General features: G+C 45.0%; 1 long non-coding RNA gene across 2 annotated transcripts; it reads right to left on the bottom strand.

The window, feature by feature from the left end:
* Nucleotides 1-20,454: 20,454 nt before the first annotated feature.
* LOC147105703 (uncharacterized) lies at nt 20,455-51,661 on the bottom strand. 2 transcript variants are annotated; one of them, XR_015081561.1, is made up of 3 exons: nt 51,549-51,661; nt 48,374-48,447; nt 20,455-22,547 (listed from the first exon to the last, which is right to left on the bottom strand). It is a non-coding gene; the product is annotated as an uncharacterized LOC147105703 (long non-coding RNA). The 2 variants fall into 2 exon arrangements; XR_015081562.1 differs by lacking the exon at nt 20,455-22,547 and adding an exon at nt 42,707-46,540.
* Between the last annotated feature and the right edge of the window lie 20,428 nt (nt 51,662-72,089).

Raw genomic sequence — 72,089 nt, 5'->3', positions numbered from 1 at the left:
AGCACATGGCGAACCACTGTTGCCAGCATTCTCGCAAAGAAGAGAACAGCTGTCAGTGTGCCGAGGAACCTTGATGTGTGGATCCAGAGTGGTGATTCCACCCAAACTCCAGGATAAAGTACTAAAGGAGCTTCACGAGGGGCATCTGGGTGGAGTAAAAATGAAGAACCTAGCTAGGGCGTTTGTATGGTGGCCAGGTATCGATGGAGACATCGAAGACATGACCAAGAGCTGCCTAGGATGCCAGAAGGTCCAAAATGCTCCGCCACAGGCCCCTCTACATCCATGGGAGTGGCCCTCATCTCCCTGGCAAAGGGTGCACATCGACTTTGCTGGTCCATTTATGGACTCAATGTTCTTAATCGCAGTTGATGCACACTCCAAGTGGCCGGAGGTAATAAAGATGTCCTCCACCACCACGGAAAAAACCATCACAGTATTAAGGACCATATTTGCCAGGAATGGGCTGCCGGAGCAGATATGTTCTGATAATGGACCGCAATTTGTGTCCGAAGAATTCAGAAAGTTCTTAAAGAACAATGGGGTAAAGCACTACACGTCCGCCCCATACCATCCCGCCACCAATGGATTGGCTGAAAGGTTTGTCCAGACCTTCAAGAAGGCCATCAAGGCCATGGGTAATGAAGACATAAAACTTCAGCACAAGGTGGATAACTTCTTATTTGCATATAGGAATGCAACGCATATGGTTACTAACCAAACTCCCGCCATGATGTTCTACAATAGAAACCTAAGATGCCGGCTGGATTTGGTCAAGCCCAACATCTGAAGGGACGTGGAGAACCGGCAGTTTCAGGGCATGAATGAAAGGCCAACTAGGGCCTTCCAGATAGGCCAACCGGTTTTGGCCCGGGACTACCGTACCGAGAAATGGCAGCCTGGAACTATCTGCACATGATTAGGACCACTGATGTATACCGTGGACATCGGAGACAGCATAATAAGGTGCCATGCTGACCAAATCATCAAGTCATCCGAAAAGGGACAACCTACACCACCACTCTATACATCTAACGATGAAGTAGAGATATCCAAATCTACCTCCGATCCGGTGATACTGGAGCCCGATGAACCCGACACTGGCCTTCAAGCCGAATCAGCCTTGCCAGAAGAACCTACTACACCACCAGAAACTACTACACCCCCGAGGCGTTATCCGGACCGAGTCAGGAAGCCTCCTGAGAGACTAACTTATAATTAATTAATACAGCAATGTATATTATTTTGCATATAACATGTAATTAATAATTACTTAAAATATGATGTACTAGTTAGCTAGAAGGGGAGGAATTGTGGTGTATGTGCCTTTAAGAGCAATTATGGTGTATGTGCCTTTAAGAGCCCCAGGTGTGCGTAATGCCGGTAATTGCCACTTGGGCTATATAAGCCTGTGTATTGTGTATATCCTTTAGAAACCCCCCCCCAGACTTGCTTAGTAAATACCTATGAACCAACTCCTGTCTTCAGTGTCTTTATCTACACACGGACACTACAATAATGACCAGATAATCTGTTTTAGTGCTGCTGATTGAGGGATAAATATTGTCTAGGACACCAGGGATAACTCCCTGCTCTTCTTCAAAATAGTGCCAAAGGATCTTTTATGTCCACCTGAGAGAGCAGACGGGGCCTCGGTTTAATGTCTCATCTGAAAGACGGCACTTCCAACAGTGCAGCACTCCCTCAGCACTGTACTGATGTGTCAGCCGAGATTTTTGTACTCAAGTCTCTAGCGTGGAACATGAACCCACAACCTTCTGACTTAGAGGCAAGAGTTTTGCCAACTGAGCTACTACTGACTATTTAGGGGCAGGGTATCAGTCCCCCAAAGATGCTAAGTTGCTGGAAATGGATCACAGAGAAGTTCAGTGCCTATTTTAGATGCTAAATGGGCTGCCAAAAAACAGATTAGAGGAGAAGTTGCACAAGCAAAAATAATTACCTGGGCGGAGTGCATAGCGGAAAATTAGGCAGGAAAATCGATAACTGCAACGCAATCTGCCTGATTTTGCCATCCATTGAAAGGAATGGGCAGAAAACTGAAAGACTTTAGTAAGCGTGTGTGATCCTCTCCAGCCAATTTTTCTCCGTGTGCTCTGCTCAGGTAATTGTTAATGCCCAAGTTCAAAACAGGAAAATTTGCCTCATTACCTGTTCATTTGCTGTTTGTAAAATCTTGCTATGCATAAATTGGCTGCCATATTTGCTTGTATCACAACATTGCATTTCTAAAGTAATCCATTGGTTGTAAAGAGCTTTGGGACATCTTGAGAATGTAATTAGGCACTGATGTAAGAAAACTACTAGGCACTTGGTCTAAGCGTTAAACAAAGCTTTAATCAACGGTTTTACAACATGGAGGTCTAGTTGTGTCCTTCACTAGTTCCTGTTAAGAATGTCCTGCGCAAGCTGGGCCCGTGCCCGAGTATTTATACTCTCCCTGGACAGCACCACCTGTAGGCCGCTCAGTATTATTTCATAAGCCTTTCTTTCATGAATGACTGATTCATGTCAGGCACTATATAAATGCAGTTGTCTTTATTATAAGGTTTTATCAAAGAAGGACCATCAATTGTCTACACAATAAGTCATGCATATGGTCCAATACGTTCAGTAATCATTGTTATGATACATCATGAGCAAAAAATTCCAAGATTCCTTGCTAGTTGTTTGCAAGCAGTGGTCAGCAGTGAAATCAATGGCTAGAAAATTGTGGGCTGTGCTCTTGTGATTTTCTGATATGCTGCCCATGTATGTGAGGAGCCGCAGGTGGCACGGGGTCTCGGAAAATCTTGCCCCATATGGTTTCATAACATTTGATGTTACATTGGTGTTAGACTGTTAGAATAATGCTTGCCCATGAAAAGGAGGAGTGATTGCATCTTGAAACGGGCAAGTAATCAAATTATGTGAAAATACCTCATCCAGCTCCTGGGAAGAAAGAAATGAGTGAAACCTAGGTAATGAACTATGACCCAATTATCTTTATTAAGGCTCATTTCATAAGAAAAGTAAACACAGAATCAAACCTGGGTAATAAAATGTTACATTAAGAAAACATATTTTTCAAGTGTCATTTCTTGTCCGTATATTTATTTGGATTAGGATACTGTAAATATTTTAAGTAGTAGCCACTATGGAAGCAGATAATTCAATAGCTTTATGTCTACCACTGGCCAAAAGTTTTGATTACAAAGTATAATGAGGTTCTAACATATCAGATGTATTTAACTCTTTTAGGGCCAAGTCTTTCAATCTCAAAAGGAATCTGCCTAAGTTGGATGTGAAGCAACTATGGCCTGTAATTTGCGGTCAGCGGCGAAGCAAAGGCATTTGCTGATAACTCTGATGAAAGCTGCCCACAGAGATCTCATGAACTCACGATCTCTGTGGCGAGAAGTTTAGCTTTTCGACGTGCAGTTGAGATCAGTTCAGTTTAGTGGGACTTTCATAGTGCAAGCTGCTGTGTTGTCAACAAGCTGTCTAAGCAGCCAATCACAATGCAGAATTCTCACTGACAGGAAAACAATGCAGAGAGGGTCAGAGCAGTAAATGACTGACCGCAACTTCAGGATTTCTACGTTAGGATGCAAATGCGCTAAATCCTGAAATTGCGGTCAGTTTCAAAGGGGTAATAACAGTGAACACTGTTCGTTCGCTGTTATTACCCACCGCGAATTCCGGGCCTGTTTATTTGGCTTGACACTTACATCTATGCCCTATAGTGAAGCCCATGAATGAGCTTATACAACAAATATTAAACAATTATGCTGAGGAATAATTCATGACAAAGTGATTTAAACTGCTTCTATGATTACTATTTAAGTTCTTTGTACTCACAACCCTGAAAGAAACTAATTAGTGCAGTGGTACATTCAGTTCCTGTAAAGTGAATAATCTGTTTAGTAGAACATTTTAATCACTTATCATGAATTTGTAGTAAGTAAAACTTTTCTATTACATAAGTATAAACTTTTGAATTGAAATCGAGTTTTTCTAAATGTTAAACTATTATTACCATCAACTCCCCCAGCATTGGAAGACCATGAAATACCAGAATTGATACAGTTTATGCAGAATGCAATTGTATCCTTTGGGCTGGAAACACAACCAAATATTTAATGTCAGGCAAGCAAACGTGCACTTGAAGGAGACTCATCATCCCAGTGAAGCTTTTTTCAAAAAGTGTTAGCCCTCCATTTACAAATATGTAATGCAGTGATGTCATTTGTGGAATAAAATTAGCATACTGACGTGAAGACATCATTGCTTTATTTATATCATGATGTACCAGTGACAATAATGATATTGAACTGTTCTTTCTCTGATTAAAAAAAGTGATAATTCCCATTTTAATAAAAAAATTAAATTATTGTATTAACAAGATGGAATACAAGATGTGTAGTAGAAAATGGTTTTCAATGTCAAATTTTGGCCACTTAATAGAATTCCTCATTCATGGATTTCTTTGTCACGAAGACTGAAACCATCTGTTCAGTTGCTTCTGTTGCTTTCTTCCCCTTACCCATGAAGCCAAACCTCCCTTTTGGATTTCCCCCTGTCCTAGCCCTGGACCTGTATCTTTCTCTAGTTTCTCTCCTATATTCCCTCATGTCCTCTCTGAACTCATCTTACCAATAAGACCCAACTCTTGTTTCCTTGACCCCATTCGGACTAAACGGCTGACCACTCATCTTCGCTTCCTGACCGCCATGCTAGCTAACATTGTAAGCGGTTCGCTCTCCTCAGTGACTATCTCCCTCCCTCTTAAAACCATCATTATCAGCCTCCACCTAAAATAACACACCTTTAACACGTCTGTCCTTGCAAACTACTGCCTCATCTCCAACTTCCCTTTCCTTACCAAAGTCCTTGAATGTATTGTCGCCTTCCAAATCTGTACCCAACTTTCCCACAATTCTCTGTTTAGATCTCTCCAACTAGGTTTACTGTCCTTAGCAATGTCACAAATGATATCCTCTGTGACCGTGATTGTGACCACAGTGCATTATTTCTCTTCGTCCACCGTGATCTCTCTGCATGGTCAACCACACCATCCTCCTCCAAGGCCTGTCTTCCACTATCCAACTCCATGGGACTACCCTCCCTTGGTTTCACTCTTATCTATTCATTCATAAATATATTCAAGAAGGAGTTGGATATATTTCTTAAGGCTAAAGGGATCAAGGGGTATGGGGAGAAAGCAGGGACCGGGTACTGAACTTGGATGATCAGCCATGATTGCATTGAATGGCGGAGCAGGCTAGAGGGGCCAAATGGCCTACTCCTGCTCCTATCTTCTATGTTTCTATAACCAGAGCCTCTCCAACAATGGCTTCTCTTCCTGCTTCTGCATCGTTACTTCTGGAGTCTCACTAGGATCTATTCTTGACCCTCTTCCTCATCTACATGATGCCCCTTGCCAACACTATCAGCAGATATTGGGTCAGCTTCTACATGTATGCTGACAACACCCAACTTTACCTCTCCACCACCCAACTTTACCTCTCCACCACCTCTCTCAACCTCTCCACTGCCTCAGATTTGTCAGATTGCTTGTCCGACATCCAGTCTTGGATTTGCCACAATTTCCTCCAGTTGAACATTGGGAAGACTGAATCCACTATCTTTGGTCTCTGCCATAAACTCCATACCCCTGCCATTGTTTCCATCCCCATCACTCGCCACTGTTTCAGGCTAAATCAGACTGTTTGCAACATTGGTGTCCTTATTGGTCCACTTTTTTGACCAAGCTTTCGTTCACCCCTCCTAATATCTCCTTCTTTGGCTCAGCGTCCTTTTATTTAATTATGGTCCTTGAAAGTGCCTTGGAACTACACTAAGGCGCTATATAAATGCCAATTGTTGTTGAAGGGACCATTTAGAAGTGTTAAGTATGCATTAGTTTATTTCTGGACATATATTTACAGTAGGCAATCTAATATTCCATGGCAACAAAATTAGACTTAAATAGCATTGAATAGAAATGGAAACCTAAGTGGAAAGTTGCCAATACAAATTTATTTTATAAATATTCACACCAGGTGTAAACTTGTGTATGATATATGTGTAATTCCTGCGAGTCATTTAATCTTGTAGTGGGAATGCATAAGTTGTCTCTGGTATTTCAAATATGTCTGTATGGGGGTGGGGAGGGGAAGAAGTATTACACACTCAATATTTGGTGGTCTAGTGAAGTTTCTAAACTCTTGGTTATCTTGTAGTGACTGGGATGCATCCAAGTTTCCACCATCTACAAGGCACAAGTAAGGAGTGTGATGGAATACTCTCCACTTGTCTGGATGAGTGCAGCTGCAACAACACTCAAGAAACTCGACACCATCCAGGACAAAGCAGCCCGTTTGATTGGTACCCCATCCACCACCTTAAGCATTCACTCCCTCCACCACTGGTGTACCGTGGCTGCAGTGTGTACTATCTACAAGATGCACTGCAGCAACTCGCCAAGGCTTCTTCGGCAGCACCTCCCAAACCCGCGGCCTCTTCCACCTAGAAGGACAAGGGCAGCAGGCGCATGGGAACACCACCACCTCCAAGTTCCCCGCCAAGTCACACACAATCCTGACTTAGAAGTATATCGCCGATCTTTCATCGTCGCTGGGTCAAAATCCTGGAACTCCCTCCCTAACAGCACTGTGGGAATACCTTCATCACACGGACTGCAGCAGTTCAAGAAGACGGCTCACCACCACCTTCTCGAGGGCAACTAGGGATGGGCAATAAATGCTGGCCTTGCCGGCGATGCCCACATCCCATAAGCGAATAAAAAAAAGTTACTCCGTGGCTTACCTAGGAGGTATTCATTGTAACTAAATATGATCCACTGGGGTTAGGACCAATGTTCCCCCTAATGGGAAAGGTCCCGTGCAGGCTGCTCACCGGCTTTTCCATTGTAAAGACCCGCACATGCGCAGAAATTTAAAGGGACCGCCCAGTACAAGAAACAGGCCGCACAGAACAAAACGCAGCTTACAGGGAACATCGGTTAGGACAAGGCGATATTTCCCCAGGTAGCCTAAGGAGGCAAGCTTGGGCGATTAGGGCTTGGTCGACAGTTTCAGAAATACACATTTCTGGACCTCTGAAGGCAAAGTTAAAATCCTGCAAGACTTGAAAGCTCATCGTACTGTTCGGGTACAACTTTCCAAAATAGGTCAGCTCAGACTAGATGTAAAAATAGAATGAAGCAGATTTGGTTGATAGAAATGACACTGCACTCTGACAGTACCTGTGTGAAGAATTGATGATCTTAAGATTTCTATGAACTCCATGTCCGGATTCATTTTACGAGGAATAAGATCAGAGAAAAACACTGCAGATCAGTCACACACACACAGACACAGAAACCCCACAGTGCAGATAGAGGCCATTTCGGCCCATCGAGCCTGCACCGACACATATCCCACCCGATCCCCGTAACCCCTACATATCCCACCCTATCCCTGTAACCCCACGTATTTAATCCCGCTAACACTAAGGGTCAATTTATCATAGCCAATCAACCTAACCCGCACATCTTTGGACTGTGGGAGGAAACCGGAGCACCCGGAGAAAACCCACGCAAACACGGGGAGAATGTGCAAACTCAGCTTGGTTAAAGTCTGAAGTGCAAATGAGGTGAAATCAGACAACTCTGAGTGAATCTGAATTAACCATTTCATGACTATCATAATAGGTTTTCAATTTAAATAAAACATTTTCAATGTTCAATATTGTGACAATATATTACCTCATGTTTACAATAGCTGTCTAAAATATCAATAATAGTTCTTGAACAGTTATTTAATTAATTCATCCCAGATTTGGCTTGACCACTTCAAGCACCTTATCAACCTGTCCTAACATAGTCAGTACATGTCCTCGAATGGCTTCTCTTTCTATACCCACAAGGTCACCTCTGCTGTGCGAAGTCTTCACACCGGCTCCTATTCCTTACCTTATATGCTGTGCCTTGTTATTTCATCTTCCAACATTGGGTTAATCTTCCATATGTATGCCAATTACATCGAACCTTACCTCTCCACTCTCACCCTCAACTCAACAACCTGTCAATGTGCTATCTGATTAGCTGTCCAACAGTAAGTCCTGCACCAACAGAACTTTCTTCAGTTTAACATCCCAAGACTGAAGCTGTCCTGTTCCACTCTCAACAGAAGTTTCAGACCTTACTTGCCAATCCCACTTACCCCCTCAGGTGCTTCCACAGGCTGAATCTGATGGTATACCTCCTCAGTGCCCTGAACTGAGCTTCAAACCGTACATTTACTCCATTACCAAGATACACTGGGATAATTTTCCATCAACCGAAACAAAAATTGGGAGAGGTTTTTAAACAAGTAGTCAATCCGATATTGCCCTGTTTACACTATCGGCGAAAGTTAAAATAACCCCCTCTAATTCTGCAAAAGAAGCACCAGCTGGCCAAGCTCCCACTGCCGCTAAAACCTTATTCACACCTTTTTCACCTCATAACTTAATTTTTTGAATGCTTTCCTTCTGACCTTTCATGCACCACCCAGAACTCTGCAGCTCATATCATATACCACACAAGTCTTGATTACCCATTACCTCACTGATATTTATTGACTAACCATCCCCAGCACATCAACTTTCAAAATCCTCACCCTCATTTTAAAATCCCCCCACAGCCTTCTACCACCTTACTTCTACAATTTTCTCTATCCCTACATCCAGGCACATAACTTCTGTTCTTCCAGCTCTGGTCTACTGTGCTACCCCTCCTCTCCCTTTGCTGCACTATCATTGGCAATGCCTTTAGCAAAGGACTTTCACTGGAAATATCCTCCTAAACTCTGCTTTGTTATCCCCACGTTCAAAATCAACCTCAAATTCATCTCTTTGACTGCATCTTTGGTCATTTCCCTAACCTTTCTTCCACTTTCCTATTCAATGTCCTCTTATCTCCTTGGGACATTTTTTTGTTACATAAAAGGCATTTTTTGTTGTTCAATTCAGGGATATGCTAGAATGTACTGTAGTGTCACTAGGTTCAGTTACTGGTGTGCTTTTTAGGAGGTAGGCTGCAATACAGTGAATCTACTTCTATCATTCAGTCCTTCAGTCTTGTTAGTCAATGTATATTAATGAAGTAGACTAGTATTGATTAGCAAATGGTATGGAATTTTCCAGAGCAAGTCAGGGAACATTCTGGTTAATTAAAGGGTTGAGCACTATTGTCCCATGTAAAATATTAAGTGATTCTCTATGTGAGTAATTATTTCTGCTGTTATGGTGTTCTCCTGTGACGTGTTAAGTATCATAGTCATGAATGTAACTGAATACTCGAAACTCCAACCTTAGCCTACAAAGATCCTGGTGTGGGTAACCTAGTATAGTGACAGGAGGTTGTACTGGAAGTATAGCTACTAGATATTCCACAATAAAGTCACTTTATTGTTAAAGCCCTTTGAAGTAGGCTTGGTTCTTCATTTAAGGACTTCTTAAACTGAAGCAGTGTCACGATGTTAGGAATATTTATTATAACTTGCTAATTTCCTTTGGTGTCAGTTGTAGACAGAAGTAATTAAAAATATATCTTTGTGCTGTCAGATGGGATACTTTTTAAATTCATTTTGGGCACTCACTCAGTCAGTACTAAGTATTCTCAGATTATGTGTTGCACAGGTTACATGGAAAATTAAGTTCCCTCTACTCTGCCCGAACAATGTTCCTTAACACCAGCTGTAAACCAGACGCTGCTCTCCCAGTGATGGCTGATGAAGTGTGCTGTGTTCAACTGTGGTTTGACTATTGGCAGAGATGGAAATGGGAGAGCTACCTGGACTCTTTTTTGAACTTCATACTGTAGACAGTATAAGTGATCATATACACAAGCACACTACCATGCCACTGTGCCACTCCCTGTACAGTCGCATACATTGCCACTGTTCACCATGCCCCACATGACCAATCTACTTTTCCCCTGTAACCACCTACTTGAGCAACAAAACTAGAGGTAGCATCAAGAGAATAAAGAGCAGACCTACTGTGACTTCAGACTGTGGGATGATCCACTGTGGAGCAGCTCCATAATGGTTCATGCCTCATCTGGCAGTTGGTCCAGATGGCTTGATTCTCTTCCCCTGAGGCTAGCACCTTCCTTGTGGAAGATGACTGCTCTGAAACCCATGTGTGCAAAGAGGCTGACTCCTTTATTCCTGAGCTTTGAAGTCCCATAGCTTGGCATCTGCTGTTACAACATTCCTGGTGCAGAGGACACCTTCGTAGAGGTCAGGATGTTACGTGTTTATGATTCCAATTTCCATGATGTCACTTTTGTACACCTGAAGTAGCCCCCATTAATATTTTTGGTCTGACGAAGGGGTCCTGACTCTTCAGGATCTGCCGAGCCCCTTTTCATTTTGTTGCTACTGGGATCAGCAGACTGTGGCCTCCCAAGGAGATGGGTTAGGGTCTGGACTCTGCTACTGGCCTGCCCAGATGCAGGTACTTTTAATGAAACTTCAAGTCCTTGTGGAAGACCATTTTGGGAAACAATCATCTTTATTTTGCATGTTCTCCCATGCTATGAAAGATATCCAGACTGTTCAGCCAGTTCCCAGGTACATTGCTGGACCTGGTGGTCCCTGATTGCGGTGAGAGTGGTGGTCTAGGCTGGCGTAGAGAATTCTATTTGTTGGCTGTCCTGGTACATATAGAGATTGCCAACAATAGGTGAAGGAAGAGACCCTCAAACCTGGATTTCCTGCTTCCTACACAAATTCAGAAGTGCACCCTTACTTCACCACGTGCGGCATTTCCATTTAGCACAGGAACCATATCCATGGACTTTCTCAGCAAGCTTTTCAAGTGATAATTTGTGCCAAATAAAAAGGTTGGTTTGTGCCTCAGGACTGTACCCACTAGGAACTAGATTAAGACTGTCGAAAATCATTTCACGTCAGACAGAGAAAGGAGACATTTACCTTTCACTCTGGGCTCAACTTGAGCCACAATTCAAGAGGTGAGAGTGCATTGTGGTAACTCCCAATGCCAATCAGTCCTCCAAAATGTTTATTTTTAAGTGAGTAGATTTTGAGAAAGCAGTGGACGATCAACAGCCGGGAAGGTAAATTATTCAAGTGCAAATTTGAAATGCACCCTTCTTTTGGACAATAAGTTAGAAATTACTGATATTAGCAGAGAAATATTTAATGTGTTTGTATGATTGTCCTCTTATTATTTCAATGGCAGTGTTAAACATTTGAAATAAAGGATTGAATGCCTGCATTAAAATACTGGACGATGGAACACCTTGTGAATGCGTTAAGCATTCGTTCGCTTAACATCACCAACAGTGATTTCTAGGCTATAGTGGCAAAAAGAGGAGGTATTTTGGATTGAATCCAACTGCACTTTGTCAATTATAAAATTCTTAATGTTGCTATTCCACAGTGCACTGCAGAATTTCCTGAACCAAATCAACCTTAATGTGTGTTAAATGACTGGAAACTGAAGCAGAATGTTGAACTTAAGTCAGCTGATCTGAAGTCGCTCTGCTCCCCTGTATTCACAGCTGAGAATAAAAAATATTCCAAGTCAATCGCCCCAAAAATCTATGAAATATATATTGGCTCCTACATCCTTCTTCAAATTTTAGTACTTTTAAAAACATAATTGTCTTCAACAATATTTTTCAATTTACACATTCTCCACCTGTAGTTATATTTTCTTTCCAATTCACATTGATATTCTTCTCTAAAAGAAAGACTTGCATTTCTATAGCGCCTTTCTCGAGCACCGGACGTCTCAAAGCGCTTTACAGCCAATGAAGTATTTTCGAAGTGGAGTCACGGTTGTAATGTGGGAACGTTTACTCAAGTTTATCAAGTTCATTTAGCTGCTATCAAGTCCCATGTTATTTTAATAAGTGAAAAATATTGTCAGTAAATAGTTGACAGATGGGATTGGCATAATTTTCATAGCGCCAGTGTGCAGGCTGTTTTCATTCAGGTTTAGAAAGTTTGTCTTGTAAAATGGTACTGAATCATATCCAATCGAGTTGGGCTATTCTAAGAATTCAGGCCTCTTCTGCAATAAGGGAAACATCTGAATTGGTGACTAAGGAGCTTTGCAGGCGCTAACGGAGCGCAAATGGCTTGGCGACCGGGCGTGGCGCTGACATCGACTCCCGCCATATTCGGCGGAATCTTTGTGGTGGCGCTAAGGCATTGTGCCCTGAACTCCTTCGCCCGGAGATCGTGACATCATCGCCGTGCGCATTGTCCCGGTAACGCCCCGGACCCGAAATTGACTTCCGCCCCCTGCAGCAGCGCCGGTCGAAAACACCGACAGCTGCAGGAGGCGTGCATCGGTCAACCATCCGCTTTGGAGGCGATGATTAAAGGCGAGGTGGCCGAGGTAAGTAAAGAAAAAAAAATTACCTTTCTCGTTCCAGTTTTTTTCGTGGGTTCCTGCCCGCGATCGATCAGTTCGGCACTCTGCTTGAGTGCTGGGCTGATCTCGCAGGATTGCAGCTGCCTTGGTGGTCCAGGTAGGTACTTTTGATATTGCAGAGCCTGCAGCGATGGCCCTTCCCTTTAAGGGAGGGAAGGAGCCTTTGAACGGGCCAGCGTTGCATGGCCCAGTGTGCAGCGCTGCTGAAGTCTCCGCCCCGCCTGCTGCTGATTGTGCTCCAAGAAGGAAGTGGAGTGCTTGATTTAATGCTCCACTTCCTTCCTGGAGTGCAAAACCAAATTTTTAAAAAGTTAAGAAACATTAGTGCCTGGCGCTAATCTTCTCAACTTTTAAAATTTAGCGCATCCAAACGGGGCTATAATGAATTTCTCCCCCTAAGTATTTGCATTATACACCACGGGCTAAATTTTCCTCCATGTTGGGTTTACCACCAGAAGAGTGCTAGGCCTACACTTCTGCCTGCCAGTGTGACCTTGTCATGACCCAGTCCTATTTTCCTGAGTCAACTTCATGACATGCATAAAAAGATGGTTTGGATCACAGGTCATTGAGTGACTGAAATCCTTTCCTGTCCACAAAGATAATGGTATTCTCAAATGGGACACGAATGGTGACGTGGGTGCAGTGAATTGCACCCTGCATCTGGGGAAATCCTACCATTCAGTAGACATTCACTGGTCTATTAGAATTAACTTTACATCTCACACAAACATTTCATCCTTCACTTGTTTAATACATCAGTGGCAGATGACTGGCTAATGTTGTCTGTGTCCACTAATGCAGCCTGAAAAGGGGTCCGTTACATAGAAGCTATGGTGATTTTCAATGATACTTGTGCTTCTGGTGAAAATGAGCTCTAGATCTGGTGGCTGCTGCCTATTGAGGGAAGCATAGCCTTCTCAAGCATTGGTGAGTCATGAGGTTGAGAAATGTCTGCCGAGGTCGACAGTACCAAGGTGTGAGTGGGTGATATATGCCTCCTATGGCGCCCGAGGAATCTGGTGTTCTTGTGAAATGCTTCACCATCTTCCTCTTCTTCTTCGTCATATGGATGTAAAGAGGAACGACAAAGGCAAACATCATAGTCTACTATGGTGAATGTACTCAAAATGAAAAGATTGAGGTCCACGGTCCCAAGAGCAATGTTGAACCTGTTAGCAAGGTTGAGCTGCAAAAACGATTTGAGCAGCAACATTTTCACACTGAAAATATGCTGATGATGTAGCTTTTATCAATACTTCTGGCAGCCTACCACCGCCTAGCAACCAGCAATGCCTCATTTATACAGGTGTTGATTTTTGAGGCACCCACAGGCACTAAGGGAGGAAAATTCAATAGTAACTACCTAATTTAAAGCCTATTTGCATGCGTCAGGGGCTGTGAACTGCTCATGTCATGGGTGGAGGAAAGTTAGAACTGGGTTTTTAACTGGGGTAAATTGGCACTGGGCTTGCTTGCCTCATTTTCTGCCACCATCCTCCCTGAATCCACTAAAAAAAATGGTCATAAACAGGAGAGAAATCTAGGCCAATGTATGTTTTCATCTTGTCTGGTTTTGAATACCTCTTAATGTCTCTTTTACTTCTGTAGGAATTTCGCAATAATTTCGAGATTTCCCACAGTTCCGAAGATTGAATTTTGATTAAAGAATACCTGGGTAATATACCTTTAAAAATCCAGGGATCAACATGGCCGCCAGACCGCGTGGCAGAAGACAAAAAAAGGACTTGAAAAGGCAGCCTGCTGTGTCTGTGAAAAAGGTTCAATGGAGCAGGCAAACTGCCAATCAACAGCAGTTCAGGGAGTTCCCCTCCCTGCAGCAGACAATGATGTGTTTACAGAAACTGCTACAATGTTTACACAAAGGATTACTGCGGTTTCAGTCTGACCACAAGGACAATGACTTTTGTTCAAACCACGGCAGCTTTATTCAGAGCCCATCACAGACAATGAGGACACATTTAAACTGTAGCTTTATTCAAAGCCCATCACAGATGATGAGGACACATTTAAACTGAAAAAAACCCAGTTTAAACGAATGGGTAATTCATCCAAACCCATTACGGACAATGGGGACAGTTTGGATCCCTTTTGTTTAGCCCAGATACATCCGGATTTGGGCGGGAAGACTTTGGCCCCAAATGGGGTATAAAAGATAGCTTCTCAGAAGCCTCTCTCTCTCTGTGGCCTTGCCTCCATGCCCTCTACAATGTGGGAGCCTGCCTAAAGGAGTGGAACACCAGCAGTTTACTTTTAAAATACTGGGGTGTTTTTACTTCGGGGCAGTGAAGATCAAAGATCGCAGGGCACGGAGCAGGCGTTTTTCATTGGTGAGCATATATTTTTCTGGCCCATTACAAGGCAACTTAGAATAGGTATGGGGTGGGAATTAAGTGGGAATTTTGTTAGAACTGTGATTTTAGTCAATTTTCCCTCATTGTGTCCGTTCTCTCCTCCCCTATTTAAGTCAGTGTTGCACTAGCAGATAAGTGCTGTAGTGAACGCTAAGTGTTCTATATTGAAAGTGCTATTAAAAGGGTGTTGCACTAAGCAAAAAAGGTGCTTCAGTGGACACTAAGTAGCTGTATTTAAAGTGCTGTTTTTAAGTAAAAGCCACTAAGCAAAGGTGCTGTAGTGAGCAAGGTGTTTCTATTATTGAAAGTGCTATTAAAAGGGTGTTGCACTAAGCAGAGAAGTGCTTCAGTGGACACTAAGAGTTCTGTATTAAAGAGCTGTTTTTAAGTAAAAGCCACTGAGCAAAGATGCTGTAGTGAGCAAGGTGTTTCTATATTGAAAGTGCTATTAAAAGGGTGTTGCGCTAAGCAGAGAGGTGCTTCAGTGGACACTAAGTAGCTGTATTCAAAGTACTGTATTTAAATAAAGGAGTGTTGCACTGAGCAAAGAGCGCTCTAGTGGACACTAAGTGTACTGCGTTAAGCAAAAGTGCTGTACCAGGCACAGGTGTGCTGTATCGATTATTTTAAGTTGTTTCTTTTTGTTTCAATAAATGCTGGTCTGTTTTGCACCCAAACCACGAGTCACGTTTTCTGTCTACATCACTACCGAATAAGTCCGGCGGTCAGAACCAGAAATAGGGGAGCGCTTCGAAACTGCACGGTGGTCCCTGGAGCAGCTCAGAGGCTTCTGACTGGCCAGAGATAATAACCCCAACCCCGCAGTTAATTCCTACAAAATGACGACCGCAGCAGGACCGTCGGCCACGGTGTGCGATGTGGCAGACAGCGGTTTGAGTCTGGAGAGAGCAGCAGTTATTGGGTTTCTTTTATCCCACTGGTTTGTTTGTGGTTAGGTTCCCACAGGCTTGGGGAAGTCACCCGGAGGCTTAGGGAAGCCAGGGCAGAGAGTTGGGATAGGGAAAAGGAGGTTAAGGAATTCCAGGCCAAGGTAGAGCGCCTGGTAGTTCAGTTTAGTGAGGGCAAAAGCCACACGAGGCATGAGTCAGAGTACCTGAAGTGCCTAGTTGCAGAGGCCAAGAGCAAGGAGATGAGGGTGCGGAGGAGAATGCTCGCCTCATACAAGAAATAAAAGAGCAGGAGGAAAAGGTTAGGGAGGTAAGGGCAGCATATAAGCTGGCCTGCGAGCAAGGGTTTGAGGAAACAGATCATGACCCCTGTAGAGCAGAGATAGAAAGCTTGAATATGGCTTTAAAAAGAGCCAAGGGGATGATATGTCTGATCAGCCCGAAGGCAGGTCAGCTGGATTTTACTGGCAACCTAAGTAAAACAGCCCCACAGGCAACACCCAGGGAAAGGTTGGTCAGGGAATCAGAGGTCCCACGACCGCCACCCACAGCTCTGAGAGACAGGCGGGATAGTTCGCCCGAGAACTCCTCGAGCGCCTAAAACAAATTTATGGGCAGGCAGCAGGTAGTATGGGGAAGCAGCATCATAATAACCGGTTGCTGCTCGAGCCCAACAAGAGCCATCAGTGGGAGATAGGGGACCAGGTCATGGTTAGGAACTATGCCCGGGTGGGGAGTCTAGAGCCACTGTACATGGGACCCTATAGTATAGTCAATAGGGCCAGCCCCATGGTCTATGTGATAAAATTGCCCCGGCGCACAAAATGGATCCATGTGAATCAGTGCAAGTTGTTTAAGCCGGAGGCAAAGGAACAGGCAGCTGGGAGTGAACCTGAGAATAGAAACCCCCAGCCCACAGCAGATACAAGCTCACAGGCTGCACAGGCAGGCGCTGTGGCTTGTGTTAGGGGAAGAGCTATTCATGATTTTGAACAGGATTACTGGCAGGCAGCCAGTTATATCAAACAATGCGGGTTGTTTAAGCAGGGGGCAGGGGTATAGGCAGCTGGGATTGTAGAAGCTCCCCAGCACTTGGCCTGAGCGATTCCCCCTCTCTTGTGGGACTCCGAGGAGGAGCCTGAACCAGGTTTTAGACCTGAAGGGGAAGGCTCTCAGCCATCGGCAGCCAGTGGCAAGGTATTGCCTGTCCCCAGCCCAGGTTTGGGAAGGGAGGGACCTGAAGGAGGAGGTCCCCAGCCAGCAGGGAGTGTGACCCGAGCTAAGGGTCTGCTCGCCAGGGTAGCCCCACCGGCAACACTCCCTAGGAGATCTCTTCGGGTACCCCAGCCCAAGAAAGTATGGTCACCCACTTTCCAGTGGAGTAGGGCGGACTCCCGAGTCAGGGAGAAGCCAAAAGGCAGAGGTCCCCAACCAGCAGCCATAAGCTGCGAGGGACTTGAAGCTGGAATCAGTCCAGCCACGCCGCAGGAAGCAGCCTTAGGCAGCCCAACCAGGGATTAGGCTGGTCGCCCGGAGACGGGCGGCGCATGTATATAGCTTTGTTCAAGTAGTGTGTATAAGGTTAAGGTAGAACGTGTATTAAGGTAGAATGTGTTAATTTTAATTTTATATTGCAATTCAGTAGTGATATTATTAGTGTATAAGTTTTAAGTATGGTACCGTTCCGGAATTGTATTGTGAATCGAGGTCGCGGGACCTGATTACACCCCCACCCCGCACCGAGCCAGGGGACCTGGCAAGATGTTTTTTTAGTCTTTTTCAGAGTTCCGGAAGGCACAGAGGACCAGCGTGTCGATGAGTGCTCAAGGAAGGAGCACTCCCAGCCCACGAAGAAAGGGGTCTGCAGGAAGTGGATGCCCACAACATTTAAACTGTTACTGATAATCCCATTAAGATTAAGAATTTAATTTTACTGCTTGTTTGGAGTTAAGGGAACAAATTGCATATGCCTAGGAATTGTTGTGTTTGCATTGTGAAAATTTAAAATACATTTCTGGTTGAAGAATAGTGCCATTTAATAAAGTGCCAGGCAATTGCAATGTAATAAAAAACAAGGGGAAGCTCGTTGTCTTCCATGTGTATTTTTAGCAGATATGTTGGCTGGGTGACAATCCCATTAAAGATGTTGTATCATGTTAAAATTATGTTACAAGTGGTACAGGGGCATTGGACCCCCTCCATGCTTGGGTTACTGTGAATATAAGTGGTGCAGGGGCATCGGACCCCCTGCGTGTATTGATTATTTAATTAATTTTGGTTTTCTGTCGATAGATGCCTACTGTACTGCGATTCTCTCTGGGCAGGGGAGATGGAGGTGTCGGGGGATCAAAGATAGACTTCGATAAGTATAAGGGAAGGTTGTTTGTGGGGGGTAAGAAATTATTGCTCACTTTTGGACAGGATACTACAAGCAAGTTTTAGTATCCGATGGAGGACTGTAGGGATTTCGCAATAATTTTGAGATTTCCTACAGTTCCGAAGATTGAATTTTGATTAAAGAATACTTGGGTAATAAACCTTTAAAAATCTAGGGATCAAAATGGCCTCCAGACCGCATGGCAGAAGACAAAAAAAAGGACTTGAAAAGGCAGCCTGCTGTGTCTGTGAAAAAGCTTCAATGGAGCAGTCAAACTGCCAATCAATGGCAGTTCAGGGAGTTCCCCTCCCTGCAGCAGACAATCGATGTGTTTACAGAAACTGCTACAATGTTTACACAAAGGATTACTGCGGTTTCAGTCTGATCACAAGGACAATGACTTTTGTTCAAACCATGGCAGCTTTATTCAAAGCCCATCACAGACAATGAGGACACATTTAAACTGTAGCTTTATTCAAAGCCCATCACAGATGATGAGGACACATTTAAACTGAAAAAAACCCAGTTTAAACGAATGGGTAATTCATCCAAACCCATTACGGACAATGGGGACAGTTTGGATCCCTTTTGTTTAGCCCAGATACATCCAGATTTGGGCAGGAAGACTTCGGCCCCAAATGGGGTATAAAAGATAGCTTCTCAGAAGCCTCTCTCTCTCTGTGGCCTCGCCTCCGTGCCCTCTACAATGTGGGAGCCTGCCTAAAGGAGTGGAACACCAGCAGTTTACTTTTAAAATACTGGGGTGTTTTTACTTCGGGGCAGTGAAGATCAAAGATCGCAGGGCACGGAGCAGGCGTTTTTCATTGGTGAGCATATATTTTTCTGGCCCATTACAAGGCAACTTAGAATAGGTATGGGGTGGGAATTAAGTGGGAATTTTGTTAGAACTGTGATTTTAGTCGATTTTCCCTCATTGTGTCCATTCTCTCCTCCCCTATTTAAGTCAGTGTTGCACTAGCAGATAAGTGCTGTAGTGAACGCTAAGTGTTCTATATTGAAAGTGCTATTAAAAGGGTGTTGCACTAAGCAGAAAGGTGATTCAGTGGACACTAAGTAGCTGTATTTAAAGCGCTGTTTTTAAGTAAAAGCCACTAAGCAAAGGTGCTGTAGTGAGCAAGGTGTTTCTATTATTGAAAGTGCTATTAAAAGGGTGTTGCACTAAGCAGAGAAGTGCTTCAGTGGACACTAGGGTTCTGTATTAAAGTGCTGTTTTTAAGTAAAAGCCACTAAACAAAGGTGCTGTAGTGAGCAAGGTGTTTCTATATTGAAAGTGCTATTAAAAGGGTGTTGCACTAAGCAGAGAGGTGCTTCAGTGGACACTAAGTAGCTGTATTTAAAGCACTGTATTTAAATAAAGGAGTGTTGCACTGAGCAAAGAGCGCTCTAGTGGACACTAAGTGTACTGCGTTAAGCAAAAGTGCTGTACCAGGCACAGGTGTGCTGTATCGATTATTTTAAGTTGTTTCTTTTTGTTTCAATAAATGCTGGTCTGTTTTGCACCCAAACCACGAGTCACGTTTTCTGTCTACATCGCTACCGAAAAAGTCCGGCGGTCAGAACCAGGAATAGGGGAACGCTTCGAAACCACACGGGGGTCCCTGGAGCAGCTCAGAGGCTTCTGACTGGCCAGACACAATAACCCCAACCCCGCTAGCGTGTGTGCTAATTCCGACACTTCTTTTTCTTCTTTTGTTCTATCGCAGCCCTGCCTTCGATCTATTTTATTTCCTTTCCAGTTTGAAAAAGGGTTAGACCTGAAACGTCAACTCTAATTTCTCTCCACGGATGTTGCCTGGCCTGCTCAGTTTTTCCAGCATTTTCTGTTGTTATTTATGTTTTCTATAGGCTGGGATTTGTTGGATGTTTTATGCCTGTACTGAGCAAGTGCCACAACTTATGCAGATGCTACTTCTCATTCAAAGAAATTAGAAAAAAATTGATATCAAATAATGAACCTTTTGCTTTTCTTAATTCCAAAATCTTCCAGAAATAGAAAAGTGACCCAATGTATTTTTAATTTTATTGTTTGTTTGTATTTTTGCATAGGCATTTCTCTTCACATGATGAAGATACTGCTCTGTCATTAAAAAATGCCAAAAGCTTAGTTCAATACCATTTCAAAATAATATACAGACTTAACCCATGTGATCAATGGACAGGCTTGTTGGGCCCAATGACCTTTTATCATTCCTTAAAATAAATGGTGATCTTATGAACATAGAATAAAATGTTTAGATCTCAGTGACTGAAAATGTATTGCGGTTCATACAATGGTCTTTATGTGACCTTATAATAAATACTTCAGACATTGAGAAATCAATGCTATTTATTGAACTCTGATTCATTATCTGGAGGATACAAGACAGTCTGTGTGGAAAAGCATTGATGCTTCCATAGAGCACCATGTAGTGTTCAGTAATTTCAGAGTGGGTGGATTAAGCTGATTACTGGAGCATGTTATTTCTATAAAAAGATGTTGAAATGGGCTAGGCGAATACTACAGATTAATGTCCAGGGAACATTCTCTTCTGTTTTCAATTCTGCACACGCTTTCAGAATGGTCCTACAAAAGGTCAACTTCAATTATAGCTGGAAGCTTAACCACAAGAAGATATCTCAATAGATTTAACTGCATGCTTTTCCACTTTTTTTATTCGTTCATGGGACGCGGGCATCGCTGGCAAGTCCAGCATTTATTGCCCATCCCTAATTGCCCTTGAGAAGATGCTGGTGAGCCGCCTTCTTGAACCGCTGCAGTCGGTGTGGTGAAGGTACTCCCACAGTGCTGTTAGGGAGGGAGTTCCAGGATTTTGACCCAGCGACAATGAAGGAACAGCGACATATTTCCAAGTCAGGATGGTGTGTGACTTGGAGGGGAACTTGGAGGGGATGGTGTTCTCATGCGCCTGCTGCCCTTGTCCTTCTAGGTGGAAGAGGTCGCGGGTTTGGGAGGTGCTGCTGAAGAAGCCTTGGCGAGTTGCTGCAGTGCCTCTTGTAGATGGTACACACTACAGCCTCGGTGTATTGGTGGTGGAGGGAGTGAATATTTAAGGTGGGAGATGGAGTGCCAATCAAGCGGGCTGCTTTGCCTTGGATGGTATCGAACTTCTTGAGTATTGTTGGAGCTGCACTCATCCAGGCAAGTGAAGAGTATTCCATCACACTCCTGAATGTGTCTTGTAGATGGTGGAAAGGATTTAGGGAGTCAGGAGGTGAGACACTTGCTGCAGAATACCCAGCCTCTAATCTGCTCTTGTTGGCTGGTCCGGTAGAGTTTCTGGTCAATGGTGACCCCCAGGATATTGATGATGGGGGATTCAGCGATGGTAATGCCATTGAATGTCAAGGGGAGTTGGTTAGACTCTCGCTTGTTGGAGATAGTCATTGCCTGGTACTTGTGTGGTGCGAACATTACCTGCCACTTATCAGCCCAAGCCTGAATGTCATCCAGGTCTTGCTGCATGTGGGCATGGACTGCTTCATTATCTGAGGAGTTGAAAATGGCACTGAACACTGTGCATTCATCAGCGAACATCCCCACTCCTGACCTTATGATGGAGAAAAGGTCATTGGTGAAGCAGCTGAAGATGGTTGGGCCTAGGACACTACCCTGAGGAACTCCTGCAGCGATGTCCTGGGGCTGTGATGCTTGACCTCCAATCACCACAACTATCTTCCTTTGTGCTAGTTATGACTCCAGCCAGTGGAGAGTTTCCCCCTCAATTCCCTTTGACTTCAGTTTTACTAGGGCTCCTTGATGCATCACTCAGTCAAATGCTGCCTTGATGTCAAGGGCAGTCACATTCACCTCACCTCTGAAATTCAGCTCTTCTGTCCATGTTTGGCCCAAGGCTGTAATGAGGTTGGGAGCCAGTGGTCCTGGTGGAACCCAAACTGGGCATCAGTGAGCAGGTTATTGGTGAGTGAGTGCCGCTTAATAGCACTGTTGATGACACCTTCCATCACTTTGCTGATGATTGAGAGTAGACTGATGGGGCGGTAATTGGCCAGATTGGATTTGTCCTGCTTTTTGTGGACAGGACATACCTGGGCAGTTTTCCACATTGTTGGATAGATGCCGGTGTTATAGTTGTACTGGATCAGTTTGGCTAGAGGCGCGGATTGTTCTGGCGCACATGTCTTCAGCACAACAGCCGGAATGTTGTCGGGGCCCACAGCCTTTGCTGTATCCAGTGCGCTCAGCCGTTTCTTGATATTATGTGGAGCGAATTGAATTGGCTGACTGGCTTCTGTGGTGGTGGGGGCCCCAGGAGGAGGCTGATATGAATCATCCACTTGGCATTTCTGGCTGAAGATGGTTGCAAACGCTTCAGCTTTGTCTTTTGCACTCACATGCTGAGCTCCACCATCATTGAGGATGGGGATCATCTTGAAGTCTCCCTGTTTCTAAAAAAATAAAAAGAACAACCTCCTTAACCTTTCCTTATGTCCTGACCAATATTTATCCCTCAACCAACATCACTAAAACAGATTATCTGGTCATTATCACATTGCTGTTTGTGGGGGCTTGCCGAGTGCAAATTGGCTGCCGCGTTTCCTACATTACAACAGTGACTACACTTCAAAACTATTTCATTGGTTTTAAAGAGATTTGGGATGTCCTGAAAGGCGCTATATAAATGCAAGTTTTTCTCTCTTTCTTTTCTCTTATAAGCTTAGATTCTTGATACTGGGAATCATCTCTGTTGCTCAACGTTGCACCGTCTCCAAGACACAAATATTCTTCCTAGGGTTACATGACAGCAACAATGCAATTTCTTTGGATTTATACCCTATCCCTCTGCTAAAGTAATCCATTATCTTTCTGCCCCTTTTTTTCTCCTAAAGCACTGTGCCAACAGATACATCCACGACAAGCCCCAATGTATTTCCTGATCTGCTCTGTATAATTGTTCCGTTTCATATGTGCTCCCTTATACTTATTTTACATTTATCTACATTTAATAGCATTTGTCAGTTAGTGACACAGTTACCTATAAGATTTAAGTCCTTCTGAATCTAGTTTCATTGTTCCTTATTATTTGTCCACTATTTTTGTATCATTGGCAAATTTGGAGGTTATTTTAATAATGGTTACATCCAAGTCTTGAAAATATATTGGAAATAGCAAGTATCAAAAGCTTTCTGAGAATATAAGTAATTAATTTCCCTTGCACTTTCTCTTTCCACCAACTCAGTACTGTGGGAACACCATCACCAAAAGGAGTGCAGCGGTTCAAGGAGCAGGCCCACCACGACCTTCTTGGGGCAACTAAGGATGGGCAATAGATGCAGCCTTGCCGATGATGCCTGCATCCCGAGAAGTATTTTTTAAAAAAGTCTGATGAATGACAGCAGCTTAGTTAACCATGAGCTCCCTTTCATGAAACCATGTTGATAGTTCCTGAACAAGTTGGGCTAGAAATTCATGTACTTTCCACCACTCTGTAGCGCCATGAAATGGTGACAAAATGGCGGCTGCTGCTCTTTCACCAGCTGGTAGCAGGTCCCTTGGCAGCCGCCATGTTCCTCTCCCACTTTGTGCTGCTGGTAACTGGCAGCAACCTGGAAAAAAAATGGCAGTGTGGTGACGTCAATAGGCGTGCAACAACTTATATATTTATATAGCACCTTTACCATAGTAAAACGTCCCAAGGCGCTTCACAGAAGTATTATAAGGGGAAAAAAAAAATTGACACCGAGCCACATAGGGAGAAATCAGGGCAGGTGACCAAAAGCTTTGTCAAAGATGTAGGTTTTAAGGAGTGTCTTAAAGGAGGAAAGAGAGGTAGAGAGGCAGAGTGGTTTAGGCAGGGAATTCCAGAGCTTAGGGCCCAGGCAACAGAAGATACGGCCACCAATGGTTGAGTGATTATAATCAGGGATTCTCAAGAGGGCAGAATTAGAGGAGCGCAGATATCTTGCGGGGGGGAGGTGAGGTGGGGGTGGGTGTTGTGGGGCTGAAGGAGATTACAGAGATAGGAAGGGTCGAGGCCATGGAGGGATTTGAAAACAAGGATGAGAATTTTGAAATCGAAGTGTTGCTTGACCAGGAGCCAATGTAGGTCAGCAAGCACAGGGGTGATGGGTGAACGTGACTTGGTGCGAGTTAGGACATGGGCAGTCGAGTTTTGGATGACCTCAAGTTTACGTAGGGTAGAATATGGGAGGCCAGCCAGGAGTACGTTGGAATAGTCAAGTCTAGAGGTAATAAAGGCATAGATGAGGGTTTCAGCAGTGGATGAGCTGAGGCAAGGGTGGAGACGGATGATGTTACAGAGGTGGAAATAGGTGGTCTTAGTTATGCCATGGATATGCAGTCGGAAACTTATTTCAGGGTCAAATATGACCCCAAGGTTGCGAACAGTGTGGTTCAGCCTCAGACAGGTGTTAGGGAGAGGGATGGAGTCAGTGGCTAGGGAACGGAGTTTGTGGCGGGGACTGAAAACAATGGCTTTGGTCTTCCCAATATTTAACTGGAGAAAATTTCTGCTCATCCAGAACTGGATGTCGGACAAGCAGTCTGACAATTTAGAGACCATGGAGGGGGGTGAGAAAAGTGGTGGTGAGGTAGAGCTGGGTGTCATCAGCGTACATGTGAAAACTGATGCTGTGTTTTCAGATGATGTCGCCAAGGGGCTGCATGTAGATGAGAAATAGGAGGGGGCCAAGAATAGATACTTGGGGGACACCAAAGGTAACGATGTGGGAGCAGGAAGAGAAGCCGTTGCAGGTGATTTTCTGGCGATGATTAGATAGACAAGAATGGAACCAGGCGAGTACAGTCCCACCCAGCAGGATGACGGTGGGGAGGCATTGGAGAAGGATGGAGTGGTCAACCATGTCAAAGTCTGCAGACAAGTCAACCAATGCTAACTTCGACCCAGCACTGATGTGCAAGCAGGCTGGCAGGGGCGATGTCTGCAGCTCGTAAAGGGACACACACGTCATTCAGGTAAGTTTGAATTTAAGGGTCTGGACTGGGTGTTTTTGATTTTATTGAAGTGGTGGCTTGCTGCAATAGATTTGGAAAGTTTTTTTAAGTGTATAGGGAGTGCTGCTGGATGCTTGCAAGGGCTCAGATGGTAAATGAAGGTCTTTGAGAAGACAGAACATGCTACGAATACTCAGCAGATCACGCAACATCTGTGGAGAGAAAAACAAAGTTCACATCTCAGGTCAGCATGCTGCCTGACCAACTGAGTATTTCCAGCATTTTATGCTGCCATTTCACATTTACAGCATCCGCTTGCAAAGGGAAGAGGAAGACACAGGAGAGGAAAAAGCCGAAGAGGAGGAATCAGATGGGAAGATGCATCCCAGACAGTGTCATTGTGGCCAGGATATCTGGGATAGAATCATCCGCCTGCGGTTCCACTGGCTGGGCAGGCTGCCTCTTCTTGTTGACCCACTGGCTGGGCAGGCTGCATTTCTTGGGTGTGTGAAATGAGGAAGGTACAAGGGTGGAGTTGTGCTGACGGGAGGGCAGAAAAGCCAAGAGGTGCATGCAAGAAGGAGGACAACGTACGAGGAAATCAGCATCTTGTATCCTTTCAGCCCCGCCACTCGCCAAGGTCTCAACCATGCCCCTGCCAAGAATGGCCTGCACCGTCTCCTCCGAGGGGCTGAGGTGAGGCTAGGAATGGGAGATGTGCCTTGTCATTGGTGCAGCTTGTTGGTAGGTGAGTGATTGGGGGATGTGCATTGAGCAGTGTGTGAGGCTAGTGATGCAGTTGGTAGGAGACGGCTTTTGAAGATGCATTCACTGACTCTGACCAGTGGTCTGAGGTCATGAAGCTTCTTTGGGCACTGCAGCCAGGTGGTGGGGATGACACTGCTGACAGTGATGGCCTTAGTGATGTACTCCCACATCGTTCTTTCTGGAGGGCCTCCTGGCCTCTGTGGGTAGAGGGCCACTCTTGCAATGTTGACCCCCTTCACAAAGCTGGAGTGCTGCATGCCAGACCCTCGGTGCCCATTCCCTGGCTTGCTGAGCCACATGTGTTAGTGCTGAGGCAGTTTTCCCATTTGGTGAGGTTAGGAAGGCAATTCAGCTTTAACAGCTGAATATTCACATTTGGAACTTCTTTTAATTGTTGAATATTTCTTAAAAGGCAGAAAGGGCTGAAAAAATTTATTGATTCACTGCATTTTATTTTTTATTGCTTCAGTGTGCATGGCCCCTTTAATTCTCAGACTCTTCATTGCCCACAATTATTTGCAAGCTCCACAGCTTCACTCACTGTGGGAAGCTGTAGTGCCGGACCTGGACAGGAACTTCCTCCCGGATCCCTCCAGCAATACTACCAGGACGGCGTTGCACAGGTGAGCACTGTGCCACCTAACTCCATGCCCCCCAGACCAATTTCACTTGGTTAGCGTTGCGGCCATTTCCAGCAGCCGTTAACTGGAATACATAAAATTTTCCCTCCTAATGTTTTTCCAAGGGGGCGATTTTGCCAATGGGGGGCGCGTTGGAGGTGGGACTGCTGCTTGTCGGGTCGTTGTCCCGCCTCCATTGACTTGTGGCCAACCCCCGCTATTGTCCCTTGATTGACCAATTAAGGGGAAGCCGGTTACAGAGAACGTCAGCGTATGACGTTTCATCTGTCAAAAATTTTTGACAGATGAATTGTCATCGTTTGACAGCTCTGTGACATTCTATGTTGTTTGATGAGTCCTTGTATTCAAGACTCATCAAACCTCCTTCTTTAACAGAAATTAGATGGTTGTTGCATTGGAGAATGCAGCAGCCATCTGTCATCTCTGCCAGTGAGATGCGAGACTCTCCGCATCCCCAACTGTTGAAGCCTGCAGGAAGAAACAAAGGTAAGTAAGCATTTTCTATCACTTTCCACTCACCTCACATACTTACCGCTCCACACTTGCACCCATCACTTACCTTCACAGCGCACTTTTGCACCCCTCCGACCCACCGCTCACCTCGATGACCTTGGTGGGGTTTCCCGACGTCGGAAAGCCCACGCCTCTCCTGGAAAAATGGGGATAATCCTCTTATCTGCCTGTTAACTACCTGTTAACATGCAGTTAAGTGGCTGTAATCCCCTTCCCGCCTCCAGAAGACGGGACCCGGCAGTCCTGCCTCCACACCCGCCTCCCCAAGGTTGGCAAGATCGCGCCCCAAGTTTTTATCCATTAGATCTCTCAAAATTATTTCCAAGACTTCATAGAATGATACAGCACAGGAGGCTGCCATTGAGCTATCCAATTAGTCTCACACGCCTGCTCTTTCCCCATAGTCCTGCAAATTTTTCCCCTTCAAGTATTTATCCAATTCCCTTTTGAAAGTTACTATTGAATCTGCTTCCACCACCTTTTCAGGCAGTGCATTCCAGATCATAATAACGTACCTTACGTCTCATGAAAAATTTACTGATCTATTATTTCCAAGTATGTCTCTTGAAATTTTAAGTAATGGGGTTATGTTAACCACTTTCCAGTCCTCCAGAATCTATTTTGAATTTAGTGAAAAATGCAAATAATTCTGGTTGTTTTTGAGGGAATTTGTTTTTTTATTTTCTGTAGTTGGTGAAATCAATGTTCAGACCAAAGGGCTTCAGGCCTTGTTTCACTCTCTAGTGAGAGGTGGCTAGGGAACATTCTAGTTTTAATGAAGCTCCTTCATGTGTGTGATGAATCCTAGGATAGCCAAACACCAAATAGCATTTTCTTGCTTTCACTGACTGTAAAATGAAGAGTTGAGTTCCGACTAAGGCAACATCATGTCATACAAGTTGCTAAAAGTTGTAGGTGAGGGGAAGCAGGCCATTCACTGCAATACAAGCATCTTCCCTTTATGAAGCACCAGCCATTTGGAATTTAATAAAGGTGTCAGAGTGAATATTGACACTTTGCTGCCAGTGCAATATAAAGCGGTGATCATATCATATCACGTGAAAAGGAAAAACAAAAATGTTTTAAGCCATTTAAAAAAGACAAGAATGAAGAATATTGGAAAAATACAAAGGTAAAGTAAGAGATAATAAAATTATAATTCATTTGTAGTGGATTAGCTGACCAGGTTTTGAAATGTTCTATGGCAGTAACCGTTAAACTAAATAGAACACGAGAATGTATAAGTAGATTCAGGAGTTTAAGCCGGAGGAAGTAATGCGTACATTTTATAAAGCATTGTGGTATTGTGACAACTTACTTGCAAAAATCATAAAGGCATTGGGAAGATAGCACTGGGCCTTAAATCAATTAATTATGAAGAAGGGATAAGTGAGTTGCGTTTTTAAAAAAAAGTTATGACTATGACTTATCCACATCTTTAAAAGAAGGAAAACAGAAAAAGTCTTTGTGTTGAACCAGGAAAGAGAAGTAGAGGACATGAGTAGAAGCTGAGGAAAACTCTTGCTAAACATAAGAGGCTAAAAACTGAGCTACTTAAAATTAGCGCCCCCGCACCAGAAATTGAGTGGTTGTGCCCCAAGAGGGTAGCGGGGCACTACTGGAAGCACCCCGCATTCCTCTTGGGGTGCTGCGAGTCAATATCGTGGCGCTGCGGCATGTCGCGCCGCGGTATTGCAGGCCTTCCTCCTCTTCTTAAAGGGGAGGGGCCTTGCGCAGCGTGACCCGTGGCCCAGCTGGGCCCCCGGGGATCGGCAGTGCCGGCAAAAGACCCCGGCACTCAAGAGAAGTGCCGGGCTCTTGGAGTGCAGCCGGCACTCTGCGGGGGTGGGCCGTTCAGGAGGCCGGGGACGGGAGCGCAGGCAGGTGCTGGCAGAGGGCCAGCAACAAAAATGGCCGTCCCACACCTCGTCTTTAAATTGCGCCTCCCCGGCCGCAGATTGGACTTCACCCCGTCAGACATAATGTCAGGGGGCATTCCTGAAGATCGCGGCCAGGGCGCGAGTGGGGCGCTGCGCATGGCGATGACATCATCACCGGCGGCGCTGAATTTCGCGGGAGGCGTGGGGGGCGTCGCGCCCGAGCGCTAGTTTTTTGTGGGTAGCTTTCTTCGCAGTCAGCAGCACTAACGGGAGGCGTAAAGCAACCCAATTTTTATCTACAATCCATCCAGCACAGTAAATACACTTGAACCATTCCACAGGGACAGAGTCTTGTACCAGGTCAAGGAGGATATGAAAATGGTCCTTTTAGTCCTGTAAGTGCATCTATATATTAGGGTGAGCTGGATGGAATGAATAGCCTTTTCTTATTTTTACCTTCTATTGAAAAAAGGTGGAAAAAAAAGAGAAATTGTATCAGCCCCTGTAAGATTTCTTACATAGTGTAACTCTGGTTAATCTTTGCCTCCATGAGGTCACATACTAGAATGCTTTAAAGGATTTACTGCAGTTTAATTTATTTTAGCTCTGCCATTGAATGTCTGATTCTTTATCACATGTGTTTTAGGACATTATTTCTTTCACTTACAGGAAATTTTCGATTTACCGGCACCTAAATAACCAGAAATCTCGGTTAACCGGCAAAATTCAGGAGTAGGTTCAGGTAACTTTTATTACTTGCCTTCCTCCATTTGTTGCTGTGCAAGGGTGTGGCTGCAGCTGTTGCTAAGCTACAGAGACGCTTGCAACTTGTGGCCATTGTTCTGAAGCAACAGGGTTTGTTGCTTTATACGGAGCTCTGAGCTCCGTATCTTTTACTATAGCTTTCGGTTTCCGGAATTTTTGATGAACTGGCACCACGTCGGTCCCGTCTGTGCCGGATAAAAAAAAGTTTCCTGTAATAGTACTCAAGTTATTAACACTCCAGGTGATTATGTGCTAAACAAATCACATGGTTGAACTTTGTCTTGCAGCTAATTCTTGATGTTAGGGTTTAAGATTGGTTAAGTGTTCATAGAACTAAAGCCTAAAAATGGCTAGAAAAAATTCTGGGAGAATTCTCATCTGCGCATTAACCCCTGATATTGCTGGTTTTAGTTGCATGTGTAAATGATGAGATCGCCCACCCACACAGTGGGTTCGATAACGTAGCTTCGGCAATGAATATTGGGTAGAGCTATTGGCTTATGCGAGAATCTAAAGCTCCATGTTAGTGGAGGGGAAAGTAGGCCAAGGCTTCTCGAAATATTTTTTTACTGCACAGTGGAGGCTGGGAAACAGAGAACAGATGAGAATTGAGTGTCACATGGAAACCAATGCTGTTAGCCATCCAACGGCCCAACGCCCAGAGATGTTACTCCTCCAGATACAACCCAAACAGCAATAACAGATATAGCACTGAATTAGCATGTGATGGACTCTCAATAGGATACACATCTTGGGAATTACAAAACAGATATCTGTAGCAGGTAAAAGGCACCATGAATGAAGGAATAATGAAGCACTATAATACCTTCCTGAATGATAAAAGTAGGATTTTAATGGGCTGTTAAATGAAGGTAAAAAGTACAATCATAAAATATGTTACAAAAATAACGGCCCAGATTTTGGGGTCAATGGCAAAGTGATGGCATCTCTGACCTCGAAGAAAGCTACCCATAAAGATCTAATGATCTCTGCGGCGTCAAATTCACCTCTCCCAATGTTAATTTGATTCCGACGCCAAGTCTAGGGAATCTCCAGCATCCAGCAACAGTGAGATCATTAAGCTGGCTAAGCAGCCAATCACATTGAAAAATTCTCACAGCAAACCAGGAAGTAAAAATCAGGTTTTATCCTTCACTTTTTAATCATTTTACAGATAGCAAAATAAAGATTGGAACATTGGGATTAAGGTAAAAGCTGAAATATCATGGCCAAATTTTTTTTTTAATTATTAAAAAACCATGACATTTTTATCATAATGGAAAAATTTGACACTCCAGAAATATAACATTAGTTTCTCAGGGCCAGAATGGTTGTTCAGCAGTCACTACACCATTAAAAACCCAGTTACGCCTTTTTCAACAAGGCTTACATTTTTCGGGGGGTTTTAACAGCAATATTCCAGCATAAAAGGGAAAGTTTTTGTCCGTTCTGTGATTTGAATTGATAGTGTGCTCCGGGGAGTTCAACAGCACAGCTTGTGGAGAACTGTAGAATCACTGACAGCAACTTCTGGATTTCCGTGTTTATCTGCGCATGTGTGGACTCCAGAAGTTGCTGTTAGTTGCAGAGGAGTAATGATGGCAAACGTTGACAGTTTTGCCGTCATTGCAAAATCCGGGCCAAGTTAAATGAAATAATACATTATGCAAGCACACTGAAAAATCTATCAGATTTATTTTCTGGAATATTTGGAAGTGTATCCCAGCAAAATGCTTACACATACAGAATAAGCTGTGTGTGAAAAGATATATTTTAGCCTGAGGTAGAATGTTTTCAAATTCCAAGTCAATGCATGTGACATTCCATCTCAATGCTCCATCCAGCTGACTTGTTGCAAATGTTCACAAGTCGTTAACAGTCTGCCAGTGCTTGGACCCAGAGGAAAGGCTTATTAAGAACATTAGCATCTTCACTGAAATAAAATAGCTGCACTTTTAAAATTATTTTTAAGTACGCTCCAAAAAGGGAACTAATCTTCTTGAAGAATGAGTCTTGAAGAAATGGAGTCTGTTAAAGCCCTTGATTTAAGTCAACAGCATCTGACATCAACATTGTAAATTACTGAAGGTCCAGCATCACCCACTGTAACTTTGTAATGCTCACACTGTCTCTGAACAACGCATTGCCAAATAGCTTTCTGCTGCCATTTGCACCAAGGTAAGAATTGATTGGCCCGGATTTTGCGGTGGTAATGAAAGTGAACTGTCAGTGTTCGCCATCAATGCTCCTCTGAAACGGACCGCAACTTCAGGATTTAGTGCATGCGCAGCTAAACGTAGAAATCCTGAAGTTGCGGTCAGTCATTCACTGCTCCGACACAGGCTGTGCTGTGGACCACCCCCCCCACCATAGCTGGCGGGAGAATTTCCGAATGGGAAACCTAGAAGTAAGGGTTTCCCAGACATCCTGCTGAGATTAACAGCAGGACGCCTTTTAAATTTTTTCTTCAGATTTCCTGCGGTGGGAAAGCCTGCGGCACAAGGCTGTAGCCGGGGAGCAGAGAAGACGGCGAGAGGGAGAGATCGATGGCAGGGGGCGATCACAGAGGTCTGGGGGATGGGGCGTGGGGAGATTGTACCGGTCAGAAGGGAGGAGATAAGGGGGGGGTGGTGGAGTCGGACGATCGCTGGGGTCTGTGAAAAGTTTGCTTGTTGGGCCTGGAGGAAACACTCCTGCTCCTCTTGGCCCACAAGCAATGCTGTACAGGCACTTACCTCATGGATCTGGCCCTTCACGCCTCCTTTTACCTGCGAGCCCTGGGAAACCCGGCTGAAATTAGTTAAAAATAAAAACCATGTAAAAATGGAGGCACGCAGCCTCCTGAGAAGATTCCAGTGACTGACCTGCCTCCCGAGAGTGGATAGGTCACCCACTCCCAGTTAAAACCGGAAGTAGGCAGGTTAAGGTTGGGTTTGAAATTTTTACTTCCCACCCGCCCCAAATCCACCTGTTCTTGGGGGTTGAAATTACCCCACAATGTCTGCACAACAGGCAGGAGTAGAATGGAGCTGAGCAATAATATGCAGGAGGTTTATTCGGTGGAATTGCTGCAAAGTGCAATCACCAAGGGCTCAGAAGTCAATTTGATACAAGAAATAAGGGGCAGTAGAACTGAAGCACATTACTTTCTAGAAGATCTGTACAGCAAGCCTCGTATCAAATAGTAGACAGGGTGAATATAATCTCCAGAACCCAGCAACTTGGAAACGTAAAGACAAAGATAGCTGACCTCAAGGAAGCAGCTAAGGTAAGGCTAAAGTACAGTTTAGAATGCCAAGTACCTGCATAGGTAGCAAGCCACAAAGTGCACCCTCATAATCTGTAAATCATTTTGTGCTGAACCATGATAACCATTAATCGAAGCTTGTCCTTTTGCATTCCTGCTGTGAGAGATACAAAACCCTGGCCATACCGCAGCACGGGGGGAATATGATGAGTAACTGTATAACAAACTATGGCACCAAAAAAATCCTAAAGAGGCTCTGCACAAGAAATCCATGCAAGCCAGCTTAGTTGCATGATGCGTTCTCCTCTAATGTCAAACAGACGGGCAGGAGGATGGGCAGCTGTATATCACTGTGCTACCTAAACTTGCAAAATCTCAAGACTATTTATCTGCTTGCAAGCTGAAATGGTGCAAAATCTTGGCTTGAATCAAATTAATGTTAAGAAATTGGCTGCCGCATTTCTTACATTAGAACAGTGACGACACTTCAACAGCACTTTATTGGTTGTAAAGCGCTTTGGGACATCCTGAGGGTGGGAATGGCCAATCTTTCTTGTTCAATCTGAATAACTTCTATTCAATTTCAATGTTGAATGCTTCATTTAAAGACATAGGGGGTGAAATTGGACCTCGATGTACCCATTTTCACGGTGGAAAACTGAGGCACTAAGGTCTAATTTAGAAGGCCAACCTCCCATATCTGAATTGTGTTGGAAACATGTTAACTCCCAAAAACAGGTGGGTTAAGGTCAGGCGAGATGTTAAAACTTTAAAAATCTCAAACCCAACCCCAACCCACCTACTTCCGGGTTTAACGGAGGCGGGACAAGGGGTGGGTAACCGACCTGCTCCCAGGAGGCGGGTTGGCCTACTAAATATTTTAATGAGGCTGGCAGCCTCTGATTTAGGTTTAACTGTGGCCAGCCGGGTTTCCCAGGCCTCGAGAAACCCTGCAGATGAAGGGAGACGAGGATGGCTTTGGGGAGAAGGTAAGTGCTTCCCCCCCCCACCGGCCCCCCAAGCTCCCCCCACATCAGACCATTGCCCCCCACTGCCATACACCCGCCTCAGCCCCCCCAGGTTGGGGATCGGACAACCCCCCTCAGGATTGGACACCCCTCCACGCTCCCAGTAGCAGCTCCCCGTCCAACTGGAAGTCAAGCTCGTCAATCATGCTGACTTCCTGGTGGGGAACCTGTCAAACCAAAAATAAATACGCTGTCAGGGAAACCCAAACTTCTGGGTTTCCCGGCAGAAACTCTGCAACCCCCTTTGCCTATGCAGCCCACATCTGTCAAGATTCAGCCCATTGGTTCCAGCACTCCAGAGGTGCCCCTGGTGGCTGCTTAAAACAGGCATTAGACCACTTTAATATGCTAATAAGGGACCTAATGCTTGTTTTAGGACCCATTTAGGAAATTGGTTTGCCCTGTACGGAGCAGGCGTTGGGCCTATTTCACTCAGGATTACTTGGTCTGACTGCAGACTAACTAATGATCCCTAAAGGAACCGCTGGAGCCTGCCACCAAAAAGATAACTTAAAAAAAATAAGCTTACCTCAATGTAAAGCAGGGAGGAGCAAGAATTCTCCTCCTGGCTCCACAGCACTCCCGAGGGCCACTGCTGGCCCTCGCTCGGCTCTCTCCCGAACCCCTCCACCACCACCCAGGACTTCTCGGAGGGCCGCTGTAGGCATCGCAGCAGCCCAACACTGATCCTGGTTCTGACGAAAGATCATCGACCTGAAACGTTAACTCTGTTTCTCTCTCCACGGATGCTGCCCTAGTCTGCTGAGTTTTTCCAGCATTTTCTGTTGTTATTTCGGATTTCCAGCATCCGCAGTATTTTGCTATTGTATTGATCCTGGCTTCACTGGCTAGCTGCCCACAGATGCACGGTAGGCATCCGCAGCTTGCCGGTCTTATTAAAAATAAGGTCAGAGGCCCAATATCGATCAGGCCTTGGGCCTACCTGTTCCAGTGCAGAGACTGCAGTCTGGCACAAATCAATTTCCAACCCATAGAATACAATTTCCAAGTAGTTTTTGGGCACTGGTGGACATCTCTCACATTTCAACCTTCGTATTCTACTGAAACAGTAACTGATGGAGGTTTTGCATCAAAATTCTGTCAGGCTGGCAGGTGGTTTCTGGCAGGAGGTGTTATTCAAAATTTCAAGATTTTCGACACGGTTAATTATACAATTCTTCTCAATAACCGAGCCACCTTATATTTTAGCAGTCACACACTTCAGTGATTCAAATTTTACTTAATCGACACATCTCAATTGGTATCTATATCTGAGGCAACAATGCTGAGTCCATTGCCTGTGGCTACGGAAGCCCAAGTGACTTTTTCTTATCTGTAGGAACAATATGCCATCTGTGTGTACCCAAGTGACAGTCCAGCTCATCAAGGGAAATTTGTGCATGAAACGTTATATCTTCTGGATTCAACATCATTTCCAGTTGGCTAAGAAATAATTATCTGTCCAGGAACATTAAGAAAACTATCTCACTTATCTCTGCAAACCCCAGTAGGATAAAGCTCAGCAATACTAAATTCGGCATAATTTCTTCATCATATTGTAACATTGAGCCATATGGCACATCTTTGCGCTCATTATAGCCTTTCCCCCTTCAATTTCTGGTTCCAATAAATTGCAGGACACAATGTGATACAAACAAAAGCACTTTATTAAAAAGAAATTAAAAGCAGGTATTTCCATTACAGCAAGGTTACATACCCCAAGTACCTATGTATGCTCTGCTTGGCATCCTATACCATACACTTTGAATTTTCTCACCTTGGTTCCACTATTACCAATAACTAGAACATTTCAGGATAGATGTTCCAAGTCCTCATCCACAATGAAGTACCTGGTCTACTGAGCACTGAGGTCAAAAAATTGTTGGCACTTCAAAGTGATTTTTTTCCGTCCACGGATGGAAAATCTCAGTCATTGGCCTCCGCAAGATCCTGCAAATCCATTGGCAGGATAGGCGCACCAACGTCAGTGTTCTCGCTCAGGCCAACATCCCTAGCATTGAAGTTTTGACCATGCTCGCTCAGCTCCGATGGACGGGCCACATCGTCCGCATGCCCGATACGAGACTCCCAAAGCAAGCGCTCTACTCAGAGCTCTGAGACAGCAAGAGAGCCCCAGGTGGGCAGTGGAAACGCTTCAAGGACACCCTCAAAGCCTCCTTGAAAAAGTGCAACATCCCCACCGACACCTGGGAATCCCTGGCCCAAGACTGCACAAAGTAGAGGAGTTGCATCCGGAAAGGCGCCGAACACCTCGAGCCTCTTCGCCGGGAGCAAGCAGAAGCCAAGCGCAAACAGCGGAAGGAGCGCACATCAACCCAAGCACCCCACCCACCCGCCCCTTCAACCACCGTCTGCCCCACCTGTGACAGAGACCTCCTCCGTGACTGTGACCATGACGACAACAACAACAACAACTGGCATTTTTTATAGCGCCTTTAACGTAGCAAAATTTCCAAAGGCGCGTCACAGGAGCGTTATCAAACAACATTTGACAGCAAGCCACATAAGGAGATGTTAGGACAAATGACCAAAAACTTAGTCGAAGAGGTAGGTTTTAAGGAATGTCTTAAAAGGAGGAGAGAGAGAGAGAGGTGGAGAGATTTAGGAAGGGAATTCCAGAGCTTAGGGCCTAGGCAGCTGAAGGCACGGCCGCCAGTAGTGAAGCGATGAAAATCTGGGATGCTCAAGAGGCCAGAATTGGAGGAGCGCAGAGCTCTGGGAGGGTTATAGGTTTGGAGGAGGCTACAGAGATAGCGAGGGGGGAGGCCATAGAGTGATTTGAAAACAAGGATGACAATTTTAAAATCATGACCATGGTACACTAACCATCCTCGTCCTTCTCAACTTCTCAGCAGCATTTGGCACGATCAATTAGACCATCCTCTTCCAATACCTCTCCTCTGATGTCCAGCTGATGGGACAGCCCTCGCTTAGTTCCACTCTTACCTATCCAATCGTAGCCAGAAAATCTCCTGCAATAGCTTCTCTTCCCGCCCCATAGTTAACTCTAGAGTCCCCCAAGGATCTATCCTTGGCCCCCTCCTATTCCTCATCTACATGCTACCCCTCAATGACATCATCCAAAGACATGTATTCTGACAACATCCAGCTCTACCTCTCCACCACAAAATTCCTTCACTGCCTCTGATGTTAATCTGCTTGTCCGAAATCAAGTCCTGTATGTGTCGCAATTTCCCTTAGTTAAACATTGAGAGAACTGAAGATATTGGGCCGGATATTCCGACCCCCATGGGTGCGTACGAGGTGTGTACACATCCGTAGGGGCCTCACAAGTGCCGGTTTCAGGCATGTGAAGCGCATGCGCTGAAACCCGACACTTCCAACCTGTCAAGAATCCTCTTGACAGATCATTAGCCTGCCCGGGAGAAGGGCCTCTGCGGGCAGGGAGTTCCGCTTTCTGCACAACTTCCGCTCGCTGAAAACCCTTAAAAATCTTACTCCTGTTAAAAAGGCGTAAGGCCTGATTTTACCAGCATAAGAGTTTTAAAAAATTAAAAAATAATTTGCTTTTCCACTCATTTATAATTTTAAAATACTTTTAAAAAAGGTAAGTTTATTTCAGCCCCGTAAAAAACTTTAATTATTTTTCAAAAAATTAAATTTGTGTTTAAAATATTTAATTTAATGTAATTTTAACTAATTTTAAATACGTGATTTTTTAATTTAATGTTTAAGTGATCCCCATTCATACTTTTGACAGATGTATGCGTAGAGACCTGTCAAAAGTGTGCAGGGGGATTCCCTTCTTTGATTGGTTCCCCATGGCCTACGTGATCCCAGGGACGCTTGCGAACTGCATGCGCCCCTGGGATACCTGGGCCTCTGCACGCGCGGACCAGGAGAGGCCCAGAATAGGAAGCCTCGGGACCTACGGAGCCAGCAGGTAAGAGCGTAGATTTTTTCCAATTGGAGGCATCCGCACAGTGGAAGACTCCGATCGGAAAATCCGGCCCATTGTCTTTGGCCCCTGCCACAAACTCCATACCCCGGTCACCAATTCCATATCTCTCCCGTCCACTGCCTCAGGTTGAAGCCAACTGTTATAACTTAAACTCCTATTGTTTCATACTCTCAAGCTACATTGAAGATGGGCGGATATTTTTTCTTGATTTATTGCAGGTGACTTGAGATATCGTAGGTGACTTGAGATATCGCACATAGGAATGTCACTTTTTGGATATTACATATAACAGAAGTGTTTGCACCTTTTACTCATAGTTACTGTTGACACAGCAATGTCTTACAAACAAACTGTTATTGCCTTGGCATACTATATAGAACATGCTTAATTTATATATAATGAATCATAGACTGATGTTTTCAGTTACCTACTTAGACTTCTGAGAGTTATAGCAGTAAACTCTGAAATAAGAGGAACAACTGATTCCTTCTGGAAATCTTTGATTTAGACAGAAATCATATCAATCAAACTTTGCCAGAATGCCTAATTTCCCACAGCTACCTTTTCAGAAATGTTCGCACCATGATGAGAATGATGCTGCTGGTAGTGGTGGAAGGAGTGGTAAATTTCCGAAACTAACTGTACAGCTCAACCTGAAACCATGCATGGTTTAAGAACTAATTCCCATTGAGACAACAGAGGGAGAATCAATCATATCCCCATCCCCTTGGATGCCACCCATTTACCTTGAATCATGTCTTATAAAATTCTAACAGGACTAGACAGACTAGACACAGGAAAGCTGTTCCCGATGGCGGGGGGAGTCCAGAACCAGGGGTCGCAGTCTAAGGATAAGGGGTAAGCCATTTAGGACTGAGATGAAGAGGAATTTCTTCACCCAGAGAGTGGTGAACCTGTGGAATTCTCTACCACAGAAGACAGTTGAGGCCAATTCATTAAATATATTCAAGAAGGAGTTAGATATATTTCTTAAGGCTAAGGGGATCAAGGGATATGGGCCTAGAAATTCACTATAGTCCCGTTTGGGGCGCCAGCCTCGCCAGGGCGCTAAAAGTAGCCCGCCGGAAATTCAATTTGCACGCCCCAGAGGGAAGCGCGGCGCTACTGGAGGCACCCCGCATCCCTCTTGGGGCGCTGCAGTTGAATATTGCTGCGCAACGTGCCGCAGAGCCACATGCTGCGGCACGGCGCACTGCGGTACTGCAGGCCTTCCTCCCCTTCTTAAAGGGGAGGGGCCTTGTGCAGTGCGATCAAGGATCGCGAGTGCCGGCAAAAGAGCCCGGCACCGAGGAGAAGTGCCGGGCTCTTGGAACGCAGTCGACACTCCGCGGGGGCGGGGGGTGTGCTCAGGAGGCCGGGGACGGCAGCGCGGAGAGGTGCTGGCAGGCGGCCAGCAAAAAAAATGGCCGCCCCACACCTCTCCTTTAATTAGCGCCTCTACCGCCGCAGGTAGGCCCCCCTGAACCGGTCGCAAATAGCATCCGGCATTAAAGCAGGGGGCTCATCTAAATATCGTGATCGGGGCGTTAGCGGGGCGCTGCGCACACCAATGATGTCATCGGTAGCGGTGCAGCGCTAACGGCTAGCGCCACCATTAGCGTCCCACTGAATTTAACAGGAGGCATGGCCAGTGGCTTCCGACCCTCTTAGTGCCCTCTTAAGGCGCTAACGTGTGGCGCAGCCCACTGAATTTCTAGGCCATGGGGAGAAAGCAGGGACAGGGTACTGAATTTGAATGCTCAGCCATGATCGCATTGAATGGCGGAGCAGGCTCGAGGGGCCGAATGGCCTACTCCTGTTCCTATCTTCTATGTTTCTATGTAATCAGGTGGCATTCTTTCAATGTGACGTTAAGCAGTGTCATTGCCTGCCTGGGTGGTATCTGAAATGGAGCAGGGAGTTCTCCAGTGCCCTGGCCAAGATCCTTCCTCAGCCAACACCACCAAACTTTAAAATATTGAATTGTGTGTGTCAGCTAGTGGCTCAGTTTTGGTAGCACACTCACCTCTAAGGCAGAAGGTTGTGGGTTCTCTGTGGGTCCCACTACAGAGACTTGAGCACAAAAATCTAGGCTGACACTTCAGTGCAGTGCTGAGGGAGTGCTGCACTGTCGGAGGTGTTGTCTTTTGGATGAGACGTTAAACCGAGGCCCAGTCTGCTCTCTCAGGTGGGCATAAAAGATCCCATGGCACTGTACTGAAGAGCAGCAGGGGAGTTATCCCCGGTCTCCTGCCCAATATTTATCCCTCAACCAACATCACTAAAACAGTTTATCTGGTCATTATCACATTGCTGTTTGTGGGAGCTTGCTGTGCGCAAATTGGCTGCTGCATTTCCTACATTACAACAGTGACTACACTCCAAAAGTACTTCATTGGCTCTAAAGCACTTTTGGATGTCCGGTGGTCGTGAAAAGCGCTATATAAATGCAAGTCTTTCTTATGTGACGCGCCTTGAGATGCAGCTGGGGTGATTTTGGCGTTGATACACTCTGCAGACGTGTCTCCAAATTTCTCAGCTCAGTTGTTATCACTTCAATCATGCTTGAAATCAAAAATAAACCATCAACAGTGAAAGAGCTAGCAACAATGCTGATAGTCGAAAAAAACCACTCTTGAATCCAGTTCCCCTGATGTTTGTACGGTGTGCAGTTGTTCCTAACAATCCCCGTTACCGTATCCATAGCTGAATGCTCTTTTCCAAAGCTGAAATTGATTAAAAACCATCTTTGCACCATAATAAAGTAAGAATGGTTATCAGGATGAGCAGCTCTTTCAGTAGAAAATGAACGAGCAAGAAAAGTTGATATATATAAAACAATCGATATATTTACAGAAAAAAAGGCTAGAAAACAATGGGCCGTATTTTGTGACCCTTACGGGTGTGTACGTGCCCGTAGGGGCTGCGTAAGTTCGGGGTTTAGGCAATCGAAGTGCATGTGCTAAAACCCGGAACTTGCGATATGTCAAGAAATCTCTTGACTGATCGTCCGCATCCCCGGGAGATGGGCCGCTGCAGGTAGACAGTTGCGCTATTTACCCAAATTCTGCCCGCTGAATGCCTGTGAAATTCTTATGCCTGGTAAAAGCAGGCATAAGGCCAGCTTTTACCAGCATAAGAGTTTTAAAAAATAGAAAAATAAAATTTTATCACTCACTTATACATTAAAAATCCTGTCCAATAAGGTAAGTTTATTTTTAGCCCCGTTAAAACATATAGGGGGCAAAATTTGGTTGGTTTGCGCCTCCCGTTAGCGCCTTAAAAGGGCGCTAATGTGGCGCAAAGCAACTAGCGCCCGTGCGTGGCGATATTTGCACCGCTCACGAAATTGACTAGACATTTTGTGGCGGTGCTAAACACTACCGCCATGATCTCCTGCGCCCGCAGATCGTGACGTCAGTCGAGCGTGCAACGCCCTGGTAGTGCCCCGGACCGGACATTGAGTGGCGCCTCCTGTCTTACCGCCTGCCACTAGCAACGACAGGTTGAGGGGAGCGTTTTGCAGTCAGGAAGGGACTGGGGGAGCGCTGTTTAAAGGCAACCGCTTCCGGCCTTTTTTTGTCAGCAAAATTTTTGCACCACGCATTCTGAGTGAGAGAGAGAGAGAGACTGCAGGAGATATTCAAAGATGTGTTGAGGAGTTTTGGGTACTGAGCAGCACTTTGCAGGTTCTTTCTGATTTGATCGTCCTTGCATCGATTTAGAAGAGACTGTGGGGGCTGCACTCTGAGCTCTTTCCCTGGGCTTCTCCATTGTTCTTTCCAACAGATTTGACTTACAGGTCTCTCCAGGCCGAGATTCAAGGCTGCAATGAGCAGGGAGTGGATGGAGAGCAAGATCGACCCTCCCCTTTAAGAACTGGTCGGTGCCAGTGTGTCTGTGTTCCATTGCTAACTGACATCACATGAGCTTCGCCAGCGCTCTGAGGTAGCGCCTCGCTCCTCGGCCTTTGCGCCTTAAGACAGGTGTGCAGCGGATGATTTAGTGCTCCAATCACCTCCAGGGGCGATAGAAGCCAAATTTGCAGTCGGAGGCGGTAATTAGTGCCAGGCGCTAAACTTTGCGCCCGGCCGATAATCACGCCCCAAACGGGGCGATACTGAATTTCTCCCCCATAATTTTTTTTGCAAAGAAATAAATTTTTGTTTAAAATATTTATTTAAATGGCATTTTAATTAATTTTTAATATGTAATTTAAAATGTTTAATTTCATGTGTTGGCGTATTTTTAAGTGATCTCCATTCATACTTATGGGAGTTCTGTACGTACGGAACTCCCACAAGTATGAATGGGGATTCCCTTCTTTTATTGGTTAGGCTGACCCACGTGATCCCAGGGTTGCTTGCAAACCACATGCGCCCCTGGGCTACATGGGCCTCTGCCCACACGGACCCGGCGAGGCCCAGGAGCTTCCGTATCTCCCGGGCCACCAGGTACATTCGTAGATATTTTTTTTTACAGGTCGGAGGCATCCGCCCGCGGGAAGCCTCCGATCGCAAATTTTGGGCCAATGATTTTAATTACATTTTGTATACATTTTGTGTGCAAATTGTCTGCAAATTGTATAGGTACAACCTACATACTGTATTCAGCAGCTTTTATGTCTAGGTGTTTCATGTACTGAATGGATAAAATGGAAGAACTGAATTTTCAAGTGGGCTCTTCTTATCTGGAAGTGAAACAGCAGTGTCCAAGATGAAAGTTAATATTTTCTACATCAAAACTTTAAAGGGCTGCAGTGTGGAGGAAGAATAGACCGTGTTCTGTTACATTGGGTCTCTGCCCCAATTGTGCTGTCGGCCAACTTTGGTTCCTGTACAGTGGGGGTGCAGTTTGTTTTGTAAAAAAACAGATGTTGACATTCAAATAATATTTTAATAGGGGTCAAATTATGTCATCATTTGATGGCATGATGTTATGATCTGCAACCAGCGTTCCGTTGTTTCTGCTGACAATAGGACAGGCAGCTTGTGCCGCACACACAGTGGACAATTTGGGTATAAAGTCATCTTGGCCGGTACTGCAATTTGGGTGATAGCGAATCGGCAGCCCATTTTATGATCCAACCCGTTTTCCTTTCCATTGTAGTCGCTATCGCTCATTTTGCACCCTGTCCAAGACAAATTTATACTCCTAAGACATTATAGACTATGTTTTGGAAGTGCTCCATCTTGGAGAGAACAGCAGTAACTTGGCAAAGAATTCAGGAACCAGGTTATTTTTTGAAGTTTTATGTACCAGTGGAAAAATGGTCTAATTTCATGCAAATCTGTGTTATGACAGGAGGGAAGCATCTCCACAACGAGGGTTCCATTTGGCATCCCTTTATACTCAGTCTATCAGGCGAAGTATTGCCTTCCTCTCACGCACCTCCTGTAACAACAACATATTCGAAGCAAGGGCTCGCTGCTTCTTCCAGAGCTGCTGCCAGACATTATAAGAGACTTCCCAAACCAATAAATAACACCGAATGGAGCCTGTCAGCACTAAATAAAAGACAATCGATGCAGCCAGAATACAGAATAAAACATGACCAATGGAGCCAGAGTACAAAATTAAAGACAGCCACTGCGGAAAGACAGCAACAGAATTGGAGAGAATTGAGCCAACCCACAATTATAGCAGCCAGGCACAAGAAGAATGCCGTTTTAAGCGACTTCAGGAAATATGGGCAAGCTTACCTATTTCTAGGTTCGCCTCCTTAATACCTGGGGGGGGGGGGGTGGGGGGTGGAAGAGCGGTTGGGGGAGGAAACTCTGCTCTTTAGTACTGTCATTTGATTTAGCAGTGCTTGGTGAATCAATGCCGAGCAGATTTTGTTCTCGGTGTACTTGCTCAATAATATGACGCAAGCACGCAGACAACAGAGTATCGACTCTGCACTTTAGTGGGCAAGGATAGGAGCCATTTAATTTAACCGTAGATTGCAGGACCCATGAAAATGTTCCCAGAACTTTGGAGGACACCCACCCCCTTACATTCCGGAGTGCCATCAACAGTGAGAGAAATACCATCTGTAACAGCATCTCTCAGGGTAAAAGTACCGAGCTGCTGTGATGCAGTATTCATTTGGCATTGTAAGGAAGATGTCAGTGGCTGAGCTCAACTTTGGCCTCTTCGTTGTAAAGTTATTAAACAACCATTCATGCACACTATTTACTTTTAATAAAGTTAGTGTTAGTAATCTTCTTCTTAGGCAGTCCCTCGGAACTGAGGATGACTTGCTTCCACATTAAAAATGAGTTCTCAGGTGACTGATGAGTCCATGCGGGACCTACAGTCTCTGTCACAGGTGGGGCAGACGGTGGTTGAAGGGGCGGGTGTGTGGGGTGCTTGGGTTGATGTGCGCTCCTTGTGCTGCCTGCGCTTGGCTTCCGCTTGCTCCTGGCGAAGAGACTCGAGGTGTTCGGTGCCTTCCCGGATGCTTCTCCTCCACTTTGTGCGGTCTTGGGCCAGGGATTCCCAGATGTCGGTGGGGATGTTACACTTTTTCAAGGAGGCTTTGAGGGTGTCCTTGAAGCGTTCCCTCTGCCCACCTGGGGCTCTCTTGCCGTGCCAGAGCTCCGAGTAGAGTGCTTATTTTGGGAGTCTCATATCAGGCATGTGGACAATGTGACCCGTACATCGGAGCTGATGGAGTGTGGTCAAAACTTCGATGCTGGGGATGATGGCCTGAGCAAGAACACGGACGTTGGTGCGTCTATCCTGCCAATGGATTTGCAGGATCTTGCGGAGGCAGCGTTGGTGGTACCTCTCCAGTGCTTTGAGGTGCCTGCTGTACATGGTCCATGTCTCTGAGGCATACAGCAGGGCGGATATCACTGCTGCTCTGTAGACCATGAGCTTAGTGCCGAGTTTGAGGTCCTGGTCTTCAAACACTCTCTGCCTCAGGCGACCGAAGGCTGCACTGGCACATTGAAGACAGTGTTGGACTTTGTCATCGACGTCTGCCCTTGTTGACAGTAGACTCTCGAGGTATGGAAAGTGGTCCATGTTGTCCAAGGCCATGTCGTGGATTTTGATAATCGGGGGGCAGTGCTGTGTGGTGGGGGCAGGTTGGTAGAGGACCTTTGTCTTACGGATGTTTAGTGTAAGGCCCATGCTATCGTACGCTTTAGTGTTAGTAATAGCTGACTGTTCAGTGCTGTTCATCTCTCAAATTTTTGATATTGCACATTTGGGGTCAAGTTTCCATTTCTCAGTTTTCTCAGAAATTAGTCATTTAAAAAAAGGCACTTTCACCTCAATTTAATGCTTCCATAATTGAAATCTTTTAAATCTTATAGACCTCTTTCTTGGAATAAAATCCATTTTCCCCAACCTTTACTTTTCATGTGCATAAACAATCTAGCGCTAAGTAGTTTAATATTTTCTATGAATCTCCAATAGGCTTTTATCACTCAATCATTTCAATGCAAATTGTAGTTTAACTCTAGTTGACTCACTCCCAGTCAGCTTGCAAATTGTGTAGTGGCAACAGAAATTGCTTACCTCTAGTCCAATCGGAGATGATAAGAAAACAATTTGATCTGTGAGCATAAATTTATCAAACTCTCTATAGGCGTTGAAATCGCAAATACTTTGCTTTTAAAGTTTAAGGCCTCACTCTGCTATGAAAATCATCTGTTTAAATTTCTCTTTCAAAGTCATATTTCTTAGAGCAGGCCTCATTTGAAATGTTCTCCCTCAGATTCGTGTCAAAAGCTGAAGTGTCATGCTAATCAAGATAAGGGATATTGTGTAATAAGTCTAGGCTCAGTATCCTGACAAATATATGTCAAGGAACCAGATTAATCCTTAACCCCTCACCAAGGAACTGTCTAGGGTTTCTCATTCAGCTTATGTCTAAGAGTGAATGATGCCTCGGTTTGGCTCGCCGAACTGTCTTACATTACCCAGTTTGAATTGAATATGAATTTACCTTACCAACCCAAATTAGGATACCCCCAAGCTACTGAGTACTGAGTGAATAAATGAAGCCTTTCTTGCCAAATAATCAAAGTAGTCAGACAACAAGTCACGCGCTAACAACTACTTATTAACTTCAAAATCATGAAGGTAGCCCTCGTGCGCCCCTGCCCAGCTACTCCCAACAAATCATTCTGATCCTGAAGCATCTAACACCACCATACCAGTGTGCGCAACTATATCAACAAAGTCATTGCACCAACGCACGCTGTACCAAACACCATGGAAGCAAAATATAGCACCAATATGTAAAGCAGTAACATTTTAAACAAAAAGATTCAGATAGAAATGCAAACTGCTTCATTTCAACAAGACCATGTTTTGGAGTTGAAATAAGTGTAGATAATTTATTTTTTTAACCTTAGTTACAGAACCAAGAAATTAAAACTAATCCTATGTAATCTTCAAACCTGGCTGTTCTGAAATTCTTCAGTGCAGGCAAAAAATGCTTAACTTCTTTGGAATATGTAGGTTACTTGTTCCTTATCAGCTTTGACTGCTTCAAAACCCAACCTGCAACCAAGCTAAAGCATCATCAGGGTTAATTTGCATTAGAGTTGGTGCACGCACTAACTGTGCGTCGAGGTGCAGTAAACCTGTGCGTCACCGTTAATGGAGTGGATCTAATTTTGGCTCTAGCTCATAAAATGATTTCTAGGTGTAAACAGGTGCCCACGCAGGTTAATCAGCATCTGAAAAGAGATTTAAAAAAAATAAGGGTTTCTAGCTGAAACGTCCAACATCTTAAAAAAAGAAAACTTTGTTCCTCCACCATATTTCAAACATTTTATGCTTTGATCAAAGTTTAAAGCTTTTACAGGGTTTTTTCCCCCTTTGAAACATTTGCACTTCCTATGGAAGAGCAGGGGGGTTCTCCCCGGTGTCCTGGCCAACATTTATCCTTCCACCAACATCACTAAAACAGATTATCACATTGCCGTTTGTGGGAGCTTGCTGTGCACAAATTGGCTGCCGCGTTGCCCACATTACAACAGCAACTCCACTTCAAAAGTACTTCATTGACTGGAAAGCGCTTTGAGACGTCTGGTGGTCGTGAAAGGCGCTATATAAATGCAAGTTTTTCTTTCTTTCGAGTTTTTCACTCCGAACAGATAACTCTTGTTGAAGCATGTTATATGATACCATCTTCACAGTTTTGAATAATGCCTATCCTGTTCCATAAGTCACTGCATTTGTATATTTTAGCTAATGATAACCCATACGAAAGTGACAGCAAGGAGTGCTCTTGAAAATAGAAAAGAAGAGAAATCCTGGGTTAAAGCGTAGGGTGAAGCAAAAAAGTGGTCTGACAGCTTCTGAATCTTTACTTAACGTATTAGCTATCTTTTTTCTTTTCACGTGATAATGGCCTGCTGTGTATTTCCAGTAACTTTAGCTTTTATTTTCAATGCAATTGAACAGTGCCTTTCATAGTTGGGATATTTTATAATCTCCGGTTATGTGCAGACATGTTACTATTTTACAGTGTAAGTAATAGAAAAGTGACAAAGCAGGCATGCAAAAAGCAGAATGGCTGCTATTGTAGGAACGAAGGTTCCTATCAAAAGACTGAGTTCGACTCAGATAATTAAATTAATGAACTTTAATGAAAACAAACGAGTTTAAACTGGAAACTGCTAGGACACATCAATAACAGGTCTATTCTCTCTGAAGACTCCACGAGGACTGATCCCCTGACCAGGAGAGTGACGTCATGACGTCATCATGTTCTTCCCGCCGTTGGGGCGCCACGTGACTAACGGCATGACGTCATCATGTGCCGTAAAGGTAACTGGCATTGTACAGTCAAACAGTGTAATTAAAGGTACAGGCACAGACAGTAACTACATTGCTGTTAAAGGAATTATGTACAACCGCTCTGAGTCCTTTGGTGGCTCCGCCACACTATCACCAATAAAAAGCTAATGCAAATTTCCCACTCTTTTACCCGAGCCAATTAAAACAAAAAAAAACCCCACCAGAAATATGTACACTGCACAGCAGTGTTAGCCAACGTTTGCAGGTTTGACGTCATTAATTGCTTGATTAGCAGTTTAACAAGCGGGCTCAGCAGCATTAGTGCAGTTGTGTTCTGCCGAGCTTCTCAGTGTTGCGTCAGTTGTGACACATCTAGCTCCATAGATTGCAAATAAAGTAAACCTGTGCCAACCTGCCAAGGCACTAAAAAATTAACTCTAATGTAGCACACAATCAGTGTGCTAAAAGCAAATTACACCTCTTAGTGCAATTTTGTGTGGCAGAAGGTATGGCTCCATGAGGGAAAAAAAATTATTTCACAACTTAAATAATCTGTGTTATATACATGTATAAAATATGCATCATCCAAAGAACCTGGACAAGCTGGAATGACTGCCCAGGCTTGAGACTGAACTTGTAATATTCTGCCATGAGTCCAATTCTATGTGTATCTGTCAGAGCTGAATATAACACCTGTAAGAATACATCATCGCTGTAAAGTAACTTGAATAAACTCAAAGTTGACCACATTTAATGGACCGGCATACCTTGAGAGACTGAGGGCCGTGTTACTGGGCAAATTCCACAAAAATCACAGCTAAGGAAGTGGGCCTTGAGAGTTCTGTAAAACAAACCATTGAGCCATTGTTAATAGGAACTTCTTCAGACAATGGCGTAACCAGTCTTGAGGCCTACTGGCTAACAGATAAGGAGAGGAGAAAGAAAAACTACTGGCCATTGTCAACGTGGTCTGGGACACGTATGCATTGGGCAGTCTGCTAAGTTTTGGGGTTTAAAAAGTGCAGTCGAAAGAAACTAGGGGCTGCTGCAGCGAGTCGGGCGACTTGATTAGAACATAAGAACATAAGAAATAGGAGCAGGAGTAGGCCAATCGGCCCCTCGAGCCTGCTCCGCCATTCAATAAGATCATGGCTGATCTGATCCTAACCGCCAATCTACTATCACAGAACCATCTCCTGAATCTAACAGAATTAGACACACGAAATAGGAGCAGGATCAGGCTACACGGCCCCTGGGCCCGCTCCGCTACCCACAGGGCCATGACCGATCCGAACCTAGACTCATGTCCAAATTCCTGCCCGCTCCCCGTAACCCTTAATTCCCTTTACTTCTAGGAAACTGTCTATTTCTGTTTTAAATTTATGTAATGATGTAGCTTCTACAGCTTTTTGGGGCAGCATATTCCATGGACCTACCACCCTCTGAGTGAAGTAGTTCCTCCTCATCTCAGTTTTGAAAGAGCAGCCCCTTATTCTAAGACTATGCCCCCTAGTTCTAGTTTCACCCATCATCGGGAACATCCTCCCCGCATCCACCCGATCCAACCCCTTCACAATCTTATATGTTTCAATAAGATCGCCTCTCATACTTCTGAACTTCAATGAGTAGAGTCCCAATCTACTCAACCTCTCCTCATATGTCCATCCCCTCATCCCCGGGATTAACCGAGTGAACCTTCTTTGTACTGACTCGAGAGCAAGTATGTCCTTTCTTAAGTATGGACACCAAAACTGTACGCAATATTCCAGGTGCGGTCTCACCAATACCTTGTACAACTGAAGCAATACCTCCCTATTTTTATATTCTATCCCCCTAGCAATGAAAGCCAACATTCCATTGGCCTTCTTAATCACTTGCTGCACCTGCATACTAACCTTTTGAGTTTCGTGCACCAGGACCCCCAGATCCCTTTGTACTTCAGTACTTTCCAGTTTCTTGCCATTAAGATAATAACTTGCTCTACGATTTTTCCTGCCAAAGTGCATAACCTCACACTTTCCAGTATTGTATTCCATCTGCCAAATCTCTGCCCACTTACTTAGCCTGTCTATGTCCCCTTGCAGGTTTTTTATGTCCTCCTCACTCACTACTTTCCCTCCCATCTTAGTATCATCTGCAAACTTTGATATGTTACACTCGGTCCCCTCCTCCAAATCGTTAATATAGATTGTAAAGAGTTGGGGACCCAGCACTGACCCCTGCGGAACACCACTTGTTACTGATTGCCAGTCTGAGAATGAACCATTTATCCCAACTCTCTGCTTTCTGTTAGATAGCCAATCCTCTATCCATGCCAGAATATTACCCCCAATCCCGTGATTTTTTTATCTTAAGCAATAATCTTTTGTGTGGCACCTTGTCAAATGCCTTTTGGAAGTCTAAATACACTACGTCCACTGGTTCCCCTTTATCCACCCTATATGTTACTTCCTCAAAGAACTCCAGCAAATTTGTCAAACATGACTTCCCCTTCATAAAACCATGCTGACTTTGTCCTATTAAATTATGATTATCCAAATGTCCTGTTACTGTCTCCTTAATAATAGACTCCAAAATTTTACCTACCACAGATGTTAGGCTAACCGGTCTATAGTTTCCAGCCTTCTGTCTACTGCCCTTTTTAAATAAGGGTGTTACATTAGCAGTTTTCCAGTCTGCCGGGACCTTTGCTGAGTCCAGGGAGTTTTGGAAAATTATTACCAATGCATCCACAATCCCTACCGCCACTTCCCTCAAGACCCTAGGATGTAAGCCATCAGGTCCAGGTGATTTATCCGCCTTGAGTCCCATTATTTTACCGAGTACCACTTCCTTAGTGATTTTGATCGTGTTTAGCTCCTCCCCCCCCTTTAGCCCCCTGTTTGTCCAGTGTTGGGATATTCTTAGTGTCTTCTACTGTAAAGACTGATATAAAATATTCATTCAGTGTTTTTGCTATCTCCATATTTCCCACCATTAATTTCCCGGTCTCATCCTCTAAGGGACCAACATTTACTTTAGCCACCCTTTCTCTTTTTATATAACTATAAAAACTCTTACTATCTGTTTTTATATTTTTTGCTAATTTACTTTCATAATCTATCTTCCCTTTCTTAATCAATCTTTTTGTTATTTTTTTGCTGTCTTTTAAAGTTTTCCCAATCCTCTATCCTCCCACTAGAATTGGCTACCTTATATGCCCTTGTTTTTATTCGAATACTATCCTTAATTTCTTTACTTAGCCACGGATGGCTGTCTTTTCTTTTACACTCTTTTCTTCTCAGTGGAATATATATTTTCTGGAAGTTGTAAAATAACTCCTTAAATGTACACCACTGATCATGTATCGTCTTACCCTTTAATCTATTTTCCCAATCCACTCTACTCAATTCCACTCTCATACCTTCATAGTCTCCTTTATTCAAGCTTAGCATGCTTGTTTGAGATCCAACCTTCTCACCCTCTAATTGAATATGGAATTCAACCATGTTATGGTCACTCATTCCAAGGGGATCCTTTACTAGGACATTTTTAATTAATTTTTAATTAATCCTGTCTCGTTACACAGGACCAGATCTAAGGTTGCTTGCCCCCTGGTCGGTTCAGTTACATACTGCTCAAGAAACCCATCCCTAATACACTCAATTAACTCATCCTCAAGGCAGCCCTGCCCAATTTGATTTGTCCAATTAATATGATAGTTAAAATCCCCCATAATTATAGATGTTCCCTTATTACAAGCCTCAACTATTTCCTGATTGATACTCCGTCCAACAGAGTTGCAACTGTTCGGAGGCCTATAGACTACGCCCACTAGTGTTTTTTTCCCACAGAGAAGAGAATCTACTAGACACCGCCGAACTGACCACTCGCTGGTGTTAGTACATATGTATGCTTGTACTTGCTTATTATCGCTGTTGATTTTAAGTAAATAATAGTTACCCTGAAATCTTTGTCTCGAGTTGTCTGTTCCAATATGGGTCCGAGCTCCAAGTACTGTTAGACTGGAGTAAAAAGTTACATGTCTTACAGATTTTGAAAAGGCAAAAGGAGAGATGTTGTAATAAGGAACTGTACCTTGAAAGCCAGTGTATGAATAACCAGGGTCAGTGTGATGTCTGGTTGGCGGAGGCGTCCAAGCAGAGACATCAGGCAGAGCAGGCAGAAAAGGTTAACGAGGACCTGAAGGTTGCATTTAGGGTCACCCAGAAACAGGCTCTAGAGGAACAGAGCATCCGTAGGGATCACGCTGAATGTAATAAGCGGATTAGGGAATTGGAGGAGAAGTTGCAGATTCAAAGAGGCATTGTATGAGCCATGACCCCCTCGTTCGAGAGGAATGGACAGGATAGTGAAGAAAGGGATAGTGAAGTTGATGAACGGGTGATGAAAAATTGGATAAGGGACCAGGGAATGTCCCGCTGGAGGGAGCTCGGCCTACGACCATGAACCCGATGCGCCAAAGGTGGTACTTGGTGCCTGGCGAAGGGTGAGGGGATCGGGGTACGTTAGATCAGGAATTTGAGGTCCCATATAATACGGAAGAGTTAAGGAAAATGTCTTGTGATTTGAAGAAGTTGGAGCAGGGAGGGGACCCCCAAGGGCATTATCTGGAGGTAGAACAGATGGTCGTGCTGAGTGGCCTGGATGAGGAGAACAAGCGCTTGCTGCTATTCACCCTAAGTCCCAGTGTCTTTGCCGGTCTCCCACTGGAGAGCAAAAGCGGGGAAGGCAATTATGAGGCGTTGAAGTCAAGGGTTGCCCGGGTGATGAGGCAAGGAATAGGAGGTCCTTTTAAGGCCGTGGCGGACGTGGAACAAGGCCCAAATGAACACCCGGTGGCAATCATCGACAGGCTATGGCCGACCTAATGCAGCTATGGGAGGGGCGGGAAGGAGAGCAAACCTGAACGGAGAAGTGCATAACCATTGGTTGCGGACTCTGATCTCCCACAGTCTGCCCTATTCGCAAGCCGCAATGGCAGATTCTGACCCGGAGGATGGGGCAAATACCGAAATCAGGGTCTTGAGGAAAATGACCCTGCGTTTCGAGGCGCACCAGGTAGATAAAAAGAATAAGCCAAAAGGCAAGGTCTGCGAAATGAAGGAGATGGGACCCCATAAAGGGGGCCACCCTCGGAAGTGGCATCAAGAAGGGAATACCCCGAAAGGGGGAGCCCAGAGACAGGAATGTTACAATTGTGGGGGTGTGGGACACTTTGCACTTAGCTGTCAGCTCCCAACGAAAGGAAGGTCGGAGACCCCCAAATCGGAGGAGCCCCAACGAAGCGCCCCCACCCAAGAAGATATGACCACGATAGTTACCAGGTGCCTGAAAGAATGCCTGAGGGAATTACGGGACGAGGCGCCCCGGGAGTAAATCCACGTGATAAAGGGGGAGGTAGCGTGGAATCCCAAGCATGAAGGGGCCGCGCGCAGGCAGGGTACCTGTGTCCACTCAGGTACAATGATCGGGGAAGACCATAGACATTGTTGTAGAGGGAGAGAGAGGGGACTATTTAGTAGACACTGGAGCGTCGAGTATGGTAGTCCACTCTCCCTCCCAGATGAGGTCTCCCTGGTCAAGTGGAACCCCCTACGTCCTAGGAGGATTTATGGGCTATTCAGCGGCTGGGGTGGTGTCAAAACCTTTGAGTTTTAAGGTAGGGTTCCTCCAAACAAAGTGGGCATGCAAATTAATAAAATGGGACTAGCCAGGGCTGGGAGTGTTAGGTTCAGACTGGATGCTGGCCCACAATGTCATAGTGCACATGGATAACAACTGTCTGGGGTGGGGTGGACAATAATGAGGAAATAGTTGTAATACCCCCACGACATGGGGAAGCATGGGTGATAGCGCCTGCCGGACCTTACGACTTGGAAACGTTGGCGGCCAGGTTGCCCGAAAGATAGCAAGCCGTAGTCCGGAATGCAAAGGAAGCTTTTGTTACCCACAAACATGACTGTGGCAGAGTGGCAGGAGTGGACGTGCGCGTGGGGGAAGAACTGATGTCCAGGCCACAAAAACAATACATGTTCCCCAAGGAAGCGGAGAGAGATTTGGAAAAGGCAGTTGCATCCTTGGTGGAGCAAGGGGTACTGAGGCCCCTCACGATGCATGTCAATTCCCCCATTTGGCCAGCCAAGAAACCAGATGCTTCTTGGAAAATGATGATAGATTATAGAGTCCTGAATACAAACATTCCCACCTGCACTCCCACGCCATGGTTGACTTGATCGGCAATATCCCCAGGTAGGATTGATTGGGGAATGTTACTCAAAGGGTTGACGGTGGAAAGGCAATGGCAAACATTCAAAGATCGCATGGATGAACTACAGAATTTGTTCATCCCTGTATGGCATAAAAATAAAACAAAAAAGGTGACTCAACCGTGGCTAACAAGGGAAATTAGGGATAGCATAAGATCCAAGGGGAGGACATATAAATTGGCCAGAAAAAGCAGTAAACCTGAGGATTGGGAGCAGTTTAGGATTCAGCAAAGGAGGACAAAGGGATTAATTAAGAGGGGGAAAATAGAGTATGAGAGTAAGCTCGCAGGGAACATAAAAACTGACTAAAAGCTTTTATAGATATGTGAAGAGAAAAAGATTGGTGAAGTCAAGCATAGGTCCCTTGCGGTCAGAATCAGGGGAATTTATAATGGGGAACAAAGAAATGGCAGACCAATTAAATACATACTTTGGTTCTGTCTTCACAAAGGAGGACACAAATAACCTCCCAGAGATGTCGGGGAACATAGGGCCTAATGAGAGGGAGGAACTGGAAGAAATCAGTATTTGTAGGGAAATGGTGTTAGGGAAATTGATGGGATTGAAGGCTGATAAATCCCCAGGGCCTGATAATCTACATCCTAGGGTACTTAAGGAAGTGGCCCTAGAAATAGTAGATGCATTGCTGGTCATCTTCCAAAATTCAATAGACTCTGGAACAGTTCCCATGGATTGGAGGGTAGCTAATGTTACCCCACTATTCAAAAAAGGTGTTAGAGAGAAAACGGGGAATTATATACCGGTAAGCCTGACATTGGTCCCGCATAAGAGATTAGCGTGTAAAGTTAAGGCACATGGGATTGGGGGCAAGGTACTGACTTGGATAGAGAACTGGTTGGCAGACAGGAAGCAAAGAGTTGGAATAAATGGCTCTTTTTCCGAGTGGCAGGCAGTGTCTAGTGGGTTACCGTAGGGATCGGTCATAGGACCCCAGCTATTCACAATATATATAAATGATCTAGACGAGGGAACTAGATGTAATATCGCCAAGTTTGCAGACAACACAAAGCTGGGTAGGCGTGTGTGCTGTGAGGAGGATGCCGAGAAACTCCAGTATGATTTGGACAGGTTGGGTGATTGGGCAGAAGCATGGCAGATGCAGTATAATGTGGATAAATGCGAGGTTATCCACTTTGGTGGCAAAAATAGGAAGGCAGATTATTATCTGAACGGCAATAGATTGGGAGAAGGGGAAGTGCAATGAGACCTGGGTGTCTTTGTACACCAGTCGCTGAAGGTAAGCATGCAGGTGCAGCAAGCGGTTAAGAAGGCAAATGGTATGTTGGCCTTCGTAGCGAGAGGGTTTGAGTACAGGAACAAGGATGTCTTGCTGCAGTTGTACAGGGCCTTGGTGAGACCACATCTTGAGTATTGTGTGCAGGTTTGGTTGCCTTATCTGAGGAAGGATGTTCTTGCCATGGAGGGAGTGCAGCGAAGATTCACCAGACTGATACCTGGGATGGCAGGAATGACGTAGGAGGAGAGATTGGGTCAATTGGACTTATACTCGCTGGAGTTTAGAAGAATGAGAGGGGATCTCATTGAAACTTATAAAATTCTAACAGGACTAGACAGACTAGATGCAGGAAGGATGTTCCCGATTGCCGGGGAGCCCAGAACCAGGGATCACAGTCTAAGGATAAGGGGTAAGCCATTTAGGACTGAGATGAGGAGGAATTTCTTCACCCAGAGTGTGGTGAACCTGTGGAATTCTCTACCACAGAAGGCAGTGGAGGCCAATTCATTAAATATATTCAAGAAGGAGTTAGATATATTTCTTAAGGCTAAAGGGATCAAGGGATATGGGGAGAAGGCAGGGACAGGGTACTGAATTTGGATGATCAGCCATGATCTCATTGAATGGCGGAGCAGGCTCGAGGGGCCGAATGGCCTACTCCTGCTCCTATCTTCTATGTTTCTATGTTCCGCCACCGTGTTCACAGTACAAGACATATCTGACAGGTTCTGGTCAATTCCCTTACACTCAGAGGATCAGTATAAGTTCGCTTTTACCTTCAAAGGGCAGCAATATTCGTGGACCTGCCTGCCACAGGGATTCCATAACAGCCTGTCTATTTTTCACCAGTGCATGGCCAGGTGCCTGACAGAGTTCAGTCAGCCAGGCCAACTTGTCCAATGCGTGGATGACTTGTTGCTGTTCTCAGATAGTGAGGAGGAACACGAGGGGCTACTGGAGGAACTGTTAGAGTTGCTCAGAGCAGCAGGTTTTAAGGTAAACCCCAAGAAGGCTCAGATAGAGCAGGAGGAGGTGCAGTTTCTCGGACTGACTCTTCGACTGGGAGAGTGCGTGATAGACGAGGCGAAGTGCAAAGTGATCCAGGAATTACACCGTCCGGGTTCGGTAACCGCTCTTGGGTCATTCCTGGGTCTGACAGGCTACTGCAGGGAATTCATAGAGAATTAGGTTGCCAAGGTTGTTAAGGAAAGGAACAGAATGGGAGTGGAACGAGAACTGCGAAAAGGCATTTGTGCAGTTGAAGAGGGACTTACAGACAGCCCCAGTGCTAGGAGCTGTGGACCCTAAAAAGGGCTTCTGTCTAGAAGCGGCGGCAACAGACGACAGTTTGAGTGCTGTCCTTATACAGGAAATTAACGGGCTTATGCCTTCAAGGTATTATCCGAGGTAGAAAAAGGCTATTCTACCTGTGAGCGGCACTTGCTCAGCACCTTCTGGGCAGTAAAGCATTTTGCAGTATTCACTGTAACGCGGCCCATCACCCTCCTTACCCATTACACACCAACCCGTCTCTTGTTAGAAGGTCTGATTAAGGAGGGGACGGTGTCTAACACTTGGATTGCTAGGTGGACACTCCAACTAAAAGGGTTGGACCCGAGGGTAAAAACAATGGCCCTTTTTATCCCCGATCGGAAGCTTCCTGCGTGCGGAGACCTCTGATCTGGAAAAAATCTATGGACTTACCCGAGGGCTCCAGAGGTCTGGCCATTTCCACTCCTGGGCCTCTCCATGACGAAATGCGCAGGGCCCAGGTATCCCAGGGACGCAAGTCAGCCTGGGATACCTGGGTCAGCCACATGTAAAGTAGTAACCAACACATTGTAAAAATCTATTTCAGCCACATGTATGGTTCATCCAAGTGAAGGCAGGTAACACAAGGTACCATCAGATAGGGGATCCTAGGGAGAAACATGGGAGCCCAACTCAATAGGAAGGTGATGGAGAGACCATGTTATGTTGACCACAATGGTGGCGGAAACACGAGGAAATCTACGGGTGTGCAAGACCCCTGGGGATACCAAATGTCGAGATGCCCCCACAGTGTGAAATTCCTGTCAAACTAGATTGTGATGGCAAAATCGTGCCCTACCGATGGCACATTCAGGAAAGGCGGTCATGCCAACACAGTCGTCATCCAAACTGCACTAAGATCGATCATGTGCAGGAATGTAACAACAGAATAATACACACGGTGGAATTGAAAGTCCGTCCTAAACTTCCCCTTCCTATGAATAAAACACAGAGGGCCCAGGAAAGTTGGCCCAGACACACCCGAGGCCAACAAATGGGATGATGGTGATCCCCACTTGATTGGTGCTGTACCACGACATGCACCAGGAGGTAGTACCGGTAATGTTGAATCTGACCGAGTTGGGGCTGCCTGGTTGGTGCAAGCCTGAAACAGCACAATTGTATAGAAAAATGATGCAGGAACTGATAGAGGGATTTGGGGAAAAGACCAGTGAATTGCTGGCAGAATTGGAATTGAAGTCATTATACCATATTGACCCGAGGGATGGTTATGGGCCTGCGGGCACATTTGGGGAAAATGGTGCTCGGTTTACTGCCCAGAGGAATCATACCAGAAGGCAGCAGAGCCTGGTGAATGACATTTTGACCATCTTCAACACCAGAACCTCTCTCACTAATAGCCTTGATTTGGCCAGCCAAGACCAATCTGTAAAGATGGTTAGAAACCATTGAAGGAAAATTTTGTATGAAATGAATGATCAGGAACAGGAGGAATTGGAGGATGACCAGATTATGACCATACACCTGTATGATGAGGTAAAATATCTAGAATCTCATGCCAAGACGATAAATAAGGTTTTAAAGGAGGAATGCCTCTAGTGAGGCTGCGCGAAACGATGTATGTATAATGTATGGGTCTTGGTTGGTGGAACAAACCCGAGAAAACCTACAGAGCATTGCTGAGGGGAAATTCCCCTCGTGGGTGACTGATTGACATCTGATGGCGATGTCCACTTACCAACTTACCATGACTATGTGCCAAGTCAGAGGATTGGTACAGGTATACCCGGCGAAACACGAGTGTGATTTGCAGAGGCAAAGGAACATCACCCTGTTAGGGATGGTATTATATTATCCCATTCTGCCTGAAAACGCAGCCCCAAGTCCTCTATTCCATGTAGAGAACATAGGAGTGCGTCAGGGAGACCACCTAGTAGAGTATGATGATCCCCCACAATACGTGACCCGAGTGGATGGGACAACATGGGTGGCCCCAGATGTTACCGGATGTGCTCAAGCTCGGGATACATTCATCTGCCCCATGATGTGGCAGAACGTGCAGCCCCCGCTTACGGGTTCAATTGGGATAGGGTGGTGTGGAATTGTACCATGAAAGTGACTCCGGGGTGGCATCTCCCCGTACAATCTGCATAGCGAGGGAAGGGGGAATATTGTATGACTACTATGCACCGGGAGTACCAGTACGGTAACGACCTGACTTGTCCTATTGCGGCAGGAACCTTTTATTTTACCCCAGTCAGATCTGTGAGACTTGGGGCATGGGTGTTGTTAAGCAGTTATTCACATAAGCAAGTAAATATTACTGTGAAGGGTGAGTTAAAAGAGCAATTGCACCAGTATGTGACTCGGTTCGGCTTTGACATCCCACCGCTGTAAGAAAACTTGGTCGAGTTAATGAGGCGCGTCAATCAGTCCCAGAAGCATTATTATACCTTGGCCCGAGAAAACCATGAGCGACGAAAGGAAATATCCCGGGTTGGAGATGATTCGTCCTGGCGGGATATCAGTAGGAATATTGAGGTTCACCCATGGATAAGGATTAGCTCCCATGTCTTGGTCATTGTTCAGCTGGTGATTGTGTTATACTTACTGATAATAACTTGCCGCATCAACAGGCGGCGCAAACAGCAAAAGTTGGTCAAGCTGTTACAGAAGACATGGAAAGAAGGTGGTGACGACGGCGAGGTGTAAGTGCCTGTGACCCAACATTCGGGTACACAGCCACTTGAGGGTGGACTTTGTAAGAATACATCATCGCTGTAAAGTAACTTGACTAAACTTTAGATTTACTGTTACATTGTGGTAAAGCACACAGTGCAGGTCCTGTCACTTTAAACCCAGAGGCTTTACAACAGGAAGTAAATGTCACCCTTGCATAATACAAAACATAAGCCTTTTGATTACTTAATGCCCTTCGCAGCTTTCAAAATACACATTTTCTGTCACATAACATTGACAGAAATTATAATTTTCCATACAACTTTAATGCTACTAAGAACCAAGAGGCTGACTGACAAACCAAAGGTAATAAGTCATGTGGAGTTCTTTTTTAAAGTAGTAACCAACACATTGTAAAAATCTATTTCAAATTGAAGCCACTTGGATGTATTTACACTGTCCCACCACGTTACTTACTTTTAGTTGGTGGCCGCTGAAGAATCCTGAGTGGAGCAAGCCTTCCCCCCTCAACGCTGTCCAATTTCAGTGAGGGGTCCTAAAATAGGCATAAGGCCCCTCATTTAAATACTTAAGGAGCCTAATGCCTGTTTTAGGTAACTGCAAAGGTTGCCTGAAAAATGGCCCAACCCATTTTCGGGTCAGACATTTTTCAGGTGTCCATGGCACAGATATTGCGCCTTGTTGCACTCATTTTACACCCGTAAAACGGATGCTACGAGGTCTAATTTCTACCCCTCTGTCTTTTGCTCAGTCTTTATTTTAAACACTTATTTGATCTGTTATCTTAATAGTACGTCAAGTTATGGTATAAAAATGAAGAGCAGTGCATTGTTGGGATAAACTGCTCTATGAATACAGCCTGTGACACACTTGTAGCTTTAACATTCATGAATAGTAAGCTTTGTGTCAATTTGAAATTTATTTCCCAGTAAGCTACTCTGTCATTTGTCTGTATATCTTCTTTCTAATTGCAGTACCTCTACATAAAATGAGAGCATCTTTCTTTGTTTCTCTCTCTCCCTTCACCAAAAGGAAGTCTGCGAGAGAAAGTCGGAAGGTGACGACATTAAACATCACTTTGAATCTTAAAGAACATTCGAGAACTATCAACCTGCTTTCGCAACAGACAATGTCTGCTCTTACATAATCACCACTAAAGCGAATGAGCCAAGTGTCTGATCACATGCAAGTGAATGTTGATGCAGATCTGCGTGTAACATTGTGGAATATTTGTAGGAGGACAGTACTAATATTTACTGACAAGCATGAACAAGCTTCACCGTTGCTTATAATTAAAATGTACCTCTCTGGCAACAGTTACTGTAAAAGAATGTAATCTTGCACAGCAGCATTGAGTCAGAGATCTGCCAGGCTGTATGTGACTAGTGTTTGTCACATGCATTTTGGATCAGTGTCCTGAACCTGCCAAGTTTACTCCAGTTACGCATAAAAGAGATTAGCTAGTATCCATTGCTCATGAATTATTAAACTCAAATTCCAGAAAATGTACTAAATTCCATTAGTGTCTTATTTTTTAAAGGCATGATTTAAACTGTACAGTAATGTAATTTTATTTTATATTTACCAGCACCCTGCAGTACATATTTCTGTAACCTAGTGTAAATGATCATTAATCATTTAACCCGTTCAGTACAGGGAGGATGCTCAATGAGTGACAATGCCATTTAGTAAGGAAAACAATAGGACCCACGAATTTTGAAGTCACAGTGAATTGTGAAGGTACTCATCGCGAATCATTGAGTAGTCTATTTATACTACTCACTTTAAAATGTTTTCAGCGGCAGTATCTATTATAGAGCGAAGTGCAGAACTTGCTTTTTTAATAGACGTTTGAATTCTGCTGATTCACGGGGCCAAGAGCTGTAATTAGTTCCAAGACCAATTATACAAATAACCTATCTGGAGCTGTTACAGCCTAAATGTTTTCACTTAAATGTCTGTTTTACCACATTGCGCACATATAATGAACCTAACAGCAATGAAGTACCTCAAAATAAATTAACTCTTAAAGCCCTGTAGGCAGATGAGTTACGTATTTTATTATCATTCTAAATCAGCCATGATTTGATTGAATTGCGCAACAGGCTCGAGGGGCTCAATGGTCAACTCTTATTCCTATGTCCCTATGTTCCTAAATTATTTTCCTGTGTCCCAGCATGTATGCTAAAAATCTGAAATAAAAACACAAGATGCTAGCAATGCACAGTAGGCTAATCATCATTTGAAACAGAAAGGTAGGTTAACATTACAGGTATGATATAACCCATCATCAGAGGTCAGCTCAGAGGTTAACCTATCATTCTGATGCTGATGGACCAGCTACACATTATCTGTTTTTATCATTAACCATCCCTTATTGGATTATTTTATTAATATTCCTTTTCTATTTACCTCTGTCAACACCATTTTTTTGCTAATTCCTTTTGAATTTTTCTTTTCCTTCTTAGGCTCGCCATTGTTGCCTTCCTTTTTCAGTCTTCCCCAGATGTAGTCAGATGTGAACTTCGACATGGTCATTATACGTGATAAGCCAACAGCGAGTGGACATCCAGTTTGCGCTCCCTTCTGCCAGAGAGATATGTGCTTTTTCCATGAATTAACCCATCCAAAATACACTCAATGAAAGCAATCATGGGACAGCACTCTCCCCTCTGTGTCAGAAGGTTGTGCGTTCAAGCCCTGCCCAGAAATTGAGAGCACATAACTGAGGCCGACACTTCAGTGCAGGACTGAAGGAGTCATGCATTGTTGGAGTGCTCTCTCTCTGGTGAGCTGCTAAACTGAGACCCTATCTGCCAAGTTAGATGGACATAAAAAAATCCTATGCTATTTTTCAAAGATGAGCAAGAAGTTCTCTCAATGTCCTGGCCAGCATTCACCCCTCAACCAGATTAAGTGGCCATCATCTCATTGATGTTTGTGTGACCTTGCGGTGTGTCATGCTTGATGACAAAACAACACTAACCACATTTCAAAAATAATTAATTGCCTGTGACGCACTTTGGGATGTCCTTGGTGCAAGTCTTTTCTTTCAAATTTTGAATATCTTAGATTTCAGACTCTCAAACTTCAAGTTTGGAGCCCAGCACTTGCTACAACAATTTAAAATCATTTTTATTACTTAAAGTCCAATAAAGTATGTGGTGGAGAAACAGCAAAGTTAATGGGCCGGAATTTGCTGAAACAATAACGGTGTGTGAACGGCGCACGCCATTATTAATGTGCAAATTGGCCAGAAATTTATGGTGAGGAAGAGATACCCTGTGAATTGCGAATCGCCACAAGTTGCTGGATGATTTGCACCCTCCGCTGTTGTGTTCGCAAAAGTGGCATCTCGCCCTTAACCTCCCTGTGAGTTTCAAATATTTGCTGTGTTTGCACATTAATTGCCCATTAAACTCACCACAGAAAGTTAAGTCTAATCATTAATAATGTAAGTAGCTGTTTAACGATATGATAATTATTAATGACTGCCAATCAACCTCTCTAGCCCAGAAATTGAACAATCATTTTTTTAGGTAGTGTATTGTTGTTGGAGATTTTTAAAATGTAAAATTGTTCATTTTTAATTTTTTTCTTATTTTACCTTACTGTCCCTTTTCTCTCTCTCTTAATCCAATCGTTCTTTCTCTCTCTTTGGTCAGGATTTTTCTGTTTCCCACCTGCACGGTGCAGGCGGACCCAGGAGACAGCGGTAAACCTGGAAATTCAGGTTTCCCGGCATGCTGATTGATAGGCTGGTTTCCAGTCGGACGAGGAATGAGGACCAGGAGGCCGCAGGACCAGGTAGGTGCTGGGCCCAGGCTGGTGAAGTGGGGGGGAGGGGGTATTCCAAGCTGTGTGGGCAGCTTCCATCCCCCGGGGAGGGTCCGATCCCCCGGGGGCAGGAGTCTGAGTACCCTGAGGGTGGCGGTCTGATCCCACAGGGACGGGTCCGATCCCTGTTCCTGGGGTTGAATTGCGATCCCCGGGTGAGGGGTCCGATCCATGACCCCAGGGGTGAGATTGATCCCAGAGGAGATCCGATCCCCCGAGGGATGGGGTGTGTTCCAAGCCCTGGAGGGGGTCCGATCCCTGGGGGGTCTGAATCCCGACCCCGGGGGCGTGCTACCTGCTGGTGGGTGAGCTTGAGGGGCCGGGAGGAAGCACTCCTGCTCCTCCCAGCCCACAAGGATTGCTCCCCGAAGCTGTAGCTGCCTCATTGCAGCTACCAGGAATCCCGAGCCCCAGGATCACTGGCCGTCTGCAGTAACACCTGCATAGCAGGTTAAAGCAGGGCCTCATTATAATATTTAAAATACCAACCCGCCTCCTGGCAGCGGGCTGGCTGCCTGCACCCCCTCCCGCCTGAGTAAAAGGTGCAAGTGGGCGGATTGGAGGCGGGTTGGGGTTGGGTTTTAGATTTTAGATTTTTACAACTTTCACTTCCCCCTGCCTTCAACCCACCTGTTTTTTTCCTGTGAAAATTCCGGCCTTTATTTCTCTTTCTATACCTGATTTGACATTGAATTCACCCACTCGAATTCACCGTCCTTCTCAGTCCTTGCTCTGTTTATTTCTCAATCGTTTAATCTCATTGGTTAAGAAGATGCACTGTTTGTCCCATCATTCAACAAGGTCCCAGATGTCCTGTTGGCCTGCTGCACCATTATCAGCCTTCACTTCCAGCAACTTAAAGGACAAAAAAAAATTGAGCTGAAGGGTGCTGGAAAAAGTCTAACTAACCGGACACACCGTGAGATGCCCCACTCCAGCAATATCTGGCCCAACAGTTTAATAGATTTTAAAAAAAAGAAAATGGTGGGAAGAATAAATGACTATAAATAATAAATTTAATAAAAGCTTGTGAAAGACATAAATGCTTGAATACAATGAAACCGACTTAAACCATAACTTTAAAAAATGTTTTTGATTGATAATACCTTATTAATAATAATGCAGTGACTCTTGAAGCCCAACTTGAGTTACACAGAGTCACATTACTAATCAGTCGTACTGCTTTCAGGCTGCATTCAAATGAGCTTTGTCGTTTACCATGTCTAAACATGCAAAGTGGCAATAAAAAAAGTAAATAGGATGCTGGGTTATATTACCAGATCAATTGAGTTCTAGTCCTCAGAGGTCAACCTGAAGCTGTACAGAATCCTGATCAATCTGATTCCACAATGCCATATAGACGATACTTGATAGGGTAGAGAAAGTAAAGTTGAAAAACAGTACTTTCAAAATGCTAATGCAACAGGACAGGAGGATACAGATTCAAGGTTGTAAAATGCAAACTTAGGACATGTCAGGAAATATTTATTTATACATAGGCTGATCAAACCGCTGGAATGGGTTGCCATGAAGGGTGGTTGAGGTCAGGACACTAGACTCATTTAAGAAACAGTGAGATGCTGTAATCAGGGAGGAATTTCCCAAATTAGCCTGGATTTTTACCTGTTTATTTCCCTTTCCCACGAGATCACCTGGTGTTGGGTGGGGCGGAGAGTGTATATATTGTGATACACGAGGTATCACAATTGTTTGGGACAGGTTGGATGGACCAGAGGGTATTTTCCTGTTTGTATGTTGGCCTTATATTCTTTCTCAACTAAGGGTGAATTTATACTGTCACTTTTGCAAAAGTGGCATGAAAGTCAGGCAGGTGATCTGATTTTCGAATGCAGTAATGCAGGAGATTTGAGACCACATGCTGTAGCTAGTCTGACATTACTTGGACTTTTCATTGGCTGTAGCTTCGCTCCAGCTTAATGCAAAGTCACTTAACCTTCTGAGCACTTTATCAACTTATATTTTATAATGTTAGGAGAAAGCAGATGCTCGCATAACTTATTAGCTGCTCAGAGAGCAGAGCTCTGCACATGTACGCAAGCAAGTCTGAGAACAGTATCTACTGAATAACTGCAATCCAAATTGTTGTGTTTGTACCGCTATACACAACTACATAAAATAATAAAGTAGCAGAGACTGAGAGTAACTTCAAGTGATCTTTACTGGGTAACTGGAACTTCGGCACTGACTATACAAATCGATACGCGTCTGTTATATACGCTCGCAACTAAGGATGTACATCCACAAAACAAAATAGTTCCTTCAATGTTGTATACATTACACAAATCATAGAAGTCCTATTGTTTACCCCATACTGTACTTACTATTTGTATATTATTACCCCATTGGGGCAGATAATATGCTCCATGATGCCCAGAGCGGTGCTGTATTTTGGGCCCTGCTGCCCTGCATCATTGGCTCTAAGGTACGAGGTTCACTCAGTGCCAGATATAAACTTTGAATGACAATGTGGGTTGGAAGTGCTTTGAGCACTTAAAGCCGATAGTTCATTCAGTCCCCCAACTTAATGTAAATAGTGGAGAGGCACTTTAAAATGCCCTCAGAGTCGGAGGAGCATTCCAGACACTCAGTGCCAATTTCAAACAGGCACAGCAAGGAAGCCCTCTTCAATAACATTTTGTTTATCTTTTAAAATGAGCTGCCTTTTTTCAAATGGATCACATAGCCTGTTAATGATTTTTCCCAGATCCAAACATGTTTCTTAGATGTACCTTTTATGTTTGTTTTGGTACTTGTGCACAAAATCTCTTGAATCTGTACAATCAGCTCTTTAACACTATATTGCATCTACTAGCTTGGCTTGTTTTCCAGGAGCATTTCTGACAGTACTGCCTATATTGGTATTTCTCTGGGCATTTCTCCATTGTTGCAGGTTTTGGAGTTGGAGGGGGAGGAGAAGGATGAGGGGAGCAATGCCAGATGAGTACATTGGCATTTTTATGCACTTATGTAGGGTCCATCCTTGTGTTGTCAGCCACCTATACATGGTCAGCCATTCCTACCTACACATGAAGAGAACCACCTGCAATGAGAAATTACGATTATTCCAAGAAAGCCATCATATAAATATCACAATCGGTAATCACTTCCACCAAAGGGATTGCTTCCCTGACAATGGCTGTTAAGATACCCAAATGCTTTGACTCTGTGGATTCCTTCCAAATGACAGCAGGAGATGTCTGCCAAATCTCCCAAGCTTCATGTACATCACAAAAGCTTTGGTTTGCATGGGCTGCTCAATTCATCTATTAAACCTAGAAAACATGTAGCAACACAAATTAACCCTGCTTAGGGCCTTGCCATAGAGCAGCCAGGAGAAGACTGGCAGCAGTAACCAATAAAGAAGACAATTGGCCAAGAGGCAAAAGACACATCTTCACAAACAACCAGGAGTTTAAAGGCAGATTCCAGAAACATATGTTTAAGAATCTGAAGCATTCAATGCACAACAGCATTCTCAACATGTGCCCAATAGCCAATGAAACCATTGCAGGACCCATCAATACACCAGTACTTCTCTCAAGCAATTTTAGTCTGCCCCCCCTCTGAAATGAAATTTCACAATACAGTACAGCTCCAATTATGCCAAATTTTAATTACTCGAACAATATGTGGTGAAGCTGGTTTCAGTGTGGTTTTCCTCCCATTGTTACCCCTTTAGCCAGGTCAGCTGTGGCTCAATTGGTAGGACATAAAATATCCCTTGCTATTTGTGGGAGCTTGCTCTGCACAAATTGGCTGCTGCGTTTCCTACATTACAACAGTGACTACACTTCAAAACAAAAAGTACTTCATTGGCTATAAAGTGCTTTGGGATGTCCGGTGGGTGTGAATGCCGCTATATAAATGCAAGTTGTTCTTTCTTTTTTTTATTACAGCACCCAGCTGTTTCTTAAATTAACCCATTGGCCTCAAAATCGGCCATCCAACATACGCAGCGCCTGATATTGAGTTCTATTGTATTCAATGGAATATCAGGAGCTGTGTACAACAGGCGGCTGATCAGATACAACCCGTTTTGCGCCACCGCCTGAGATGAATTTCTAGGCCATCGTCTTAGTTTCAGCCACCTTTTCTGGTGGCTCATTGCACCTCTTGATCACTCTCTGTGTAAAAAATACATTCCTGATATCTGCTCTTGAACCTGTGCCCTCTGTCCTGGTCCTCCAGGATTGCTTTTTCTTTTCCATTAAGTATTAGTACACTTCCATAAATTGCTCTTTGACATTGATCTTTTCGAGGCTGAATAGTTTCAATTTATCTAATTATTCCTCGTAGCTTATCCCTTTATCATCAATGATTAACCTCATTGATGTTCTCGCCTCCACTTTAGATTTTGATTGCCACACATATTCCTCAGGCATTGTCCTGCTTCCTTTCAAAAGCATCAGTTACTCCAGTAGACTCATCCCATTCCCCAGGTATTCGGCAGTTGAGTCATACTGCTCAAGATCTACTTATACAATAAGGAAACATAAGAACATAAGAAATAGGAGCAGGAGTAGGCCATTCAGCCCTTCGAGCCTGCTCCACCATTCAATGAGATCATGGCTGATCTTCTGCCTCAACTCCATTCACCGGCCCTATTGCCATATCCCTTGATGCCCTTATTAGTCAGAAACCTATCGACTTCTGTTTTGAATATACCCAATGACTGAGCCTCCACAGCCCTCTGGGGTAGAGAATTCCAAAGATTCACCACCCTCTGTGTGAAGAAATTTCTTCTCATCTCAGTCCTGAATGGCCTACTCTTTATCTTGAGGCTGTGGCCCCTGGTTCTAGACTCCCCAACTAAGGGAAACATTCTCCCAGCATGCATCCTATCAAGCCCTGTAATAATTTTGTATGCTTCAATGAGATCCTCTCTCATTCTTCTGAATTCAAGAGAATACAGGCCTAGTTTAGTCAATCTCTTCTCATACGATAGTCCCGCCTGTAATGTATATACCTTTAAGGGGGGAACTATCTTTTACAGCTCATGTATACTGCAGTACCGGCAGTGACCACACCTGTATATAGCACTGAGTAGTAATCTGTACAGATCAGTTCCAGTGTGAGCCACGTTGAGTAAGCACCTGTTGTACCGTTGTGTCTTATTATACACAGACACAACATACCTGCAACTCTGCATCACCTCCTGGGGATTCGTTCCTGGAGATCAGTGGATTGGAGGTCAAGGCCAGAGACTCGGGCGTCGACCACGGGCAACCGCCAGTCATCCAGCAGAGACTTGAGAATTGCGGTGGAAGCTGTCGAGAGCCAGGCTTGCCTTTCCAGTCGAGGTGGTCCAGCGAAACGGGCTGGCAACAGGTAGTGCGCAGACCCTTCCCGGACAGCGGCGGGCTAGAGCCCGACCGAGCGGCACAGCAAAGGGCCGAGCAGCATCAACGGGGGAGAGAGAGAGAGGGCAGAGTGCACAGGGCGCAGCCGGTGTTCAGGGGCCGAGCAGTGTTGAAGAGAGGGAGAGAGAGACGCGCAGAAACCCGCGAGGCGCTGCCATTGCCACGAGGACCGCCGAGAGTGGCGTTGGCAGCAGCGCAGGAGAAGCGCGCGAAACCTACAGGGCGCCGCCATTGCCACGAGAACCGCCGGGAGTGGCGTTGGCAGCAGCGGGGGAGGAAGGAAAGCGCGGGAGATGCCATTTTAAGCCATTGGGAGATGTCATTTTAAACCACACCCAAAATGCCGAAGAGTGGCAGTATCACCGCGTTTGACAATGAAGTCGAAGATTGGACTACATATGTCGAATGAATAGAGGTATCCTGCAAGGCAAATGAGGTATCAGATGACAAGAAAGCGTCGGTATTGTTAAATTTAATGGGTGCAAAGACGTATGGTTTATTACGAAATCTAGTAACCCCAACGAAGCCAATGGAAAAGAGTTTTGAAGACATAGTAACGATACTACAGGAACATTTAAACCCCACACCGTTGCTGATAGCAGAAAGATTCAAGTTTCACAAACGGAACCAGCATAAGGATGAAAGCAATGCTGATTATTTAACAGAACTGTGCAAACTATCGAAACACTGCCAGTTTGGAGCGGGACTGGCAGATACCTTAAGGGACAAGTTTGTGTGTGGGCTTCAAAGTGAAGGAACCCAGAAATGGCTTTTATCTGAAAAGGACCTTACGCTGGAAAAGGCTTTCAGCATTGCGGCATCATATGAAGCAGCAGCACGGGGCGCTGCAGAGATACAACAGAGACTGCAAGAATATGACACAAACGAAATGTCATATAGAACAGAGAAGTGCTATCGCTGCGGCAGAACAACACATGACCAGAATGATTGCTGGTTCAAAGACAAAGGCCTAGAAATTGAGTTGGCGCCGCGCCAGGGCTTTAGCGCCGGCGCTAAGTCCCCCTGCGCGCGCCAAAAATTCAGTAGCGCCGCGCCCAGACGGCTGCCGGCGCTACTGGAGGGTGTCAGCGCCTCGCAATGGGCGCTGACTGCCGCATTGCGGCGCTAATCCGCCACTGCGGCACCCGATGCGGTGCGGCAGGCTGGGGAAGTGCAGGCCTCCTCCTTCCGTTAAGGAGGAGCTGCCTGCACCCGACCGCTGGCCGTTGATCTGTGGAGAAAAATGAGCCCGGCACCTCGGAGAAGTGCCGGGCTCGCGGCCCACACGCATCTGTGCCGCGGGGGGGTGTTGGAGGAGTCCGGGGAGGGAGGTGCGGGCAGGCGGCCGCCGGGAAAGCGGCCGGCCGCCGCGCGACCTTAATGCGCCGGCGCTAAGACCCGTAGCGAACTTTTGAAAAATCGTTGGTTGCGGCTGCCACGGGCGAGGCGGCCGCAACTCAATTTCGGCGTTCGGGCGCGTTGCCACGGCAACCGGGACGCTGCGCACACCGATGACGTCATCGGTGCCGGCGCAGCGCAACCGGCTAACGCCGATGGCAGCGCCCAAGTGAATTTCTCAATCGGCTGTACTTGCGGCGCTAGGCCCTCTAGCGCCTCAAAATGGGCGCTAACCCCACTCAATTTCTAGGCCAAAGTGTGCAGACAGTGTGGAAAAGTAGGACAAATAGCACGAGTCTGCAGGTCGGGAAAGAAAACCAGCAATAAGAAACCTACCAAAGAAAAGTACAAGAAGGTACATAAGATGACTGAGAATAGTTCAGATGAACAAAAGAGTGATAACGACTCCAAAAGCAGGGAACTGAGTTATCTGAAACTACATAATGTGATCACAACGGAGGATCACCGAACCATTTGGGTCACTCTCAAGATAGCAGGAGTCCAGGTAAAGATGGAATTGGACACAGGATCAGCCCTAACAGTCATAAACCGACGGGAGTATGAGCGGCTATTCTCACACATACCCTTGAGAGACACAAAAATTATTTTGAAGACGTACACGGGGCAAAAAGTCTACCCCAAAGGAAAAATAAGGGTGACCGTTATATATAATGGTAAGGAAACACCAAAACTAGACCTGTATGTATTGCAAGATGGAGGACCACCATTACTGGGACGTGAATGGATCCGGAAAATACAACTGGATTGGCATTCCATACAGGCACTGACTGTGGCTGATAAAAAGGATGACGACGTCACACCTGGGCGACTGTCAAAGGTCCTAACTGACGCAAAAGAAATGTTCCAGCAAGGACTCGGAACACTAAAAGGCATGACAGCGACGATTAAAATTGAAGAAAACGCAAGCCCAAAATTTTTTAAGGCCAGACCGGTACCTTAGGCAATCCGCCCAGCCGTCGAAGCAGAGCTGGAGAGTCTGGAACGTTCAGGTGTACTGTCCAAGGTAGACTGGAGTGAGTGGGCTACACCCATCGTCCCTGTGATGAAAAAGTCATTGAGCAGCACGCCTGGGGAACCAAGGAAGGTTCGCATCTGTGGGGACTTTAAGGTAACAGTGAACCCGGTCCTTCACACCGTACAATATCCACTTCCGCGGATTGAAGATATTTTCGCCTCGCTATCTGGAGGGAAACGCTTCACTAAGATTGATCTGGCCCAGGCGTATCTGCAAATGAAGGTAGAAGAAGCATCAAAAAAATACCTCACAATCAACACCCATAAAGGTCTCTACCAATACAACCGGCTGGTATTCGGGGTAGCATCAGCTCCGGCTATTTGGCAGAGGGCAATGGAACAAGTCCTGCAAGGGATCCCAGGGACCCAGTGTTATTTGGACGACATCCTGGTCACGGGTGAAAATGACAGTGATCACCTTGCCAACCTGGAGCAGGTGCTCACTAGATTGCAGGAATATGGGCTCCGAGCTAACCGCCCCAAATGCGAGTTTTTTAGAAAACAGATCCGTATTGTGGCCACGTTATCAATAAAGAGGGGTTAAAGAAGTCATTAGAGAAGATTGAGGCAGTAGTCAAGACTCCAGCACCAGAAAATGTGTCACAACTGAGGTCGTTCCTCGGGCTGGTAAACTACTACCATAAGTTCTTGCCAAATTTGTCTACAATACCACACCCACTGAACACCCTACTGCAAACTGAGGTGCCATGGAAGTGGAGTGACGAATGTAGATGAGCTTTCCAGAAGAGCAAAACACTAATCACATCGAAAGAGGTATTGGCCCATTACAACCCGGCATTACCAATTCAGTTGGCATGTGATGCGTCACCCTACGGCATTGGACCAGTGCTGTCGCACAAATTCTCGGACGACTCAGAGAGGCCAATAGCCTTTGCGTCACGATCACTAACCTCAGCCGAGCGTAACTACGCCCAGATTGACAGGGAGGCCCTCAGCCTAGTGTGGGGAGTGAAAAAGTTCAATCACTATCTGCACAGGCAGAAATTCACCTTGCTGACTGATCACTAGCTTCTTGTCTCCATTTTTAATCCGAAGAAGGGCGTTCCGGTGATTACTGCGCAACGACTACAAAGATGGTCACTTTTTCTAGGGGCGCACCACTATGAGATTGAATATAAGGGCACGAAACAGCATGGAAATGCTGATGGGCTATCACGCCTGCCACTGCCTACTGCAGAGGAAGCACCAGCAGTGGATCCTGTCGAAATGTTCCATTCGACTATAGTTGAATACCTACCGGTAACTAACGCTTGTATCGAAAAGGAAACCCGAAATGACCCGACACTGTCTCGGGTATATGATTTGACGGTGA

This window comes from Somniosus microcephalus, chromosome 17 (genome assembly GCF_052327205.1).
Source record: "Somniosus microcephalus isolate GS21.2 chromosome 17, FLI_Smic_1.0, whole genome shotgun sequence".
In the NCBI taxonomy this organism is placed as follows: domain Eukaryota; kingdom Metazoa; phylum Chordata; class Chondrichthyes; order Squaliformes; family Somniosidae; genus Somniosus; species Somniosus microcephalus.
This window is presented reverse-complemented; position numbering and strand designations above follow the sequence as displayed.